The sequence below is a fragment of the Microtus pennsylvanicus genome, chromosome 13 (genome assembly GCF_037038515.1).
Source record: "Microtus pennsylvanicus isolate mMicPen1 chromosome 13, mMicPen1.hap1, whole genome shotgun sequence".
NCBI lineage: Eukaryota > Metazoa > Chordata > Mammalia > Rodentia > Cricetidae > Microtus > Microtus pennsylvanicus.
In genome coordinates, this window is record NC_134591.1 from 51,914,581 (window position 1) to 51,975,528 (window position 60,948).

A 60,948-nucleotide genomic window follows, 5' to 3' on the forward strand; every position below is an offset into this window, starting at 1 on the left:
GGTAGTGGGTGCCAGGCGTGAGTCCAGTCAGGAGGGCAGTGCGGGCCTGGGGGGATGAGATGTTCTCCCGCCTCTCCTGTCCCCGGGCCCCGTCCCACAGGCGTAGCAGGAAACCATCACCCAACAGTGGCACCGAGGGTAGGGACCAGCTCACTCGTAGCCTGTCAGGACCCTCCACATGCCAGCCTTCTAGCCACGGCTGCAGCAAAGGCTCTGTGGCCAGAGGTCAGGAGAGGTCAGAATCATCCAATGGGTCCTTGGGGACTAAGCGGGATAATAATCCCCAGTGGGTAGGGTTGGGACAACTTCTACTGGGAAAGGCAGGATTCTTTGGGGGTGGACCAAGACAGACATATTCTGGGTGGGCATGGCAGTAAACCCTGGGGGAATAGGAAGGGAAGACTCTTGGCTTCTTACCAGGACAGTCAGTAGTCATAAGGGTAGGAGGCCCCCAGGCTCCCTCTCCTCCTTCCCCGGGCCGACTCAGCTGCACACGAACACTGTATCCTGTCTTTGGCTTCAGGTTCATTAACGTCACATTCTCACTGGGATCCACTGCAGGTGAGGTGTGCCACACACATGGCTTGGTCCCAACCATGTCTTGAAGCCACCATTCCCCTTCAGCCTCCTCTTCTTTAGGTATCACCCCTCCCTCCTTTTCTCTTTCCACCCTATCCCCTCACTATTACATAAAGTCTACCCCCTAACTCAGCCCCCACTCACCCACGATAGCAGACCAGTCAATCATGCTGTCCTGAGGCCGATAGTGCAGGCGGACAGAGGAGATGGGTCCATCCCCATCAAAAGAGACCAACGGAGAGACCACAAGCTGACGGCTCTGCTTGGCCAGGAGCCGAGGAGCAGTCAGAGGCACTGGGGGTACTGCCAAAAAACTGGGAGGAGTCAGAGTCCAGGAAGAAGGGAGCACTCTGGGATCTGGAGATTATTTAGTTTGGTGGGAGGGGACCAAGTTCACCATGTGCCTGGGATGGCCAACGTCAGAGAAAGCTGGTCTTTGGGTCGCTTGGGCCATAGGGACTTGACCATAGGCCATAGGAGTCTCAGAAGATGCTAGGTGAGTGTGAGTGGCCAGGTGGAGGTTGGGAAACAGCTCTCTGTTCTTGCAATAGTGGGCAGAGAGAGGCTGGGAGGCAAGGCGGCGACCACCTAGGTGTCACGTGCTCTCTTCCCTCCCTTCATCATCCACCAGTCTGTTGATTTATTTTAAAGACAAAACATGCCAGCGATGCGGCACCTGCTCCACACTTGGCGCTTGTTGTGTATAACTGATCATTCCCGCAGCCCTCGGGTCATGACTGAAGAAACCGAGACTCAGAGATATTATACAACTTGCCTAAGGACACACAGCTAGGAGACCTGGAGCTCGCTCTGTCTGATCAGGCTGCCTCAAGTCAATCAGTTCTACCCTAAAATAGTATTTGTGTTTCTGCCTGGTTTCCTCTCCAGCCGCCGCCCCGATTCTGGCTTCAGTTTTTCTTTCTAGATTATTGCATTAATGCCCAAATAGGTTCCTTGACTTCTTTCAGACTGGCTTTCCCAGAAAGCATAAAGCAAAGAAAGGAGACGGAGAGGGAGGAAGGGGTAGAGGAGGGAGGCTGAGGAGTGTGGAAGATGCAGGATGGTGAGGTGAAGGAGTGTCAGGGGGCAACAGTTTGTTACGGGCAGGTACAGGTCTGGGGGAGATGAGTGTCCAGTTTGGATCCTAAGGTGTCCCCGGTGCCTGTGGCAGGAGATCAGAGTTCAGGCTAAGTGACTGGTATATAGTGACCCCTGAATCACACACACATGAACTTCCACATTGGCTCTGGGATCAGAACCTCGCAGAAGATGCCCCACCATGCAAGGCTGGCATCAGGAGAGGGGTCCTGACTGCAGAACACAGTGGTACTACCAGAGAAGGGTTGGCACCTTGGCACCAGATGCCATTTTAGGTAACGGCATTTGTCCTTTATATCGAGTATACTTTCTGCCCACCATTGTGCTAACTACTTAAATGCATCTTCTGGTTTAGTCTTCCCAAGCAGCCTAGACCCTGTTACACAGCGAGAAATGAGCAGAGGGGCTGTAACTTGCTTAAGATGCTAGAGAACGTCTTGGAATCCAAGTCAAGTGGAGGCCTGGAGCCTGGATCTGGTAAAAGAACGAGAAGAGAAAAGTGGGATCTGGTGGATGGGGTAGTAGGATGGAGATGGTGAGGGATTGGGAAGAAGAAGAAGAAAATGAGGAGAGGGAGCGAGAAGAGAGGGAGAAGAGAGATGAAAACAGACAATGGGGGAGTGGGCAGAAGGAGAGCAGGGCCTGGGGTACTGGGCTGCAAGGCTTATAGTGATGAAGTGAAAAAATGCCTAGTCCATGGAGAGGGTGCTCTGTGCTTTGCTGTGACGCTTGGTCATTCTCTCCTTATTCACCCAACAGACTCCTGTGCATGAATCCCTTTTGAGGAGGCAAGCAGGTTTGCTTGTCTGCTGTCCTCATGTGTCCATGTGAGGTGACTCAGGTAAAGGAACAGCACTTCAGAGGTGGAGTTAAAGGGACCCTGGGTGCAGTGGCAGACGGCACATGTATATGCAGGAGACAGGAGGATACCCCCAGTTCCTGAAGGCTTTTCCAGGTGGGACCTGGTGGGACCAGGCTGGGTCCCAGCCTTGATACTGAGCACCATTCATCCTCTGGAGCCTTAGAACACCACTAACCTTTCACATTGACCTTGAAGCGCCGGCTATCTTGGCCTCCGGACGTGGATACACGGCATTCCCAGAACCCGCTGTCCCCAAGAGTCAAACGGGGCACCTCAAACTCAGCTGTGGTCCTGTCTGGCTCCACGATGGCCTTGGTAGACTAAGAGAGACAAGAGAGGGAGCCTATGAGTAGAGAATGTATGTTCCACGAGACAGATAGGAGTCAGCATTGACTAATGCTGGAACATAGACCCAGGGACTTCCCCTCACCGGTTAGCCTGCCCCATTTAAGCCATGGCCTGGCCGGTGGGCTGAGTCTACAAGTTCTGAGGGGGTTAGGGGCCCAAAGAAATGAACTGTCAAGCTGGTGAAACGGGGTAGCTGACGGTAGGTGGGGTGACTGGGGCTGACCAGGAGCATGGTGCCATCTGGCTTGCGGAGCTCCATGCTGCCCCGTACTGGGAAGGGATTCCCCGCAGCTGCACAGTTGATCCGAGGCATTGTCCCTAAGTTGAACTCCAGTTCAGTGGCGACATTGAGGATCTGGGGGATCCGGTCTAGAGAGAGAGAGATTGACAGAGAGAGACAGAGAGAGAGAGAGAGAGAGACAGAGAGAGACAGAGAGAGAGAGAGAGAGAGAGAGAGAGAGAGAGAGAGAGAGAAAGGACAGCTATCCTGAACAATCCTGAGGCAGCCAAGTGACCACCAAAGTCCTATAATCTGCATCTCAGAGAGGATGCCACTGTCTGCCCTGCCACTTAAAACTAAAACCAGCAAGGTCCTGCATGGTTCCTTTAGGCCCTGGTGCACCACATCCAGCCAGATGGAGGGTTCACCTCCCCCATTTTTCCCATCACATTTCCTAGGATCTTCTAAGACCCAGAGGCAGGGGCAGGCCCTTTGTCACCAGCCCAGCTCAAATTCAGGCTGAATTCTCTCTTCTCTCTCTCTCTCTCTCTCTCTCTCTCTCTCTCTCTCTCTCTCTCTCTCCTTCTCCATCCTTCCTCTCTCTTTCTATGCTATAGCCTAGGCAGGCCTGAAACTCACTTTGTAGCATAGGCTGGTCTTGAACTCCAGGCAATTCTCTTGTCTCAGCCTCCTGAGTGCTAAGATTATAGGCATGAGCCTTTAGACCTGCCAACTCCTTCATTTCTGGTCCTTGACTTCTGGACTCCACCCACAATGAGCGGTTCTTCCTCAAATACAAGTCTGACTATTACACACCCTTCAACAATTGCTATTCAGGTCCTCACATTAAGTAGCAACCGTTGGCTTCTATTCAAAGGCCCCATCACTTGACCTGAACACTCCTCCTAGCCCCTAGCTTCGTTGGCCCAGTCCACAGCAGGGTCTCAACTCCCTGGACTTTTCTCCACATTCTTCCCCAAACATCCCCTGTGTCTTTCACATTCAATTGCAAATCTTGACTCCTCCCCCAAAGACTCTCACATGGACCAGGGTCTCTTCTAGATCCTGTGCCCACCCCCCCAATGCTGCCAGCCTTCACAATGTGAGTGCCTGAGTGGTGAACTACCTACCACACTCGAACTCCCTGAGGGGAGGACTTGGGCACCACCAACAAAAGAGCAGAGAGATGCATTTGATGAAGGATCACCTGTCTTGAGGAGTTCAGAGGCACATACCTGACTTCTCACAATGTACTCCATGCCACCCAGAGGGGCAGACACAGCCGCTGAACCGGTCACAAGTGCCACCATTTTGACACTGGCACTGGAGGCGGCAATCAGCCCCAAAATGACCAGGGGCACAAGCTAGGAATAGAGGAGATATAGTTAAAATGGGTAGGTCAGGGCCATCAGGGTACAGATGGGGCACAAGCTATCCAGTAGGCTGGTGTGGTGGTGGTGGGACCCTGGTAGGGCATTAGAGGGCTTATGTTTAGGTCAGGGCCATAGTGAAGGGTCTGGCACAATTAAGCCCATAGGAGGCAGCTTAGTCCATACCTTCCTGGCACTGGTTTCCCCTCCAGCCAGATCCACAAGAACAGCCGTAGGGATCTGGGAGGCAGAAGGTGAGACCCCGGCAGCCTGCTGTGCCTGGGCACTGTTCCTGGCAGCTCTGCCCAAAACGACCCTCTCTGCAGGCTGAAAATAAGGTGGTATCTGTATACAGACCCCGTAGGGCCTCACACCCGAGCTTCACCCCCATGGTTTCAGAATCATTCCCCATCAGGCAACCTCTGCCTAGCTCCTAGCTCTCCTACTTACCCTGCTCACAGCGGGTACCAGTGAATCCCGGGGGGCACACACATTCGCCATCATGGTCATGACAGACACCTCCGTGCAGGCAGCCTGGGCAATCCTTACCACACCCTGGCCCCCAGCGTCCAGCCCCACAGCCTGGAGGAAAATGTTTTCAGTAGGTGACCTTCACCTATCTGTCCACAGCTGCTGAGGACTAAGGGTAGCTCTGCGGCCCTCGTGGATCCTGAGACTCACAGCCCCCCATACCACCCGGCCTCTGTCTTCTGCTCCTCACCCCGCACGATGAGCCGAAAGAAGGCACTGCCCAGGGGGCTGGCTTCTAGGTAGGTGGCACTGTAGATGCCACTGGATGGTGGCTGCACATTTTGGAGCTGCAGTTGAAACCGCCCATCATGGGCCTCGTGCCAATCTAGGGTATGGAAGTAGGATCCTGGGGGGGGGGACACAATCAGGTCAGGGCCCTCAGCATCACATGAGGGGCTGGTGTTACCTCTTTCTGCCCTGGTCACACCAATGCGGCTTTGCACATTGATCCGACTTGGGGAAAGGCGCGTACCAGATATGGTATCCAAGCCAGGAAGCAGGAGCGCATCCTCTTCGGGCTTTCTGAGTCCTTCCTCTCCCACCTCTTTATTTTACAATTTGTCCATTTTCTCATGCCTTTTCTAGGTTCTCTCTGCTTCCGTGCTAGTCCTATGTGCCCACCTACCCTCCCCCTGGATAGCCAGTGAGATGTGTTTATAATAGACTCTTCCATCCCCTACTCCTCTTGTAGGTTCTCAGAGCTGTCTATCACACCAGGCTGGACCCCCACCCTTTGCAGTTCCTTCCACCAGTTTGTTCAGCCTTCCAGCTCCATACCTCATCACGCCCTGCCTGACTCCTGACCTTCTCGAATTTCTAAATGCTTGTTTGCCTTCTAGAATCATCTGGTATTTCAGACCTCCTTGCTTTTGCTCTTGTCAGCCCTGCCTCCAAGAATGTCTTTCTTGCCTTTCAGGGCTCTCTCCCAGCCTCTTCATCTGGGACCCATACAGTTAGACAAGGGTTCAAGTTCTGCCTGGCTCTCTTTTGCTGCTTAGAACTCTAATCAGACTGCAAAGACTTGGGTCTCCTGCCCACTTCTACATTCCCTATTGGTGCCAAGCCTTCCCTCCAAGGAAAAGGATCTTCTCCCTGAGAAGCCAAGTACCCAAGAGTCAGTCAGCTGATCAGGGGGCTGAGGCAGGCATTTTGGGAGCTACTTGGGGAGCTGGGGGGGGCGGAGTCCTTCCGTGGAGTGGATAGGGACAGCATAGTGGGCAGGAACAGAGCTGAGACCCACATATCTATGTGGACTCCAGCATATGCCTGCCTTGGGCATCAAGGATCTGAACTTGGCACTTCTTTGAGAGAGTTTAGACTTCTCTTGGCCTGTGCTGGGCACTTGTTATCAGCTGTCTTCTTTCCCATGGGGACCGCTGCTCTTCTTAGGCGGGTCGTGTGACAGTACCTGCTAACTCTCAGGGGAGAGTCAAAGATGAGGTCTTAACATAGGGTTTAAGAGGTAGCTGGCCACAGGCTCTCGGCCCTCTTAGTACAGGAGGTGAGTGAATGGGAGGACTCTGGAGGCTGGCCTGGAGGACGACAGGTCTATCACAGTGATGAGCTGGGTATATAGAGGGCAATGGAGGTCCTGGGGCGTCACAACCATGGCTCTACCTGTACAACCAAATGCCCCCTCACCATTGTTTTTCCATATCACATCCGTCTGCTTTGCCTTGTGCACACGTGCAGAAAGCACAGCTGTGTCACCTTTGTTCACAGTGTGTGTGACCTTGTCTGGAAACAGGTGGGCTGTGGATGAAAGGTAAGGTCAGTGATCCAGGACAGCGGCCCCTCCCTCTGCCACTCCACCTCCTGGCAAGCCAGACTCACCCCCCGGGCTGTTGTGCACATAGAGGACTCGAGTACGCCGCGTGCTAGCGCCACCCACGCAGGAGAAGACGCCTACCAAATCCGAGGGCTTGGAGAAGCCACGCAGCGTGACCTTGTGTGAGCCATTGCGTGCCAAGTGCAGGGGCTGCCCAGGTGGGAAGGTGCGCACGATGCGGTCATCCTTCTCCAGCAGCAGGGGTGGGCCCCAGGCGTCTGAGCTCCTCCCTGCCCCAGCCTCACCAGACACGCAAGTCAGGAAGAAATGCTGGGGGTCCGTGATGCGCAGGTTGGCCAGCAGAGTCAAGTCCACAGCTGCACCTGGGACGGGACAGCAGCGACTTGATGGTAGACTCTGCCAACTCAACAGCCCCGGAAACCCGCAGCTCCACCCGTAACCCCGGTGCTAATGTTTCACTGTGCCCTCTGAAAACCTCACTTCATTAAGGATTTCCACCCCGTTCCCTTCCCTTCCACACATGTTCGCCCTTTGCCCCCACAACTCTTCATCCTAAAACATAAACAAAGGTGCACATCCTTCTGGGACTCCAGACAGATGGGGCCCTCGACAGCAGAGCTTCTGTCTCCTTTCCTTTGTCTCCGTCAAGTCCCTGCCCAGGCTCCTTTCTGAACCATTGTCTCCACCAGGGCTATCCCTAAGCCACCTGTCCCTGACCTACCACGGAGGTGCAGGTTAGAAGACTCACTCAAACTGGAGAGTCATGCAGACACCCTCCTTGTCGCTTAAACAATTGACTGGGATCGAAGGTATAGGCTAGGGGTAGAAATGAAGGTGCTAGCCCCACCTGGCCCAGAGGGACACGGACGCAGGTGGAACTGGGTCCCACCTTGGAAAGCTAGACATAGATATCCCTCCCAGTTGCAGGTGTTGGGGCAGCGGGAGGAACACCTAACCCGTGTGGGGGAGGGGAGGGGGGACGCCAGGAGGGGATGTGGAGCCGGGCTTCATCAGAGACAAAACACTGAAGGGCTTTTGAAACTAAGGCAGGGTAGGTGGTGAGGAGGAACAGGAGGAGAAAGGTCAGGGGTGGGGAGAGGCTCATCCTGTGGGCAAACAGCCTGAGTAAAGCACGAAATGAGAAAGGAGTCGTGTGGGGAGATGGCTGCCCAGGGCCAGTGGAACTGGATCGCAGAATTTGCATCTCAGAGTGAGCAAGACCAAGGAGCTGAGCCTAACTAATTAGCCTGCCTCAGATCCGGGACCCCAGCCTTCTCAAGGCCCCTCATTCCCTGCCCCTTTCCTGCCTGTTAACTGTCAAGTCATCAATCAATTTAAATGCCACTCAGCATATCTTTGGCGGTCTATTGTTAGCAAAAGAAGTTGGCATTTACTGGTGGCCTTGCAGGTACCAAATGCCCTTTCTCCGTGGCATCCTCACGGCCTCCAGTGAAGTTGGTTTCCTTGCTGTAATAATTATTCTCAGGCTTCCTTGAGCATGTTCGTCTACACCCATGGCTTTAACTGTCACCTCTGAGTCAGGAGCTCTGGTGTGGCCTTTCAGCTCCAAATGCATTTCCAGTTGTGTTTCCTAAGACCTCATCTTTCCCAAGTTCCCTGACTCAGAGGCAACGCCCATTACCTGAGACACTGACTTCAGAGTCATCTCATTCCCAGTGTCATAATAATTAATGTTTATTGGATGTCAATTATGCATCAGGCTCTTTAGTGATATACTCTTCCTTTCCAGTCTGGCTGTTCTGGGAGGTGGGTGTTATTATTCTCATTTTATGACCAGGAAACAAAAGCTTAAGACTTGCCCAAGGTCATACAGTTAGAAACCAGCAGAGTCAGGTTATCCAAGTCTCAACTCCTCATTGCTTAATCCCCTATCTGGCACATACTCTTTTTTTTTAAAAAAAAATTTATTTATTTATTATGTATACAATATTCTGTCTGTATGTCTGCAGGCTAGAAGTGGGCACCAGATCTCATTACAGATGGTTGTGAGCCACCATGTGGTTGCTGGGAATTGAACTCAGGACCTTTGGAAGAGCAGGCAATGCTTTTAACCGCTGAGCCATCTCTCCAGCCCCTATGGCACATACTCTTATAGCTTTTCTCCTAAACCTTGTTGGCCATCCCTGTCTTCCGCACCACCGTCGTTCAGCCCTTGTCTTTACTGACTCAGACCATTTCAGAAGCCACAATTTCCTTTCCAGCTCTTTCTCCAAAGTGATGCCACCAAGACTCAAAAACACCCGTGACTCATTTGCCTACAATGCCCCATGATTCCCAGGTACCTTCAGGGTAATGCATACAATCTGAGCATCTGTGTGGCACACACTAGCCCCCCAGTTGCTTTCCCTCCAGAGTCCTCTTTCCCATGGACTTCCATGCCTCCCAAGCTTGCACTTACTCTTCAGGTGGCTACCCCTCTTAAAGAAATCCTTCCTGTTTTCTCGGCCTGCTACAGGAGGCAGAGCAAGCAGGCTCTCTCTTGTCAGTGCTCCTCAAGTTCTCTACGTCTGTCTCTGTTAGGCCCTTGCCCTGGTCTGTGCTCTCCGCTAGACTGAATCACTCGAAGGCAGCTTCTGGCTTCTAGTCCTCTAATCAGCAGACCGAAAGGGTCTGCCACCCATTTTCAGAAACCTCCTCCAAGCCTTCTGCACACAACTCCATTTAAAAGCAAACATATCCACCGGGAGGCCAGCATCATTTAATTTCCACTGAGCAGGTTTAGGAGTCTCCAGAGACTCTGCTAATAGAATGCCACATTTGATTTATTACTATTATTATTATCATCATCATCATCATCATCATCATCATCATAATTACTATTATTGTCATTATTTATTTTGAGACAGGGTCTCACTCTGTGGACCAGGCTGTCCTCAGACCCACAGAGACCCACCTGCCTCGGCCTCCTGAGTGTTGTGACTGAAGTCACCATGCCCAACTGTCAATGAATTATGGACTAAGGGTTACTTCCAAGGTCCCAAACAATGGCGGTCTTCTGCCCTCCCCCATGCACAGGCAGTGGTTTCTAGCACCTGTCTGAGTTTTCCCCACCCTCATCTCATTTTTTTGATGGATCAAAATCATGATGATGATGATGATAGTGATGATGAGGATGATAGAGTGTCTATTTTTCCCTCCTATTTTTAAACTGTGTTAAAATACATATACCCAGCTGGGCGGTGGTGACTCACGCCTTTAATCCCAACAATTGGGAGGCAGAGACAGGCGGATCTCTGGGAGTTCGAGGCCAGCCTGGTCTACAAGAGCTAGTTCCAGGACAGGCACCAAAGCTACAGAGAAACCCTGTCTCGAGAAACCAAAACACACACACACACACACACACACACACACACACACACACACACACATCCTAGAATTTACCCTCAGAAGAATTTGTAAGCATTGAATTCAGTGTTAATAAATACACCCATATTATTGTGTAAACAACACCACCCATTTCCACAGTTCCTTTTGTTTTCCTTTTTGACAGGGTCTCACTATGTGACTAACACGGACTTCACTATGTAATCTAGCCTGGCCTCTCAAGGCCTGGGATTAAAGGCCCAACTCCATAACTTCTTTCATCTCATCAAACTGAAATGCTACAACCATTAAACAACAACTTTGCTTCCCCTCCGCCAACTCATGGCAGTCACCCTATTGTGAGGTTCATCGCTATGCTATGTTAGGGTTTTTTGGGGAGGGCTGGGATTAAGAGCTGGAAATCAGGGGTTGGGGAGACACCCAGGGCAGACTTACCAACATGAGAGGCCAAGAAGAGAACGGGGAATAGGAAAGGGGACCCCCACCAGACCATACTCCGGAGGCTGATCCAGGCCAGCCAAGGCCAGCTGGGCCTGGGGTCAGTTGCTGTCCGTCTGAGTGCCCAGCCTGTTAGGCTTAGTGTGCTTTGGTGCTGGGGAGGAAGAGGAAATGATGGCTGGGGTGGGAGGGGTGGCAGGGTGGCAGGGGTGAGGGGTGAAAGCCTCATTCTGCTTCCCACCCTATCGTCCTCCCAAGCCCAGCCCCCACAGCCTGGGGATGGGTGTGTCTTGGAAGTTCCTGGAAGGGGGCCACTTGAGGTGTGTGTGTGTGTGTGTGTGTGTGTGTGTGTGTGTGTGTGTGTGTGTTATGACAAGGACAGATCTGGGGATGATTGAACTGGTTTCTCCCATCCCCTCTGTCCCTTCCATCTGTTTTGCTGGAGCACCGGAGACAGGAAAGGGAGGAAGCCAGTAGTTTCCGCCTATTGAGGAGGTTTGGAGGCAGGACATTGTTCTGGGGCCTCCCCTCCTCCCAGCACACACACACACACACACACACACACACACACACACACACACACACACACACACACAAAAGGCTCACGTGACTCTTCACGCATGTGCTCCAGGACACAGACAGTTACCCCGATCCTAGAGAGCAGGCCACAGGGTCACAGAAGGGATTAGAAGCATGAAGACCCTTCTGGTCTATTTTATGGCCTTTCTCATTTTACAGGTGGGGAAATGGAGGCCTGTGGAGCTTAGGGAGCCCCAAGGCTGTGGCAAGGCTGGGCCTTAAACTCCTGGTCTGGTCATTGATTTCTCAGTGCTGGCTGCTCCAGGAGAGACACATTGAAGCTTACAGGGGACCACACAGGCAATGTCTGTGGTGTGGCTGTTCCTCATCCACAGTTGCCTGTAGGCTTCAGCTCAGTGTCTGCCTGCTGTTATTTGCTTTGTTTTGTTTGTTTATTTTTTGGTTCTCGAGACAGGGTTTCTCTGTAGCTTTGGAGCCTGTCCTGGAACTAGCTCTTGTAGACCAAGCTGGCCTTGAACTCACAGCGATCAGCCTGCCTCTGCCTCCCGAGTGCTGGGATTAAAGGTGTGCACCACTACCACATGGCAAATTCAGTATTTTTAATTTATTTGCATTTTATGTACATTGGTGTTTTGCCTTTATCTATCAGTGTGAGGGTATTGGGATCCCTGGAACAAGAGTTACAGACAGTTGTAAGCTGCCATTGGGTGCTGGGAATTGAACCCGGAGCCTCTGGAAGAGCAGTCAATGCTCTTAACCACTGAACCACCTCTCCAGCCCCCTGCTGCTGTTATTTTTTCATTGTACAGTTAACCATGCCTGCTCCTGGATGCCGAGGGAGAAGAACTCTACCCAGGAATACGTAGTTCCAAAATGAAGACATAGTCTTCTTATGTAGTTCAGGTTAGTGTAGAACTCATTATACAGTCCAGAGTGGCATGAACTCTTTATGTAGCCCAGGTTGGCCTCAGACTCAGGATCCCCCTACCTCTTCTCCCTGAGCGCTGACATTACAGGTATGTGTGCATACCATAGTGCACCTACTCCAGTCAGGGGACAGTTTGTGGGAGTCACCTCTCTCCTTCTATCATTTGCTCCCAGAGACTGAATTTAGGTCATCAGGCTTGGTGCCAGGTGCCCTTTTCTGACGAGACATCCCATAAGCTCGTATCTCCTCTTTGAGGCTGACCGCACCTGGGAGAAGCCCCCTTGCTCTGTCTTCCAGAACCCACTGCTGCTTTTCTTAGACCTGACTCAGCATTTTAATGCCCACGTCCCCACCGCCAGTCTTCACATAGAATATACCCCAAGGAACACCCACAGGGAGGAGAAGCTATGGGGTAGCCTGGGCTCTGGGTCCTCCTCACCTCTAACAATGAATGAATGGGGTTGAGAGCTCATACCAGCTCAGGTGACTTGAAGGTTTTAAACATACTACATATTCCCCCCGCCCCCCGCTGGGGCTGGGACTTTGTTCCCACGTCAGTTCTGCTGAAGGCTACCTTCTTTTCTTTCTTTCTCTCTTTCTTTCTTTCTTTCTTTCTTTTTTTCTTTCTTCCTTCCTTCCTTCCTTCCTTTCTTTCTTTTTTTCTTTCTTATAGATTTCTGCCTCCTCCCCGCCACCGCCTCCCATTTCCCTCCCCCTCCCCTAATCAACTCCCCAGCTATCTTCTTTTCTGATCCAGGAGGCACAGAACCACTTTTCTGGGGAAGCTGGATCCCTGGGAGGGTTTGTTTCTCTGCTTACCCCTCTTTTGAAGGTGTAGGGAAGAGCCCGACATTGGCTTGACTCCTGGTTAGCATGAGGAAGAACGGAGGAAGGCATCCATAGCCTTTGCTAGACTGAGGCTGAGCAGATTTTCTGGACAGATTGTGAGAGCGGAGGAATGGTTGATGCCTTAAACTACAACCTATCTTGGTACCTTTGAATCTGGAATGAGCTAGAAGTTGGAGTGTGCACTTTGCCCAGCAGGATGTGGACTCAGTATGCTTTTGGGGAACCTGCCCTACTTTTGGAGAAACTTTTGGGGGTCCTGATGTCATTGTGGAGAAGTACGAAAAACACTTTGGTGTTTTAAATTTTCATTTTTATGTGTATGGGTGTTTTGCCTGCATGCATGTCTGTGCACCATGTGTATACAATACCTGCAGAGACCAAAAGAGGCAGTCAGATGTCCCTGGGACTGGAGTGACAGACAGTTGAGGCCATTATGTGGGTACTGGGGAAATCAAAGTCACGTCCTCTGGAAGGGGAACCAGTGCTCTTAACCACTGAGCCATCTCTCCAGCTCCGAAATCACTTCTCGGAAATGACATAAATAATTACAGGTGTCTTTTCTGAATGGGCAAGTTTAAGAAATTGTGACCTAAGCACATGCAAATCCCTTTCATCCTCCCCATTTTCAGCTGGGAAACAGAACACGGCTGCAATTGTCTGTAGATCAACAAAAGGCAAATGTTGCGGAGTTTGTATACAAACATTTGCTTTATAAAATAGTGCCCTGTAAGTGTAAACACATTTTTACATATGTCGAAGTGACTTAAACACCATCAGTTTACCCACAGCAAGTGCCAAATGAAATACCACCATCCCACAAACAAATGGTGAGTGGGTTTTGAATACATCTGCTGTTACAATAGGAGCATTGAAACCGCAAGGCATAGCTCAAATTTTCAGCCCCTGGAAAATTAGAAGCTCAAAATAATGTGAACATAAACAGACATTCTATATATTGCCAGGTTAACTCCGCCACTTGAGGAATGCAAGTTAACAAGAGAGTGAAACTAGACATTATTTCCCCAAAATAAGGCATGAATGGTCAACTCCACATCAGGCAGATAATTTACTTCTAATAAAGCTGTTCTTCCCCAAATTGTGGAAATTCCAAAAGCTGTGGGCACAGAGACACTTTGGGGGAAGTTTTGAGGTCATTGTGGAGATGAATGGGCTTTTCTGGGTTGCAAGGACCCCGAGCAGCCAGACTTCCTGACCGAACAGTGACGTGGGGCTTTTGGCACATTCTCCTTGCAGGAACTAGGCCTTCCTTGAAGCTGGATTTGTTTCCACAGTTTCAGGAAGAGATGTCCCCCATCTTCCAGGACCCAGCGCTGCTTGGCAGCCTGAAATAGAAGTGGACTTTTTCCAGGGAGAGACTAATGGTGTGCCTGTACGTGGCGGTTCTAGCTGGAGAGCCAGGAAGGCGTGAGACCAGAGCGGGGGTGCTGGAAGCCAGGACTTTGAAGTTTGTCTTGGAGAGGACTGTTTTTCTCCATGACTGGGTAACGGGGAAGCAAGAAACACCCTCTTAAGGTTGACCAGTATAACACAGGTTCTCAGTTTACATTGACCAAGCCGTGGTCTTATCGTGCATTCTGAACAGGCAGATTCTGCTACATATCACTTCTTATGTGAATTCTTTTGTTCTATTTGTGTGTGTGTTATGTATGTGTACATGTATGTGTGTGCATGCTTGCACATGTGGGCTATATGTGCCCATGTGTGTGTGTGTGTGTGTATGCCCGTGCATGCATACACATGCACCTGTGTGTTGGTATACACTTGAGCCAGAGGTCAGTTGGTATGAGGTGCCCTGCTATATTATATCACTCTCCCCTCTATGGAGACAGAATGTCTCACCGAACCGAGAGCTAGGCTGGTGGCCAGCAATCCCTAGTCACACTCCAGGGTCTCCTCTACTCTCACAGTACTTGAGTTACAAGCACACGTGGAGGCACACTGGGTTTGTGTGGGTGCTGTGGGTAGATTGAAGGTACCAGAAGAGGGCCTCAGATCCCCTGGAATAGTAGTTACAGACAGACGTGGGCTGCCACGTATGTGCTGGAAATTGACCGTGGGTCCTCTGCAAACGCAGCCAGTGCTCTTAACTTCGGAACCATCTTTCCAGTCACACTGTGAGTGATTTCGATTCTGGATTGTGACAAAATTGTCTCTAGCCCTGTGATTAATTGATTGACTGATTGATTTATAAATAAAACAAGCATAGTTATTAAGAAAAATCCAGAAAGAACTCCTGAGAGTGGGAGGGGTTTCAGTGGCATCAATACCTACTCACTTGAGCCCCAGTCCTGCTCTCCTGAGCTTTGGAAACAGGGGTTCTCTGTGTAACTCTAGCTATCCTAGAAATCATCTTGTAGACCAGACTGGCCTTGAACTCCCAGAGATCCACCTGCCTCTGCCTTCTAAGTGCTGGGGGTAAAGATGTGTGCCACCACATCCAGCCAGATTTGAATTCATAAATACCAAGGCTGGTCTATGCATTTGCTGTGTATGATTCTGCTGATCATGTATTTGAATTTGCAACAGAGTCAAATCTTTACACCAGCTTCTTGGAGCTTACTCTCAGTCCATCTTTGTAAGCTCTCAGACTGGGGCAGGACCGCAGATGACATTTTGAGTGGCATTTGTCTAGCAGGGTTATTATGGTCAGAGGGTTGTGGGGTAGACAGCTGAAGTCACAGTGACCTTGCTCCTGGAGGGTCTCTATTGTTTTGTGAAGTGTCTGTGATGTAGTAGGGCAGTGGAATCAGAGAATCAGAGATTGTGGAGACAACATCTCTATCTTTACATAGACGCTTACGGCATAGCGTGAGGAGACTATATGGGCAAGTCCAACGCCCTGCTGACGTGTACCAGTGTCTGTAGCAACACAGCGAGACTTTCAACCCCCAGGATGGAGTTATGTTATTCCTACGGATTGATTTCAAAATGTAGATGCTGGTAGGAAGGACAGACATTCCCTGAAATGCTAAGGTTGTGGTTTTGAATGTGTAGCTTCTGTCCTGGACCCCAGACTCCTGGAAGGTCCAGATCATGGGAGATCTGTCATGTGCTTGTTTGTTTGGGACTGACTGGCTCAACTTTTCTTCATGTTAGACTATCCTCCACCTTCAATCTGGTCACCTCTACTCTCCTCTCTCAGCAACTGGGGACTGGGGAGAAGGAGAAACAGAAGACTACACTATGCCTGGGGAGGAGCTCATGCTGGAGGGATGAAGGGTGAGGAGGGATGAGGGATGAGGGATGGCTGGCAAAGGCCTCTTGAGTTTGTATGTTGTATGTCAGATGGAGGGGAGAGAGCATCGCTCAGACTTACATGGCCTTCATTCCGATACTTGTGTAGATGTCAAGGATGAGTCTTGATAGTTCCTGGCTGGGTTTCCTTACTGCCAGGGCAAAGGGCCAGTGGAAATACAGCAATGGCTGGCGCTCCTAATGGCACTCCCCAAGTTACCAGCTCCTGTGAATTTCATTCTTAGCTGAAAGAAATAGCACTTTAAGAAAAGATTTTATCTGGGGATGGGAGAGAAGACTGGGTGGCTGACTGCTTACTGCTCTTGCAGAGGACCCGGGTTCAGTTCCCAGCACCAATATAGCAGCTCACAACTGCTTAAAACTCCCGTTCCAGGATACCCAGCACCCTCTTCTGGCCTCTGCAGGCTCCTGCACTCACGTGGTGCACATGAACTCATGCAGCTCACACACATACCCATAAAAAAGTCTTTTCAAAAAAGAAAACAAGACTTTATTTTTAAAATAGCTTTGGATAGCACAGAGAGTTTCCATCTACCTTGCACCCAGGTTCACCTATTGGTTTCACCTGACGTTAGCATGGCTCATTTCCTGGAACTTACGAACCACTGTTGACCAGTGTGATTAAACTGCACCCTGTAGGTGCTAGGGTGGGTGCTGGAGTCCGTGCAGAGGTGGGGGTGGGGGTGGGTGCTGGGGTTAAAGACCATTACTTATTCAGATTTCATCCGTCTTCCCCATGTCTCCTTTCCACAGAATCCCCCCACACACACACACAGTACATTTAGCTGTTGTGCTTCTTTGGGCTCCTTTTAGCTACAAGTTCCTCAGGATTTCCTTGCTCAGGTGACCTTGGCGATTTTAAGGAGCACTGCTCTAATATTTTATAGGATGTCTCTCTACTGGAATTTTCCTGGTTGTTTTGGTCATGTTTAGACCAGATCTTTGAGTTTCTGGGGGTGAAGTGGTCATGTCATATCAAAGGGGCATAGTATCAACACAGGGCTCGTCATTGCCTTTGATCTTTTGGTTGAGGATTTGTAGGGGTTTTTCAACTGTAAAATAGCATTTCTTCTTTTCTACCACCCTGTTCTTGCTCAAGGAGTGGGGATTTGTGCGTTTCTTCCTGGAGGGTGAAGCATTTACATACATTATTTGGAATTCTTTTTTTAATTTTTATTTTATTTATTGGCGCGTGTGTGCACATGCACACGCATACATGAGAGAGCATGCCAGGGACCATGTGTCAGATGATAACTTTTCAGAGTCAGTTTTGTCCTCTGGGTCCTGGGGATGAAACCCAGGTCGTCAGACTTAGCAGCAAGCACCTTGGCCAGCTGAATCATCTCATCAGCTTTGGAATATCTTTTACCTACTTCAGTGTTTAATCTATCATTTATTTACTGCACTGTGAACCCACAGGTATTTATATCATATTTTGGACTCCCATCTATCACTATGTGATTTAGTTTATCACTCGGATTGTCCTAGCTTTAGCCTTTGGGTGTTTTTTCATGGGGCTCCTATGTCCCTCTTGACACTCTCACACAAATGTAGAGTTTGTTTATTCTTTAGTAGTGCCCCTCACACACCCCAACACCCACCCCAGCGCCCACCCCACACCTCCACGAGCACCCACCCCCACTCCACCCCAGCACCTACTCCTTACACACCTCAACACCCACCCCAGCACCCACCCCACACTTCCACGAGCACCCACCTCCACTCCATCCCAGCACCTAGCCCTTACACACCCCAGCACCCACCCTAGCACAGCTGACGACCCAGCAAAGTTGTGGGCCTGCAGCCCTCTGCACAACTTGCAGATAGCTAGGTTGATGGGAGCTCCTCACTGTAGCAGCTCCTACTCCTAACCTCCTAAATCCCATGAGAATCTTATTCTCCAGCCAGGAAAGCATCTATCCGGAGGAGATGGCTACCCAGTGATGGATGGAGATAGAGACAGAGACCCACACTGGAGCACTGGACTGAGCTCCCAAGGTCCAGTTGAAGAACAGAAAGAGGGAGAAGATGAGCAAGGAAGTCAGGACTGCGAGGCGTTCGTCCACCTACTGAGACCGTGTGACTGGTCTAAGGGGAGCTCACCAAATCCAGCTGGACTGGGACTGAATGAGCACGTGATCAAACTGGACTCTCTGAATGTGGCTGACAATGGGGGCTGACTGAAAAGCCAATGATAATGGCACTGGGATTTGTCTCTACTGCATGTACTGGCTTTTTGGGATCCTAGTCTGTTTGGATGCTCACTTTCCTAGGCCTGGATGGAAGTGGGAGAGCCTTAGACTTCCCACAGGGCAGGGTACCCTGCCCTCTCTTAGGACTGGAGGGGGAGGGGAGAAGGTGAGTGGGGGAGTGGGAGGGAAATGGGAGGAGGTGGAAATTTTGAATGGTATTATTTATAAAGCAAAAATAAAATAAAATGTTTGAAAAAAGAGTGGGTCTTCTTTTGGAGGAGACTAGAATTTGGTTCCCAGCATCCTTCCTGGGGGGTTACGAATTGGTACCTCCAGTTCCAGGGGGTACGGTGCCCTTCTCTGGCCTTCATGGGCACCTATAGTCACATGAACATACACGGCACACATATACACATAATCTTTTTTTTAAAGATTTATTTATTTATTTATTATGTATACAACATTCTGCCTCCATGTATGTATGCCTGCACGCCAGAGGAGGGTGCCAGATCTCATTACAGATGGTTGTCAGCCACTATGTGGTTGCTGGGAATCGAACTCAGGACCTCTGGAAGAGCAGCCAGTGCTCTTAACCACTGAGCCATCTCTCCAGCCCCACATAATCTTTTAAAATATTTAAAAAAGAAGATGAGGAAGAAGGAGAGGAAGAAGAAGAAAGAGGAGGAGGAGAAGGAAGAGGAGGAGAAGACGGAGAAGAAGGAGAAGACGGAGAAGAAGGAGAAGACGGAGAAGAAGAAGAAGAAGAAGAAGAAGAAGAAGAAGAAGAAGAAGAAGAAGAAGAAGAAGAAGAAGAAGAAGAAGAAGAAGAGGAAGAAGATTAACTAGAAGACCCCAAGAGAGAGTGATGCACTCCGTGACTATCAGGAAGTAAGATGTAGCAGATTGTAGCAGAAATTACTGACCTGGCAAATGTCCCTTTTGAAACATAATGGTGACCTTTGTCCCACTGACATGTGGAGTCTTGTCTCTCCCTGGGTTTGGATGAGGTCGTGACTCACTATCATCAGAAGAATGTAAACAGCGACTAGGAGCCGGCTCCTCTGGCAAAGCACTCACTACAGAGGCATGGGCACCTGCATTAGGAGCTCCAGCACCTGTGGAAAGCCCTGGACGATGTGTCTGTGATTCCAGCACCAAGGAGGTGGAAACAGATGGTCTGGAGCCCACTGGCCAGACAGCCCAGCCCAATCAGAAGGCACCAGGTTCAGTGAGAGACCCTGCTCAAAAAATAAGATGAAGGGGCTGGAGAGATAGCTCAGCACTTAAGAGTTCTAACCGTTCTTACAGAGAACTTGGGGTTGAGGTTCCCAGCACCTACATGGTGGCTCATAATCACCTGTTAACTGTAGCTCCAGAGGCTCCTGTTCCTTCTCCTGGCTTCCAAGGGCACCAGGCACAAATGTGGTGCACAGGTATATGTGCAGGCAAAACATATATATACCTAAAATAAAGTAAATAGACCTTTTTAAAAAGTCAGTGACATAGGGTTAGGTATTTAGCTCAGTGGTAGTGTGCTTGCCTAGCAAGCACAAGGCCCTGGGTTTGGTCCTCAGCTTGGAGGCAGGGAATAAGTGACAATCTCAAAAGGCACTTTAAAAAATAAGGTGAGAAACTTCTAAGAAAGACAATGGTGTCAGCTCTCGCCTTCCCGTGTCCCTGCACGCACATGTACATACACACAAACCACAAACATCAGTGTGACATCATGAAATGTCAGAAAAGGGAAGGCATCTTTGTTCAGGGAACCACTTCACTGTAACCTGGAACTGCTGTGTAAATAAACAGTCTGAAGCCACCATGCTGTGAGGAAGCCCAAGGAGAGGGTGGGGTGCTTGGCCAGTCCCTTTGCTCCTGCAATACTAAAATCACTCTCCCTTGTTCTCTGGCAATGGTCAGCTAATGGTGATACCGAATAAATCATCTGAGATCTCCCAAATTCCCGACACTAAGATACTTTAAGACAATTGCTAGAGTGGGATTTGGTAGCACAGACCTACATCCCAATACATGGAGATTGAACTTCGTAAATTCAAGACCTTCCCGAGTTGCGGAAAGGGCTGAAGATCAGCTTGGGTGATGGAAAGGGACCCTGTATCAAAACTTTGAAAGTTTTTGTTGTTGTTGTTGTTTTGCTTTTTTGAGACAGGGTTTTCTGTGTAGCCCTGACTGTCCTAGAACTCTCCCTGAAGTCCAGGCTGGCCTCAAACTTAGAGATCCACCTGCCTCTACCTCCCAAGTTCTGGAATTAAAGGCGTGCACTGCCACCACCCAGTGAAAATTTGAAAGGATTTTTAAAAGGCTGGGACGGAGCTGAGGAGTAAGGTACTCACACAGCATGCACAACACCGTGGGTTCCATCACCAGCACTGCCGAAAACCAATACCAAATTGAAGAAATAAAGCAACTGCTGAGCTTTGCAGTTCATGCTTAGCGTCTCAGCACTTGAGGACAAGGGCAGGGTGATTGCTGTAAATTCAAGTCAAGGAACTATATGTATAGCCCAGGCTATCCAACTATGGCTGCTGTAAGTGTCTAAGTGACGATTTTCTGAATATTTCCCATCAATATTTGCCAGAACATAAAAGATTCTAACATCTTAACTAGGATAAGCTGATGCTGGCACACAAACAGGCAGATGATAGAGCCAAAGAGAGAATCCAGAAAAGAAAGAACGTCAACAAAGGCAGGGACTTAGTGCTCATAAAATGTGACACCCTCAATCAGAGAGGAAAGCAGGTTTTTTTTTTTTTTTTTTTTTTTTTTAAACAAAGGTGTCACAACACCCTGGCAAGTCTCTAAAAGGAAAAAAAAAAAGAAGTCTTTCTATCACCTAGCAAGATAAAACCCAAGTGTGTGGGAAATTTAAACAGATAAAAGCAAATCTAGCAAAGGAGCTAGAAGAGAACATGGGCAATTTTCTGAGGAGTTTAGGCTGGGCGGACCTTAATAAGGAAAAGTCACAGTTTACTACAAATGGTTGTGAAATATCTGTGTAACTATGTAACGATGTGCTGCTGTTTTACCTTGCCTGCCAAAAGCATCTGACTGGCCTAATAAAAAGCTGAACAGCCAATAGCTAGGCAGGAGGTATAGGTATTATTTCCAGGTAGAGAGAGTAAGTAGGAGGAAGACTTTAGGCTCCAAAAAAGAAAGAAAGAAAAAAGAGACGCCAGGGAGATACCAGCGGCCAGGCAGTCAGACATGGAGGAAGCAGGGAAATAGGACGTACAGAATGGAAGGCTAATGAGAGCCTAAGGCAAGGGTAGATGAACAGAAACAGCTTAAATTAGTTAAAAGAGCTAATGGGACAAGCTTAACCTAAGGCCAAGCATTCATAATTAATAATAAGTCTCCATGTTTTTATTTGGGAGCTGGTTGGCAACCCAATGAGAATTCCAACTACAACAAATTTAAAAACATGAAAGGCTGAAATAAGAGATAGATGTGTGTGTATGTGTATATATATATACATACATACATACATATGCATAAATATTTTATGTTTTTTGTTTGAAGACCTATTCCATCTATATGAGAATAAAGTAAAAATTAGTATAATGATAACTCCACTTTCTATGTTTATTTTCTTGAAAAAAGGAAAGAAATAATCACTATGTATGAGAACATCAAGGCATGTCAGCTGTAGGATTTAGTTTTACTTTGGAACATTATTTTCTTGATTTTTTTTTCCTTTTAGTTTAGAAAAGCAAAAGGTCATTGGATCGGTCCACTGACTCTTGGGTTCAAAGGAACAGAGAATACCAAAGCCAGAATTCCACTCCTCTCTGTGAGCATACACTGAGAGATACAACATGGTCTTTTGTGAGCCTTTTGTTGTTGTCTTTAAAATTGTTTCATTTTTAAGATTTTGTGTGTGTGTGTGTGTGTGTGTGATGTGTGTGCAAGTGCCCATGGAGTCAGATGAGAATCTCAGATCTCTTGTAGCTGGAGCCACCAGATGTGGGCGCAGGGAACCGAACTCTGGTTCCATGGAAGAACAGCAAGAGCTCTTAACCTCTGAGCCATCTCTCCAGCCTGTTCTGTACCTTCTTGGACTTTCCTTAGGACCTTAGCCTGCTTGTAAATATTCAAGGGAATATTTTCTATGTAGAAAAGGCTCCCAGTTTTCCTAGTGTTTGAGCTGAAAGCCCTTTGAGTGACGTTGTTATGCAAATTTTCAGGAAAAAAAATACTTGAATTTTAGGCTGGAGACTATCAGAGGGAAAGAATGGTTCTCTCCGATTACCATCCCACATTGACATCCAAGGGTTTGGAGTGTGGCTCAGTATGAGCTCAGCATCGGGTGAGAGCCTGGGTCGCATCCTCAAGACCACCAAAACAAAGCAAAATTGACAGCAACGCCTCTCCTGAACCGGGGCCAGATTGGTTCTCTTCTGTGTGAAGGGAGACTCCTCCCAGGCAAACCTGCCAGGCATCTGTGCAATTCATTAAAAAAAGAAATGGAGCAAGAGTCACGTCTTTACTTCTGAGAGAAGCTAGGGTTCTCTGATTCTGTAAAGACAGTGTGGGAAGCTGAGCGCTGCTTTCTTCTGCCCCGTGATTTTGCAGGACATGGATAGCTCCCATGGGTCTTTCTCTGTCTCCCCAAGTACACTCTTACTCTCTTCTAAAGCATGCCCTTGTAGAAAATATTCTAGAATATTTTTTGCAAAGTATTTAAGATAGATATTTGTTATGTACAAATCCAAAGTGGATGTTTTTGAATATTCCTTCCTTGCATTCTCTCTCTCTCTCTGGTCTGGCTGTGGTGGTGCACATCTTTAATCCCAACACTCAGAGGCAGAGGCAGGTGGATCAGCATAGTTTGAGGCCAGCCTGGTCTACAGAGGAAGTTCCGAGATAGCCAGAGCTACACAGAGAAATTCTGTCTCAAAAACAAAAACAAAATGGTGTGTGTGTGTGCTGATTGTCACAATGTGTGCTTGTATATGTGTGTGTTTGTGAGTGTGTGTGTGTGCGTGTGTGTATTTGGTGCAGGGAGGGAGGCTGTGCTAGGGACTGTAGTGCTTTCTTTCTATGCTGCATCTCCAGTCCACAATTCCTTTTTGTTTGATTTTTGAGACAGGGCTTTTTCATGCAACCTGGCTGTCCTGGAACTCGCTCTGTAGACCAGGCTGGCCTTGAACTCATAGAGAGCCACTTCCCTCTTCCTCCCAAGTGCTAGGATTAAAGGCCATCAATGCCTGGCCTACAACTGTATTTTGAAAAGCCCAAACAACATTATGAAATTAACTTTAAGGTTATAATAATAAGCAACGTGTTAGCCAGATACTTAAATGCTGTCTTTCCTGAAAAATCAACTTTATCAATAAAGTATCTTTTATTGTTGATCAGCAAAAAAGGGAAAAAACATTCTTGTGAAATGAGAAGAAAAAGTAATTCCAAAGTTTTGTTTTAGGTTAATAATTGGTAACTGTGGGACTTTCCCTTAACCTCAAGAAGCAACTGAAGACGTATCATTAGAAAATGAGTTTTGTTTTTCTTCCAGGACATAATACATATAGAGAGGGGGGTTGTTAGCAAACATTCTTGGGACACCAGGCTGAGGCTGTGTTCTGCGGTTTGCAAGGGAGTGAGTATGGACTGAGTGTGTGTGCGTGAGTGTGGACTGTGTGTGCGTGAGTGTGTGTGCGTGTGTTGTCTTCATTCTGGTCTGAAAAGATGAGGCAGGTGTTTGTGACAAGCTGTGATGAGGACTTTAGATTACTTGAATCTATTGTGTGTTTTTCCTTGTTGGGGAGAAAAGAGAGAGAGAGAGAAAGAGAGAGAGAGAGAGAGAGAGAGAGAGAGAGAGAGAGAGAGAGAGAAAGCTAAAAACAAGCCTTTATTTAAAGGAAGCCCCAGTTAAAGTGCTTGACAAAGGCTATTTGGCTCAGGGAGTCTTATGAGGCCAGAGGCTGAAATCAACACCCACAACAGGGTTCTGATAGTTTGAACCTCAGAATTGAAGTACTGGGGCTTAAACCTGAGGCTGGAGCCTAGAAGCCCAAGTACTACCTCTGAGCTTTGTTCTTTGTTCAAAGATTGAGACAGAATCTCAGTATATACACCAGGCTGGCCTCCAGCTTTGGAGCTTCCTGACTTGTCCACCCTAGAGCTGGGATTATACCAGTCCAATATACAGCATAATATGCTTTTATTGACCTTGGTTGGAGTGACGTTTACCCAGTAATACAAACAGTCTAATTCTAGAACACCAACAGACCTCAGGTGCCACAGCTAACAGGTCCTGAATGTTTACAGGGGTCAGTGTGACCTCCTGGCAGGAGAGGAAACATTCCAAAGAGGTTTGCTCCCTCCTTAAAGTTCTCTTACAGGAGTCTCATGCTAGTGGGGAGAGGAAGGCTAAAACCATGGCACAAGAGAGCGGAAGACCTTGCCTCCCAGAGACTTCACTTATCTTAATTTAAAAAAAAAAAATTGGGACTAGAGAGATGGCTTAGTGGTTAAGAGCACTTGGTGCTCTTGCTGAGGACCCAGGTTCTGTTACCAGCACTTACAGGGCAGGTAACTCAACATTGTAACCCCAGTTCAAGGAGGATCCCATACCATCTTCTGGCTTCAGCAGGCACTGCACACACATGCTACAATTGTATACATGAAGGCAAAACACGCATACACATAAACTTAAAAATGAGATAACTTCGGGCTAGAGAGCTGGCTCAATGGCTAAGAGCACTGGCTGTTCTTTCAGAGGTCCTGGGTTCAATTCCCAGCATCCACATGGTCACTCACAACTTTCTGTAACTCTAGCTCTAGGAGATCCACCACCTTCTTCTTGCTTCTGATGGCACCAGGCATGCATGTGGTGCACACACATATACATGCAGGCAAAACACCAATGCACAGAAAATTAAAGTAAAAATTTTAAATTTGTATTTAATTATTTGTGTGTGTGTGATGTAGGTGTGAGTGTGGGTGTGGAACATGTGTGTAGGTCAGAGGATAAATTTTCGGAATTGGTTCTCTCCTTCCACTGTGGGTTCTGGGAATGGAACTCGGGTTGTGAGCCTCGCAAGGCAAAAGCTTTTAGTCCCTGAGCCGTCTCATTGGTCCCAAGAATTCACACAGTTCTGACAACTTGCTGGACCACCTTGCAGGACAGACTGGAGCTGAGACAGTGACAGTGTCAGGACCACACCTTGGCCAGACTGCTTAATTTTACATACCTCTTTCCCCTGTTTAAACCTAAACTGTGTATCAGTGCCCACACACAGGACTCCTTTATTCTCGTCCCCATGTGACCTCCTAGGAAAAAACTCTCTCTGCTTTTACTATTGCCTCTTTAATTGAAGTGCTAGGGACTGGTGGGTGTGACTAGTTTACTGGGACTGCCAAAGCTCAGATGGTACCTTAAAACTCCAGCAACCCTGGGGAAGGCCCGTGTTGGCACCTCGAGGACTCTCAGTCACCTGAGGAGGGTGTAATTCTTTATTTCTCAGGTGAGGAAACAGATGGCCCTCAAGTTAGTTATGTAGTGAAGCTTGGTTTTGACCCCAGAAGTTAAATCACCTGCTAGAGACTGTAAGTAACTGTGCAGCAGGCACTTTAGACTGTGTTCCCGAAGAGGAAGCTGGTTAGAAGTCTCTGCCAGCACTCCCAGGAAGGCCACTGCCTTCTGTGCAGGTCACCCCACATGCACACCTCAGCCCCAACAATCTCAGAAAACCAATCCCTATAAACTCAGAAAGCATAAGGAATTTTATTCTTAGAACAACAACAATAAAAACAATAAATTCAGCACTGGTAGGGTGGAGTGGGGCCCCAGAGAAGGCAAAAGGCAGACCAGGAGAGATAGGTTTGGCAAGAACTTTAAGGACATCCTGTCTCTAAGTCATACCAGGTCACTTTGGAAACCGAGAACCAATAGCACCCAATGGCACATGGCACAAGTGACCTATTGTCCTTTTATCTCAAACAACAGCCAGCCTACTTAGCATGCAAAGCACATGTGGTGAGGGAATACTGCCACCAGGCTCACAGTCTGCGTCCCTTGCCGTCCCTTGCGGGATCAGTGTGCTAGAGTGCGTTCTGGTCATTCACTCTTACAGCTGGAGGTGGTGGCAAGACCACCGGGTTCACAGGGATTCATGGCGGTGGCACAGGGAGATACAGACCGGGTTGAAGGCAGCTCCACAGCACTGCCCTTTCCTTACTCCCGTTTCCCTGTAGGCATGGAGATGATCTGTTTGCTATCGGCCCCTATCCGCAGAAGGGACACTTGCTCAAAGTGGGTAGCCCTACTGTGCGCGCCGTTGCAACCCCATACAGTATGGGCTTCCTGCACTCCCGGGAAGACCACCTCCTTACAGGTGTAAGTGGTGCTGGCTACCGGAGGATTTCCGCCTGTGAGCTTCTCCACTATCGGTGGGGCCTCAGGTAGACACCCACTTCTCCTTTCCTGACGGGGTTCTCCATGGTCGCAAGAATGCAGCAGACATGACTGTTCCTACTGCACAGAAGCCAGGAAGGCACAGTGACATGCTGGTGGTTTACCGAATGTGGCCACTTGTGTGGGTTCAGCCCTCAAGGATGGAGGTGGCAGTTCCTGTCAGGATGGCTGAATTCTTCTGCTCCCACTAGCCTGACTATTGTAAAGGTGACTAAGCCCAGGTAGCCGGGATCAATGGGATGCTATACAGTTACACTCCCCATGTTAAAGGTTGATGGTGAATCTCATTCATCACCTGGGTGTCATTTAGGATCACCATGGAAACAAATCTCTGAGTTATCTGTGAAGACCTACATTAACTCTGAGTGGCACCATTCCCTAGGCTGGGGGTCCTGACTGTGTGTAACCATACATTATACCCTGCTTTCTGACTGGATACAATGTGACCAGCCACCTCTTCTTCCTGCCACCCTACCTTCCCTACTAGGAGGGACCAAACTCCGCAGAACTGTAAGACAAAAGAACCCCCTCCTTCCCTAAATTGCTTTTGTTGGTATTTTGTAGCATCCAAAGAGAGGTCACTAATACTGTGTGTATTGTTTAGTTCTTTGGCCATGTCAGATGAGGCGAGGTGGAGCCAGTAACTCTGGATGGAACTGTCTCATGAACCTGGATGATGAATCTGATGTGGCAAGTCTATGAATTAATTTTACTGGAGTTTCAGGGCGGTGTGGCTGGAGACTTCCCGGGCTTAGTAAACCCTTCCTCAGTGCTTCCTGGAACAGCATGGTCCTGGGCTTTGAGTGAGGAAGAAAGCTCCAAAATCTGTGGCCTTGAAATGTTGCCCTGGACTGTCTTTTGGTGGCTTCGCTGGGGACAGAAACTTTCAGGTACCCTGGTCTTTGATTTTTTTTTTAAGATTTATTTATTTATTATGTACACAGTGTTCAGCCTCCACGTATGCCTGCAGGCCAGAAGAGGGCACCAGATCTCATTACAGATGGTTGTAAGCCACCATGTGGTTGCTGGGAATTGAACTCAGGACCTCAGGAAGAATAGTCAGTGCTCTGAACCTCTGAGCCATCTCTCCAGCCCCTGGTCTTTAATTTCTTAGTGATAACCAGGACACAGGGCTTCTGACTTGCTTTCTTCTTTTAAGACTGGCTCTAGTTCCCCGGCTGGTTGACCTGGAACTCTCAGAGATCCTCCTGCCTCATCCTCCCAAGCACTGATATCACAGTATGCTGTCAGACCTGGCAGGGGCCTCATTTTCACCCAGCTTCAAGCTCAGGCCTCAGTGGGACGCCAGCAACACCGTGAAGGCTGGGACGTTCACGGGATGCTGGCAATGGCCGTTAAAAATAGGAGTGGGGAAAGACCAGCTTCCTCAGAAAATCCTCATGTCACCTGAAAGTTGTTCCCAAGTCCCAGGAAGGTGACTGGACACAGAGAAGTGGGCAGCTGCCTTCCAGCGGCTCCACCCACCATTCCAAAGCAGCGTTACTAAAAGTCAAACAGAAGTCCCTACAATAGAGTGGGAATGGCAAGCACCAGCTTCCTTTTGTTTTTTTAAGTTACAGCAAGTAAGCCCTGTGGAATTCTAGCCACGCATTTACCCAGCAGGTTAACCCTGGACATCTACCGGTGCCAAGCTGATGTGTACGCCTCTGGCAGAACATACTCATTCACGGTTCTGCTTTTACCACCTGCTTAAAGGGCCCTGCCAGCTGGCCAAGGTGGTTCACACCTGTGCTCCCAGCACTTGGTTGGTGGAGGCAGGAGGATCAGGAATTCAAGGTCAGCCTTGGCTACACAGTGAATTTGAGGCCAGCCTGCATGGGATCCTGATTAAAAAAAAAAAAGCTTAGAAACAAACAAGGGGCTGTACAGTTACTACAAGCCTACGACCTGTAGATTAGAAGTCGTGGCTGCTGCAAGGAGAGGTCAGGTCTAAGGATAAGGGAGCCAGTGTTAAGTGGGGTGCAGGGCTTCTCATCTTTTGCGTACTCAGCATCCACGGTGAGCTTCGATAGCACTCTGAACTTCCTTTAGGAAATACGATCACGTCTTTGAAAAGAAGCGATTGCTGTCTGTCACTCCAAACGGCTGCGCGGAATTGAACACTCTGGTGGGCCGATGGGATGTGTAACTCAACAGTGCAGAGAGAGCTGGAAAAGTACTGCCCAGAGAGTCGGAAGCTGGGGTCTGAACTCCAGCTGTCATTGATTAGGGGCGCTTCTAGAAGGCTCTCCTTTGACCCTCTCCTTTGATGATTCAGAAGGTTAGCCACAGGCTTCAGATAAGAGGGAAACTGCCATTGTTCTGCAGGCCCCGCCTCAGGATTGTATCATGATTTATAGCCTAGGGACTGTCAATGCAATCAAGAGTTGCATCCCCAGAGTAACCCTAATTTCTGGGTGCTACCATCCACCCACCTCTTCCTGTCTTCCATATAACCTCTAGCACACTAGCGACTGGCTCTGAAATCAAAGGCTCTCACCATCTCTTCTGTCTTCTCCAGCCTCCTCTCTCTCTATCCTGCCCGCCATAGCCCCTCCCTTGCTGCAGTCAGTTCCTTTGCCCCTTTCTCTCTTTGTCATTTTTGCCTGGCAAATCCCCAGTCCTGGCTCAGGCCCTTCCTTCATCTTCTCCCCACCTGCTCTTGGAATGGTGGAAGAACAAACAACACAATCACCCTGTGGTAACCTTCGCTGTCATCTTGACTGGATTAGAATCACCCCGGGGTGAGAACGCTAGGCTAGGCACATTTGGTGAGGCTAGGGAGGTTTAACCGAAGTGTTCGGATCCACCCAGAAAGTGGGTGGCATCATCTCGTAGGCTGGAGTTCTGGGATGACTAAGAGTTCTTGGGAAAAGGAGACGGCAAGTTGAACTCTAGATTTTACCTCTCCGCTGCATGTCTCTGAACGATGCGACCAGAATACAATATAACCAGCGACTTTTATGCTCCACCCCATGTCTTCCTACCACGATGGACTGTGTGCCTTTCTTTAAACTATGACCCCAAATTAATTCTTCTTCCCATACGTTGCTTTTGTCAGGTGTTCAGTCATAGCAATTAGAGAAGTGGCTAAAACAGCAACACTAAGCCGATCACAGTGAGCCTTCTCTCTCCCTTCCCTGGGATGATACACCCCTTCTTCTCTCCTCCAACCTCAGTCTCCCCTCCCCACCCTTCGTTCACATTGCTTCCTATTGAACTGGAAAAGCAGACACCAACAAAGAGAACTTCTTGAAGCTTGCACCTCATCCCTACTGTGTTTACCTATACGGATTACCTTCCTCTTGTGACTCAGAGGGACTCTTTCCAAAGCTAGTTCTGTGCACCTGACCCCACCTTCTCAGATGACTCCTCAGGGATATCCCCCTCTGTGTCATCAAGTTCCTTCCTGTCTTCCCTGCTTTCTTCTGATTAGCATACACACATAGTCCCGCAGCTTAGTCTTAGCAAGGAACAGCTTTTCCTCCACCGTCAGCCCCTTCTCCACACCTGCTGTTTCTCTGCTCCTATGCCGCAGAATTCTCCGAAGGCGTCTCTGATTTGCTGCTTGCATGCACACACGCCCTCTGTCAGGCTTTTATTCCCAACACACCAGAAGAGCAGTTCTGGTCAAGGTGTTCAGAGCCTCCCACTTGGCAGTTTCAAAGGTCAAAGTGCAGCCCACACAACCTAGGTGACTTACTTGCTGCATTCTACAGAACTAAACCCTCACCCTTTAAATGCTTTGCCCAGGAAACCCCCATCACGGGTTTGCCTCCTACAGCACCAGCCATGCACTAGCTCCCTAATCTCCTGGCCTGCTTCTCCTCCACTCCTTGACCTCTGCTCCTGGCACAGCCTAGAGTTTTCTCTCTCACCTGCTCCTTGGCTATCTTGCCCAGACACGAGACTTTGCTGGTTCCACATTTTGTTGGTTCTCAATCACACATGTTCAGAACTGCTTCATTCAGGCTACTTGCTGCTATGCATCCTGTCTGTGTTACTAGGGTGTCTGTCTGTCTTTCAGGCATCCACTGTGCGCCAGACCAAGGGTTCTCCTTATCCTGTGCACTCCAGTCTTCCTGTCTTGGGTAAATGGCAGCTCTAATCTTCAGAACAAAACTCTGATTTCTGTTATTTTGTCAAATCCAAAATCCAGTATGTAAATCTTACTGACGTCACCTTCAAGTTCTATCTGAGGGTTTTCTCTGCTTCCTCCTGGCCTCCGTGAGGCCACTTCTACTCTGGTCTAAGTGCTGGCATCAGCATTCTGCCTGGCCTCCCTGCTTCTACCCTGTGTCCTCAAGCCAGACCTGCAGTGACTGGGTCATCTTCAGGAGGGGCAGACTCATGTACCTCTGAATCAGTGACATGCATCTTTCTCACCTTCCTTGCCACACTCCATCCAGTAGCATCCCTCCTGTTGCTTGAGCCAGCCTGCTATGCTCTCTGCTGCTTGGTACCCATCCTGGCTGCTTTTTCTTCCCCCAGATATTAACACGATCACGGTCTCCTGTATCTACTCTTCCCTCTACAGTGAGTGTTATGGTTTGACTCTATCAGTAAAAAGATTAATAGGTTAGCTGGAAAGGTAACTAAGGCTAAATGAAGAACAGCCAATTCCTTGTATGGAACTTTTATTTTAACAGTCTTCTAGACTGTGACTACAGCAGCTGTGTCGTTACAGAGGATCCTGTAAATGCATTAAGGGCGCAATCTAGGAAAGCTAGCAAAATAATTTTAGGAAAGCAAACCAGATGTTTCTCAAAATTTTACTAATTTATTAGGGGGGTAATGGTTGTCGAATTCAGCAGACTGAGTGGTTAGAAAGATGGTCCGTTCTGGGTAAATAACTGGAGCCAGCTAAGCTGCTTCTGATTGTACAGAAAATCACTTTATCAGGGATTTTGTCAAACGTCCTAAGACTCTCAAGGTAGGCTGTGTGCAGCACCCGCAGGACAGCCAGATGACAGGGCTGCACAGCCTTTTTGGGAGAGTCTCGTCCATGAACACAGGGAATAGGTCCCTCCTGCCAAAAGACTGCAGTGGGCTGCAAGGCTGTGCAGAAGACCAGCAGAAGCAAAGGCTGGAGATAATCAATATAATTCAGATGGACTTCTGCTAACCGTTGTTTGACTAATCTAAGACATTCATGGACTTCAGGTGTCAGTAGCCCAGGAGACGTGGGGTTTGAGTCACCTCTAAAGATTTCAAATAAGGGTTTTCATTCTCCTGTTATTAACTCCATTGATGGTCTAATCCAATTAACGTCCCTCCAAAGCTGTTGAAAATCATTAAGAGTGCGGAGCTGATCTAGTCTAAGAGTGGTTTTTCTGTGGTCGAACTCCAGGAAGGAAACATAGTCTGCATTTTCTCAAGGGCAACGACTAAACCAGACCATTGCAACCCCTCATAAAGTGTTTGCAACCCTGCATGCAAATAACATTTCTTTGAGGCTGCAATAAGAATATCATCCATATAATGAATATAGCTGGAGATGTTGCTCCCTTGGGGGCTGCAAAGCTCTGGAAACACAATTGGCACAAAGTTAGATTATTAGCCATGGCCTGGGGCAACACAACCCATTGATACCTTTGGTGCAGCTCTCTGAAATTAATAGAAGGAATGCTGAAAGCAAATTTGGGTGAGTCCTCAGAATGCAAAGGAATAGTTAAAAAAAGGCAGTCCTTGAGGGCAATCACCACCATATGGTAATTCTTAGGGATAGTCACAGGTCTTGGCAATCCTGGCTGTAATGATCCCATAATTTCCATACATTTGTTAACCTGCCTGAGGTCCTGCAATAGTCGCCAACTGCCAGATTTCTTTTTGATAACAAATATGAGGGTATTCCAAGGGGAAGGGGATGGGACTATATGCCCAGCAGCTAACTGTTCTTGCACAAGCTGCTGAGCAGCCAGTAACTTTTCTTCTGATAGGGGCCACTGTTCCACCCGTACTGGCCTAGTTTCTCTCCGTTTGATGTGAATTGCAACTTGTGGCTAAACAGTGGCCCTCGGAATAAATTTACCAACCTTGTTCTGTCCCTGCCACGCCCCACAGTCAACCCTTCCTCAGCAACAGCCTGTGGATCCCCCTGAGGATCTCTGTTTAGCCCCCAACTGGGGCTAAAGCCCTGGTCTGCTAATGTATACTGCACAGGTTCAGCAGTCAGAACTGCCCCCATAGCTTGCAAAGTATCTCTTCCCTACAAATTGAGAGGAAGGTGTTCCAGGACAAATGGTCTAAAAATGCCCTTATGACCTTCATCATCCTTCCAATGTAAACATTGGGTACTGTGCTCTGGAGAACTGGCCATTCCTAACCCCCGTAATGTTATAGAGGCTAGGCCATGGGCCAATGTTTTTTAGCAATCACAGAAGAATCAGCCCCTGTATCTGGAAGACCTTTGAACTTTTCCCCATTAATTGTTAATATAAGTGTGGGGCGGTTCTCTAAACTAGAAACCCAAAAAGTTCCAGGGAGTCCTGTGGAGCCAGACCCCTTATTCCCTTGTTCTTGTTTTAAAAACAGATCAGTGGAGCAAAACATGGGCAAAAGCACAAGTTGAGCTATTCTCACTCCTTAAGGGATGACAAGGACTCCCACCCTGGCTCCAATCATAATTTTAATTTCTCCAGTATAATTATAGTTTATAATTCTTGGTAAAATTTTAATCCCTTTAAGTGCTGAACTACTTTTTCCCAGGACTACTCCTATCGACCTCTCTGGGATAGGTCCATATACTCCAGTCCCCAAGATCTGTACACCCATCTGTGGGGTCAATACTGCCTGGGCAGTACAGAGATCCAGTCCTGCACTTCCTGGGGTAGGGCCTGGGGCAGACCCCTCCTCCCATTTCCTGACAATAGAGAGGAGAGGAGGGTGCCTCACCCAGATTAGGGAGTGGCAGGGAAGTTTGATCTGAAGAGCTCCCAAGCTGGGACCCTAGAAGTGAGGAGCCTTGGAAGAAGAATTATCTTAGAAAAAGCTGGAGATAGATATGGGGCAGGAGTTGAAAGTTTCAGTTGGGAAGCTGGGGTCACAGTGTGCAGAGCTGGGGAAAGGAGATCACCGCACGGTCTGGGCATAGGAAGGAAGTGAGCACAGCTGGTACACAGTGTAGAGAGGGAAGGGGCAGGCTGATACAGGAAGAGAACATGGCAAAGGGCCGTTCTGGGACTCCATCCCAAGACACTCCAGGCCCTGCATACAGACTTCTGCTCTGCAGACAGTTTCACTATGTTCCTGGTAAAACAAAGCAAAGCAAAACAAAAATTCTCGAGACAGGCTGAGCGTGGTGGTGCATACTTTTAACTCCAACACTTAGGAAGCAGAAACAGGTGGGTCTCTGTGAGTTCGAGGCCAGCCTCCACTCACAATGAGTTCTAGGGCCGCCTGGGTCACTAGAGAGCTCCTGTCTCAAAATAAAATTAGATATGCAACCCTCCCCCCAACAAAACAACAACAAAAACTTCACGAGACCAAGAAACAGCGGAGTGACCCATTGTAGATGCTAGCCCCAAAGGGCTTAAGACAAGTTGCCACGCCCCCTTACTAGAGTGACACCAAGTAGCGGTTGCGAGGGGCCAGAGGGGGCAGAGAGGAAAAACCTATGTGAGCTCTAAAGCCATAGTACTTCTTATGAAAATTAAGGCAGGTCTTTAATGTAAGGCCTTGAACCCACACTGTCTGTAGGCAAGAGGGGAGGGACATTACTCCCAATTGGGAAAGGCTTTGGTTGTCTGCATGGAGAAGGAACCATCGCATCTGGATAAGTCGGGGCTGCAAGCAGGATGCCTGCCACTCCGTGTCTTATCTCATATTCGAGAAGGTAAAGCAGGCCTGCAGCCTGTAACTTATTAACCCTCCCCACTCCTGCGCTCCTCCCTTCCAGCCTCCTTTGTCAGGAAATTGAGGACGTCTCGGATCCTTCCTTCCTTCCTTCCTTCCTTCCTTCCTTCCTTCCTTCCTTCCTTCATTTATTTATTTATTGAGACAGGGTTTCTCTGTAGCTTTGGAGCCTGTCCTAGAGCAAGCTCTTGTAGACCAGGCTGGCCTCAAACTCACAGAGATCCACCTGCCTCTGCCTCCAGAGTGCTGGGATTAAAGGAGTGCACTACCACCATCTAACTGAACTTTTTATCATCTGCTTTGCAGCTCCTCTGGGCAGCCCTCTCTACAGTTGTGCCCTCTTGGTCCTGGATCCTGGCACACCCATTCCCCAGTATCAATAACATAGGCAATCCTTTCTCCCTGAGTTACCTGTTGATCCTGTCCAGCTTCGGGTGTTTCGCTGGTTACAGAAAGCCCAGAGAACCCCAGAGGTTGTCTTCCACCCTGGGAGACCATCCAAGTAGATAGAGGAGGCAGCCTAGGCAGGAGTAAGCCCAAGATGATCCTGACAAACACTGACATCAAGCTTGTCCTAGGCTGTTCTGGCCAGTGTAGAGGTGATCCCCTGAGCTGTATCTTGAAGGACAATGGGGAACCAGTCCTCACGAGAAAGGCAAAGGAAAGCAAAGAGGAGAGCTAAGGGCCTGGCAGCTGGGGTCAAAGGAACCACGAGCCCCAGATGAAGGTTTGGACCCCCTTTGCAACACACACACACACACACACACACACACACACACACACACACACACAAACACTTTGCAGGGAAGTTTGGAACATGCCTGGTCTCTCAGGCTCTCTCTGGGAAGACTGCTCATTGCTCCCTCCCCTGATGGTCCCAGCTGGCTCACTGCCTTTGCAGGCCTGTAAAACTCCCAGCTTCAACTTTGGACTTTGTACCGGCACTAGAAATCCATTTGTTTACCAGGGCTGGTAGCAGTGCCTGCTGAGGTCTGTCCCTTCAGGGACAACCTGGACCCCTTCTGCATTCCAGTTGCATTAATCCATAATATTTGGGGAGGGAGCAAATCTGCTTCCCCTCAATACTTGGCGAAGTGTTAAGATGAGTCCTCCCTGCTGAGGGCGCTGCAAATCCCGGTTGCTGCCCCGCCTTCCCTCCACCTGCACTTCCGCCCCGCCCACCCGCTGCGGTTCCAGGTGAGTCAAGCTCCCGCTCTGGCCCGCCCACCTGTCCAGGTTCAGCAGTTCCAGCCGGAAGCCATCTCCACGGACTGTGCACAGTGTCTGAAGGTGGGAGCGGAGAGGGGGAAGACAGTGGGGGTGTGAGAGCGGGTACTCTGGTCTATTCTGATCCTCAAGGGCTCCTGTGTGCAGCAGAGAAACTAGATCCAGTTGCGGGTGTGTACGTATGTCTGTGCAGATCCGGAGGGGTGTGTATTATTGTGTTGTGAATTGAGAAGTGACAGTTGGAGGGGGATGGGCAGGCAAGTACAGGCTGTGAGTCCAGAGGCGTTTGGAAAGGGACTTTGTGTATATCTTTGGAAACAATTTACAGAGCAAGGCAGGGGAGGAAGGGGACAAGTGTTGAAAAGCCCAATTGAACTCACTGCCAGGCGTAACAAATTCTTGTTTGAGTACTGAGTGCCTAGCGAGAAGTCCACAGAAGGCCACCAGAGATTGCTTGCGAATGAATGAATGAACTGGGTAGGTCTCCTTGCTGAGGCTTGCCTCCCTCCACCCCATCACTCTCTCCCCACCGCCTTCCTTCACTTTACAAGTTGTGTGCTGAAGCCAGCTTCTCCCTGCCCCCAACCAGGCACACAGGCCTCTGCCTCAGGGAAGTGTGTGGCTGGTGGTGGCCAGTTCTGACTGGATGCTGATGAGGCAGAGGTCACCTGTGGACCCTGGAGTAACCTCTCCAGCAGAGAGGGCTGATTTGGCACTGAGGGGTGAAAACTCAGAGAGCTGAGAGGTGGATAAGGTAGGTGTGTGTGTATGTGTGTGTGTATGTGTGTGTGTGTAGGGTAGGGCTCTGCCAGGAAGGAGAGTGTGGCCTGAGGGCCCCCATGCTGGATTTTGAGTTCCTCAGCCAAGAACGGGACATATTTGGCATATGGGGAGCAGTGGAAAGAGTTCCCTAAGACTCAGAGAGTTGGCTCTGGGAAGTGGATTGGGGGTGGTTAGACACCAGCTAGGAGATCTTGGCTGGAGACTGTGGCTATAAGGACAAAGTGTAGGTCGCTTGGACATGGCTCCGTCAGAGGGTAAGAAGAGGGTTAAATTACTGGAGGGGGAAGCGGCACATCGTGAATGAGGGCATCCTCTGGGTATCACACAGGACTGTGGCTGAATACACCCCTAAGCTGGGTGCTTTAGTCCCTTGCTTGGCCACTCTGCCTAGGGACACCTCTGATTCCCGCCGCCCGCATGCAGATGCTGCCCAGCCTCAGCTGTCTTGCTCTTCCTTCCCTGGCCATGCCTCAGGGTCACGTGTGTCTCCCTACACGTTGTTGACCTCCTCCAGAGGTGTCCAAGCCTAGTCCTATGCATGTGACCTTCTCCAGCTACTCCCTTGGCTCAGATGCTCCTCCCCCAGGGTTCCCCAGCCCTGAGTGCCACGACCCTCACTGTGATCTTTTCCTACTCAGGTGGTCGTCTCCAATAGTTCCCTAGTATAAGCCTCACTGCGGTGGCACAGTGTGGGCCCCTTGTGTAGAGGTGAGTAGACAGATGCCCGCCGGAAGGACTGGGATGTACTGTAGGGGAGGCTCCCGACACAGGAGCGGAAAGGTGGGTGCCCTGGCTGTCTGAGGACAACCCTCTGTTCCTGGGGTCTGCTACAGAGCTGGACAGTGCCCCACAATTGCTCCCAGACTGCTTCTGTCCTGTTTCCATCAGCTTGCCGAGGAGCGGGCCAGACTATGCTCTGATGTCAGAGATCTGAGTTCAAATTCTGGGGCCTCTGTTGGATCATTTTCCATTTGGGGGCCTCTGTGCTCTCGTCAGTAAGGCAGGGTAGTGTTTGTACTTATGTAGTGAGATTCTGTGAGCACAGTGCTAGTGCCTAGACCTAAGTGTTCTTACTAAAGGCATTAGAACTTCCTGGTCAGCCCCTTCCAGAGCTGAATTCCATTCATGGCAGCTTAGCTTCTCTTCCATGGACCAGTGATGTGGGCAGTGGTCCTGTCCGTAGCACCCGCTATCTAACTCTGACCCCCACACCTCTGTGCTTTTCAGGACTTGTACCCCAGGGCTGCCTGGAGCCTGGGGTGTCCCTGGAGCCAGAGCTTTTTCTGAAAGAGGCCAAGGCTCACCGATGTCATCAGGCCTCTCCATGACTGAAGCAAACCAAAGTGAGTGGTAGAGAGAGAGAATGGTCAGGGAGGGACTGGGTCCCCTCAGTGTCCCCTGAGAGCCACATCTGGGGACCTCTTGTAACCCTGTCTCTTTCCATGCAGCCGAATTCTCAGTGTACAACACCACCACGTCGTCAACGACGGCCTCTGGACCAGGCACCGGAGGCCGGGCATGGCCTGTGCTGGTAGGGGTTTTGCTGGGGGCGGTGGTCCTCTCCCTACTCATTGCCCTTGCTGCCAAGTGCCACCTCTGCCGCCAGTACCGGGCCAGCTACCGGCATCGCCCACTGTCCAGACCAGAGGGTGGGAACCGCCCACAGGTGGGTGAAGATGAAGATGATGATGGCTTCATCGAGGACAATTACATTCAGCCTGGGGCTGGCGAGATGGAGACTGCAGGGAGTCGGGACCACTTTTCTCTCTGAGCCCCATCTTTGGACACTTCCCACTTCCTTCCATGCCTGGCACTTTAGAGACAGCGATGCCTCAAACCTCAGGGTCAGAAGTGGCTAGAACTTAAAGCTTGCCCAGGGGGCTGTTTTCTGACACCGGCGTCAAAGTGACAATTCTGCTTTTCAGTAACTCCCCGTGGCTTCCTACTGTCCCAGGATAAACCCTGGCAGGGCACGACTGTAGGGAAGGCCCCCGTGTGCAGACCTCTTGGTTCCCTTTCCTCACCTCCCTCCTCCCTGCCTTACTGAGTTTTTACCACAGCGGCCCGCTACTTGCGTGGCTTTGTTCGTCATCATGATGGCAGCCCTGATCTAAAAAGTCCAGGATTTCACACATGCCCCGGCAGGAGAAGACCGTGCCAAATTTCTTACTGAAAATTTTTTTTCTTATCAAAATAAAGTATGTGATTTGGTTATAATATGTTTTTCACAGGAATTAATAAATCTATTTTCATTTTGGATTAACAGAAGAAGTCGTACCTTTTATATTTTCTCTGGTCCTAAATGCGTTGCTGGAAGATGCTGCCCAGATCCCCTCTCCTCCAGGGTACCTCCCATGAATATCTCTCTGGTCACAGTTTATTTTATTAAAGTAATCCCCCGTTCCAAGACAGGGTTTCTCTTTGCCGTGCCGGCTGTCATGGTCCATCTGTAGACCTGGCTGGCCTCAAACTCACAGAGATCCATTTGTCTCTGCTTCTCTAGTGCTGGGATTAAAGGTGTGCACCACCACTGCCACCCGGTTTAAAATAATTTTTACTGGGCCAGTGAAATGGCTCAGAAGATAAAGGGAGTTGCTGCCAAGGCTGAGTTTGATCCCCGGGATCCACAAAGTGGTAGGGACAGAACTGACTCCCGAATGCTGTCTTCTGACTTTCACACAGGTGTGGTGGCTCACTTGTGCCTAGGCACTAAAGAAATATAAAAAAACATAAAAATAATTAATTGACAGTTTCATACACACACGTCATGCATTTTGGTCATAATCACCCGACTTCCCTCTCTCATCCCCTTCTACTCTTTCTGACACATTCCCTCCTATTACATCACCTTCCTACTTTCATCTTAAAAAAAATAATCCAATGGCTTTAACTAGGGCTGTTTGTATGTGTATACATGTAGGATTGTTACCCAGATCATGGGTGTCCTCATAGTAACTACACCCCTGCAGAAAAATGGCTCCTAGCTGCTCTCCCGGCCAGCAGTATTTTCATCCCTACACAGTGAGAGCAGCCTGTGAGCCTGAGGCCAGGTCGTGTCTTAGTCTGTAATCTCAGTTTAAATACACTCGGCCCTTCAGACTCGGCCAACGCTGGAGGAAAACATTCGGTGAGGATGTCCAGAGAGATCCAGATAGTGAAGCTTTGAGTTTGTCATGTGCCGCTCTTCTGTGCTGAGTCCACAAAGATGGAATGACGCGAGGACATTTGTCACGAACCGATGTGGGGCTGAAGAGACGGCTCAGTGGTCAAGACTGCTTACTGCCCTTACAGAGGATCCAGGTTTAGTTCCCAGAACCCACATGGCAGCTCACAACCATGTGTAACTCCAATTCCAGGGGATCCAACACCCGCTCCTGGGATCTTCTAGAACTGAAGGCACACACGGTGCACAGACTCGGGCACGCAAAACACCCACACATACAAAATTAAAATTAAGGCCAGTAGTGGTAGCATCTGCCTTTAATCCCAGCATTTGGAAGGCAGAGGCAGATGAATCTCTGAGTTTGGGGCCAGCCTGGTCTACACAGTGAGTTCTAGGACAGCCAGGGCTACACAGAGAAATCCTGTCTCAAAAACGAAAATTAAAAGAATCAGAGGTAGTGTTCCTTGGTCCCCCAGGTCTCTGGCTGGCATTTGAGCACTTCCCCCATACCGTGTGAAAGGTGGGGGCACTGGCAGGGACGTGAGGTGAGCACCACATTTGCAGACGCAATGCTCATGGTTTTTAATCTCCATGTGCACCGCGCTGCTTGCCGAGGGCGTAGCGCCGAGGGCGTAGCGTGGTTCCTGGTTTACAGGACAGACGAGTACAAGAGATTGAAGGCAGAAGTGGAAAAACAAAGTAAAAAAATTAGAAAAGAAGAAGGAAACTATAACAGAATCATAAAAAGAAAGATAGACAAGAAGAGAAACTAAAGAACCATCGAGATCTGTCAACGTTACGAACGAAATCCATGTTTGCAGCTGGCTTTTGTTTCGCTGCCTTAATGGGAATGTTTAATTTCACGTTTGATGGTGGAGCGGTGGCAAAGCTCCCCTTCACCCCTCTTCCTCACATCCAAGGGTGTCTCATGGCAACCTGCTGGGCAACAACACCACAGACTGTTCTTCATCTTCCTGTACACTCTCTGTTCTATGTCAGCTCGACAAAACATTCAGAAGATGCTTGGCCTTGCCCCATCTCGAGCAGCCACCAAGCAGGCCAGTGGATTCCTTGGCCACCCACCTCCTTCTGGAAAGTTTCTTTGAAGGAAAGCAGAATTCTTTATTTCCTGTCCACTTTCTAGACATTCACATCAGACTGCCAAGGCACCTGGCCACATTCTAGCTCTGAGTTATTTCTCAGCTGTTTGGATATGATCGGAATGAGAATGGCAGTTAACTAGTGGGAAGGTGCTTTGGGTCATGGGTGGCTTCTTTAGTAAGTGGACACACTAGTCAAATTTGGGGGATTCTTATGTAATCGCAAAGATCATCTTTCTTCTTTCACTTAAGTATTTCTATGGGACTAGTGATCAAGCCTGTGTATGTGCCATGCACCATAGAAGCAGACTGCCCATGAACATTAGACAGCTAGGAGAACAAAGCAGTTTGTGTAACAACTTAATAGGATGTCTCTGATGTTTTTTAAAAAGCCAAGTATGTCACTTATGTTTGATAACAAGCCAAATCTTTAGCTGTTTCACTTAGAGAGATATTTGATTTTTTCATATTTAAATAAAATATTTTCTGTAATCTGAACATAAGGGTAAGCATTGGCCCAGAAGAGCTAAAATAAAATTTTGTCATGTGTTCCTTAAAAAAAAAAAAAAGAATCAAGCTGGGCGGTGGTTGCGCACACCTTTAATCCCAGCACTCGGGAGGCAGAGGCAGGCGGATCTCTATGAGTTCGAGGCCAGCCTGGTCTAGAAGAGCTAGTTCCAGGACAGGAACCAAAAGCTACAGCGAAAAAAAAGGAATTAGAAATATTTCAGAGATGATTTAAAGAACACAGGAGAATATGCATAGGGTACATACAAATATTGTATCTTTTTTATAAGATGCATATGGATTTTGGTTTCTGCAAGGGGTTTTGTGGTACAGGGCTCCAGGGGACAGTGGCCTTTGTTGAATGACCACGGAGTGAATGTGGGAAGGTGAGGAAGTGCAGGCAAAGGTGGAGGAAATCATCAAGAATCTGAGCGATGGGAAGGGCAGGTGTGGTGCACACCTTTAATCCGAGAATTTGGGAGGCAGAAGAAGGTGGATCTCTGACTTTGAGGCCAGCTTGGTCTACACAAGGAGTTCCAGGACAGCCAGGGCTGTGTAGAAAGACCCTGTCTTCAAAAAAAAAAAAAAAAGAAAGAAAGAAAGAAGAGAAAGAGAGAGATGAGAGAGAGAGAGAGAGAGAGAGAAAGAGAGAGAGAGAGAGAAAGAAAAGAAAAAAAAATAGCTGTGAGGCCAACAAGATGGCCCAGAAGGGAGAGCACTTGCTGTGTTAGCCTGACAACCTGAGATTGAGTTTGAATCCTGTAAAGGTCTGACACAGTGGTTCTCAACCTTCCTGATGCTGCAGCCCTTTAATACAGTTCTTCATGTTGTGGTGACCTAGCCATAAAATTATTTTGTTGCTACCTCATAATTGTAATTTTGCTACTTATGAATAATCATACTGTAATGCTTGATAAGTGACTCCAAGGGATGGCGACCCACAGGTTGAGAACCATTGTCCAAGGGAAAGCCTGGCTCCAAAGGGCTGCCCTCTGATCTGTGTACACACGCGGCGGCACATCTGTAACCAAAAATAAATAAATAAATAAACGGTAATTGGGAGGATGGCTCCTATAGGCCGCCTTGAGATGGGCGGAGCTTGAGATGGGAGGAGCTTGAATTAAGCTTCTTCCATTATAAAGAGTAAAAAGAGGCTAGGGGAAGGATCCTGGCCTTGCATAGAAGCAAAGGGACAGCTAATTTAGGAGGCAGGAAGCAGGTTGTCCTAGCCTTGTGGGTGGTGGCTGTTCCTGTAATGCTCTGTCATGAGCGTGACATTGAGTGACTCTCCTAGAACTTCCAAAACCTCGAGGAGTCTAAATTCCAAGCAATCAGGCAAGACACGGGTCCAGCTTGGTTCAAGACCCCTGATCTAATCAGCAAAGACCTGGGGGATGCAAGAGCCTGGAGTCCGGTAGCATACAGGAGATCGGGGGTGGGGAGGTGTTGTCTGTTCGAAATCATTCCCACACAAGGAGCCATCCTCACAAGCCAGGTAGCCACCCTGCTTGTTTCTGCCCAGTGTCATAGGGAGAAGTCTTCAGAGATGGAAATGGAGGTGGGAGAAGGAAGTGGCTGATGAAGGGAGGGGCTTGTGAAAAGCAAGGATTTCAGATAGCTAACAGTGAGCTGTGTCTGAGGGTCCTTATCAGTTGTGAAACTGTAGTGTCAGTACTGGTTAGAGCCAGAGAGAGAGAGAGAGAGAGAGAGAGAGAGAGAGAGAGAGAGAGAGAGAGAGAGAGAATATCACACTCCAGCTGAGAACGACTGAGGCTCATCTCTATCTTCTTTCCCTTCTTCAAAATGATAGAATTAAGAGAGAAAAGCCCTTGCAAGCCTAGTGAGATGGTATAACTAGTAAAGACTTGGCTCACGCAAGCAGGGTGCAAACCCGATGATGGCCAGAGTTCCATCCCTGGAACCCAAGTAAAGGTGGAAGGAGAGAATCAACTCCACAAAATTGTCCTCTGACCTCTACACGTGTGCTGTGTACAGGCACATACATGGACAAAGTAATAACTAATCAGTTAATTAAGCCATTGTGGTTGCAGACGGAGAGGGAGCGGAATAAGAGACAAATGGGTGATAAGACCTAAGGCATGGCACAGACTCCGGTCACAGAAGGAGCAGAGGTGACGGATGTCACCGACTCTGAATCTGGGGAGCTGCCCTGGTTTCTGGCTTGACATCTGGGCACAGTAACAGGAAAGCAGGTTGGGGAATGGCCATTGTAGGTCAGAGGAAGGATTTCCAGGGCGAATACCCAGGACAGGGTTTATCTGGGAACTGTCCAGCCTGGGGACTTGGGTTTGGAGGTGTCAGCAGTGTGGTCCTAGAGACTACCAATGTATGAAACTGCCAGGGAGGGCAACTGAGAGGAGATGCCAAGGGAGGAGTGTCTGGCGGGTACGTGGTAGGGGTTGTCTGAAAAGAAGGGCAGGGCCTGGAGATGGGAGGAGGAGCTAGAGGGGAGAAGTCTGGCTCATAGGGTCTGAGTTACCAGTTGTTCCTGAGTTCAGAGATGGTTTGACTCTTGAAAACTTAGGAAGAACATCCTGAGACCCTGAAGGAGGGCTCCTGTGAAGAGTGGGCCTAAGGGATGGGCACATCCTGGCCACTAAGGGAGGAGCTGCCGCAAACATGGTTTGATCTGCTCCCTGCCCTCAGCCTCCACCGAGGAGAAGCTGACCCGTGTAGCTCTGGACCTGAGTGTGGGACAACGGCTGCCATTTTTACATAGGCTTCAGGCCCCGGCTGGAGTCTCTGAGGACCCAGGAGATGGTAAGTGCTGATTCAAAATTAGCAGCTGTTTTCCTGCCCGCAGCAATCAAGTTCCACAAGCGTGGCTTCCTCTCAGAACCTGCTGTTGGATGCCAGGCCTGGCTGAGCAAGAGCCTGAAGTTGCAGAACCTTGGACCCTGTCCTAGAGCCTCATTTGATTCTTTGGGGCAGTCTGTTCCCATGTTCCACATGCTTGGTTCCAGGCTCAGGGAGGAAACTTGACCTGGGTCATAGGCTTCGAGGGACAAAGGTGCCGAACCATGGAGGAAGAGAATAATGCCATTAACCCAGCCTTCTCTCACCTGGCATCTTCCGGCCTCAGGTCCTGCCCCCAGCTCGCCACTGCTCACTCCTCACCAGTGGTTACTACTCGCTGTGCCCCAGAGCCTCCTAGTCAGACCTGAGTTTGGAGGAGAACCTAGTGTCTTAGCTACCTTCAAAGGCACAGCCATGTTTCTTACGCTGTGCAAAGAGCAGACTTGGGGGGGGGGAGGAGTCCGGAAAGCTACAGGTACGAAGTTTAAGAAACTCCTGGCTGCAGAGAGCTCATTCAGTAGAGCTTGCTGCACAAACACGAGGATCTCAGAAAACATAAAAAGCCGGGTATGGTGGCACATGCTTATAAATCCCAGTACGGGAGAGGCGGAGACAGGCAGACCCATGGAATCGCTATCCAACCAACATATCCTACTTGGCAAACATCAGGCCAATAGAGACACTGTCCCAAAACTCATGGTGATGGCTCTTGAGGACATTTGAGATTGACCTCTGGCTCCTGCACAAAGGAGCACAGCTGTGCACCTATGCATGCATGAACACACACACACACACACACACACACACACACACATACACACACCTCTTAACAGCATTCTAACAATGACTTGAGAGTACAGGTTAATTCAAGTCCCAGCTCTGATGCTGGCGTGCTGTGTGAACTTAGACAAGTTATTGAACCTCTCTGTTCCAATTTATCAGTAAAATAGATATTGTAATGGTATTCTCTTCATATTGTTGCTGGCGAGACTGAGTTCCATACATAGAGAGTAAGTGAACTAGATCGCTAAGGATTGGTACTCCACAATAGTTCCCTGCAAGAGGTAGCCAGCATTCACGCTGGGGGAGGAGCTTGCTAAGACTCCTCTCTTGCCATTCACTTCTTGATGGAGGTTTGAAAGGCTGCTCTCCAGGACTCAGAAGCTTCAGCGAGGATAGCAAAGGATTTGAATGAAAACAGTGGACGCTGTAAAAACAGTAAGGTGAACAGCAGGAGCAGCATCAGCACCGTACTCTTCCTGACAACGCTGCTGCACAGCCCGACAGGCTAAGGCTCCAACATCTCAGCTGCTACTTCCTGGCTGCATTCAGCAATCGACACCATAATCCATAGTCTCACATGGAAGCAGGAGTCACATAGACTCAGAGAAGAACACTCCAAGGGGAGGGGCAGGAGTGGGAGTCATCCCTACCTGGCCTGGGCTAACTGCCTTCTGCCCTTGGCCAAAGCATGAAGGCCCAGGAGATTCAGGGTATAAACCCCAGGTCGTGAGAGCAGGCCGGTATGGGAGAACTGGCATGACTCATCGGGGCTGACTTCCAGGATTGCATCCAGGGCACTGAGCCTGAGATTGTCTGGTACCTAAAGGAGATTCCTTTAGGGAGACCAGGCAAGTCTGGGGTCTTGTGTAGGATGTGACTAGACCAGAAGGGGCAGTTTCAAGAGAACATTCTCGTAGTCTCCAGATGTCTAGGAACATGTGTGAGTATGTAAAGCTTGACCGTGGTCTCAGAAGGGAGAGCATCACGTTTTCCCCTCTATCTCACCCGCTGCTGGTGTTTTGCTCAATGCCAGTTTGGGTATTTATTTATTTATTTAGAGACAGGATCTTACTATGTAGCCTTGACTGGTAGAGAACTTGCTATGTAGATCAAGTGGGTCTTGAACTTACAGAGATCTGCCTGCCTCTGCCTTCCCCTACAACTCCCGTTGATCCTCTTTGTCTCCAAGTTTGGACTTTGTGGTCCACCATGTCAGCCTCTCCCCATCTCCCCGGTACTTCATTTTCCCTTCCCCATCATCTCACCCTCAAATGTCCCAGTGAAATTCAACCCCCAGCCACCCTCTCCTCATGTCTGCAGCCTGGCCTCCAGCCATGCCTGATGATGCCTTGGGTGGGCTTTCAACATTGCAGAGGAAGTATAGCACCAGGATTTATCCCTACTGCTTGTACTGGCTTTTTGGAACCCATTCTCTTTAGATGGATACCTTGCTCAGCCTAGATATAGTAAGGAGAGCCTTGGTCCTTCCTCAAAGCAATGTGCCTTATCCTCTCAGAGGAGTGGATGGGGGGATGGGGTGGGGAGGAAAATGGAGTGAATGGGAGAAGGGGAGGGAGTGGGAACTGGGATTGGTATATCAAATGGAAAAAATAGTTTGTTCTCTTTTTTAAAAAAAATAAAAAACTATTCTATTTTTTTAAAGAAAGAGCTAGTTAGACATAAGCCTGAGCTATCGGCTGAGCATTTCGAATTGATATTAAGCCTCCGAGTGATTATTTTGGAGCAGGCAGTCGGGACAAGAAAACTCCTCCTACAGAAAGGTTTACTAGGTGAAAAGGTAATAGCATTCTGGGCATGCTCTGTTGGAAAGGAAGTCCCTCAGGCTGGAGAGACCAATACCAAGCAGTCTTTACATCCTGCTTCAGGGTCTCTGAGCTGGCCCAGCAAGAGGGCTTATTGTTCTTTATGTCCTATTTTGGACCAATGATCAGTCCCTCCTAGAGCTACCCTTCTGCCTAACAGTCACAGTCTCCTCCCCTCCTCCATTGTAGCCCTTTAAAACTGCCTCCACCTTGCAGGGAGAATAGCCATTGGTCAGGAACTCCCACAGTTTCCTGCTTCAAACCCACAAACACACCTTCATCACAGTCTTCCTTATCTTTATGGGAAGGAGTAGCCAGTCAGGTCCGCCCACCTTACCCCCTGCAGCTGCCTGCCTTTCCTGCTCCAAGACTGACTTCTAGTTTGCATCTTCCAGCGATCATTGCCTAATCAACCACATCTCTCCCATAGGGGCTCCTCTGTGGGTCCTATTTTCCCAGCATGTCTTGCATCCTGGAGCTTTATCCCAGCAGCCCCTAACCTAAGTCTTGGTACCTTACATCCGGACTGTGCATAGATTTTTCAGCCAGTTCCCTAGCTCCACTTTTACCCCTTGCAATCCACTACCTGTACACAAATGTTCACCTGAACACACAGTTGTGACCAGGCCATGTTCCCATTTAAAATCCTCACTACAGCCTGGGAGATGGCTTTAGCGTGAAGTGTTTGCCACACAAGACTCAGTACTAGAGTTTGGTTCCTTGGAGCTCAGTGGAGGCCGGGAGTTTCCTAGTCAAACTGCCAGCCAGACTAGCCAAAACAGCAAGCTCCAGGCTCAGGGGTAGAGCCGTCCTCAATTTATAAGGTGGAGAGAGATGGGGGAAGGCACCCCATGTCAACCTAATAGCTCCCCATTCATGGGTACATGTGTACACATGCGTCCACTCATACATGAATGCAAAGCACACATATGTGCCTGCTATCAAACTTGAAACGACCTTCCTCAGCTTCCCCTTGGCCATAAGAAAGGGACCCACCTGTTAAGAGACCCCTGAAGTCCTCACCTGGTGCACCTTTCTAGCTTTTTGTTCTCCCCTTTCTTTAGCCTCATACGCCCTCTCTGCTGCCTCTAAATTGCTAAAGCCCATTGCTTTCCTCTACCCGAGCTCCTCTTCCCAACTTCTCCTCCCTCAGGGTCAGCTGAGACCTCAGCTCAGCATTTCTGGGTTGTTTAACCATGTCTTCTTTTCTAATCTCTACCTCCACAGAGGAGCCAAGCTGTCCAACTAACTTTAACCACGGTCCTCCCTGGATTAAAACCTTTTCATGTTTTTCAGGGTCTTGAGGACAAAGTCTAAATTCCTCCCTGGGCTTTCAATGCGGTGTGTTTGTGTAGTGGCAGGGGGCTGAGCCAGCTGTGGAGACTGGGGTGGGAGGTGTATCTAGTGCAGACAGGTGTATCTCTGCAGGGTGCTGGGTGGGGCAGTGGGTAAGGGTAGCAAGGCAAAGGGTGGGTTCATCTGTGGAGGAGGTTTTGCTGAGAGCAAAAGTGGGGCTCACGGGTAGAGGAACCTGACAAAGGGTTCTCTTAACCAAAGAACAAGGGAGGTGGAGACAGGGTGGAGAAGTGTCTTCAAGAAGAGGGAGCTTTGGAGAGAGCAGAGAGGCCAGGGGGCTATCACGGTGATGTGAACTAAACAGAGGCTGAGGGACTTGTTTGGAACAAGGCAGTGAATGGCAAGAATGGGCTGCGGGTCTGTTCTAGAGACGGAGTTGGACTGTTGGCTCCACTACCTGCCTCCCGTTATGGTCGGGTGGGTCGATGGCCGACTTCTGTAGCCTTACGGAGCAGGCCATGGGAAGGGGGGACTTCTCCCTCACAGCCTTCCCTGGGAGCCTGGCACCATTGCCATGTCCTCAGGGAGATGCCTAAGCTCTGTGCCACCTTCCTGTTTTCCAAGCCTCTGCATTTCTGAATTACTTCAGTTTCTTAAAAGAGATATTAAAAAGAGACAAGGCCTGTCTCAGCCGGAAGGAAAAGGGACCCCTTGCTTATTCCAGGTGGAAGGATGTCATGTGGTCCCTTGCCTCCCCAGGAGTCGGTCTGGGATTGCATCTCTTGGGAACTCAGGGAGAGAGTTGAGGTCCTCAGGGGGGAAGGACTTGGAGCCAGATGTACACTGGCCTGACTTCCCTTCCTGGCTAACGATGGGTCTCACTGTCCCTTGTGCATACATTGCCATCTGCCCACGCTGCAGCACTTCGATCTCAATGTCAGGTCCAGGTTGGGAACGAGGGAGCCATAGACAACCAAAACCAAAACCCATTCTGCAGGGAGGAGCTTGTACCTAACTGAGCCTCTTTAGGCGAATCACGAGCTGTGGGTTAGCACCTGCAGCTGATGGTGCTGTGGGCACCAAAAAAAAAAAAAAAAAAACCAAGTCATTAATTTAAGGGAGAGGGTCAGGGAGGACTCCCAAGAGAATGTGGGCGGGGTCTTAGAGGATGGAGAACAGGACAAAGGCCAGGACGAGTGGGAGAACGTTAAACACATACGGAAATAGTTTGGTGTGGCTGGTCCACGAGGCAGAGAGAACAAGACCGCATGGCATTAGGAATCATTTTAAGGTAGATTTTCATTTCATTTTAGTTCTATGATGATCACACAAAGGGGGTCCCTTCTGAAGAGTGTAGAGGTGTGTGGTGTCAGGCAAATGTCTATGAGGGGATCAGAGGAGATGTATTGTTGTTGGTCTCGGGAGAGGAGACAGTGAATGTCCTCCAGTGTCTGCCGTCTCTGACTTGGATGCAGGGGTAGGAGGTGGGGTGGAGAGGGGGTGGGGGTGGGGGGACCGACGATGACTAGTGGCACCTTCGGAGCAGATGCGGGAGCTCTTAAGATAGAGAGCAGTGATCCCATGTTGAATGTGCAGAGGGATGAAGCCCCATGGGACATTCTGGGTTGTTCTGGGCATTCTGGGACATGTGCTGCTCCTCCTCCCCTGGCTCTGCCCACCTTCCCCTTCTCAGTTTGCAGTCCCCTTCCCCTTGTTTACTAGCCCTGCATCCCTCCAGGAGATGTTTGCCCTGTCTGCTGAAAGCGACTTGTCTTCATCAAAGCCTGCAGCTCCGTGGATCATAGTCATTATGAGGTCCATCTTGTCCACCTGGCGGAACTATGCCTCCCTGATAGAGCACGGGGTGGGGGTGGGGGGCAGTGAGGAGGGGGCTCAGTGGCAGACCAGCACTTAATGGAGATTGTGCCCTGCCCTGTCCACTTAGCTGCCCCTAGAAGGCACATTCTTTGACAGGGGGATGGGTCTAATGGCTAGTTGTAAATCAGGGAGTGGAGCCTAATTGGAGGGCAATCTTGGTGAATAAACAGCAGAAACTTTCTCAGCAAAGTCCAGCTTCAGTCATGGTGCAGGTTTTCTTCCTCGCAGTTCCTAGCAAGGCTGGTTAGAGTACGACTTATCTTCATGTTGGAGGCAGTGCTCCCTTAGCTGAATTCTACTTGTGTAATTTAGTATTTCCCAAGCAAGATTTCTTTTAGTAAATCCTTTATACCGGTGGTTCTCAACCTTCCTAATGCTGTGACCCTTTAATACAGTTCCTCATGTTGTGGTGACCCTCTCCATCATAAACTTATTTCTTTGCTACTTCCTAACTGTAATGTTGCTGCTGTTATAAATCATAAGGTAAAATATCTGACATGCAGGATATCTGATATGTGACCCCTGTGAAAAGTTCACTCAACCCAAGTGGATCGCAACCCGCAGGCTAGGAAATACTGCTTTACAGCATCAATTTTACTACTTTAAGTTTCTCCTGCATCAGCATCTTTTAGGAGACAGGTCTCCGGGGTCGTCACATAATCTGCACCTTGTGTAGCAGGAAGTGGCAAAAGCAGGAACCTACATTCCTGTTACCTGGAAACACATACCACAGAAAGAGCGACCCCTTCCACAGTGATTCCAAGCAGGAAGTGACTTGAGGGCCTCAGAAGGGCTTGAATACCTCTCCTGCGTCTGGAACCCAGAAGCGGGCCAACTGGTACAGTGACCACATGGATTGCGGGCTGTTACTTTTTCACAGGTAGGGGAGGGAGACATATCCTCCAAGCTATCCCTCAGGGAATCCACAGAAGGCAGACTATATAGGGAAGAGGGCGCATTTCTAGAGAAAGTCACCAATACCTGTGGCTAAATCTCCCTTTGAATTAGCAAGTGAACAAATGTGAGGGACTGGGTTCCCCCAGTCTCTCTAGGTCCAGAAACCCTTCCCCCTTCTCTCATGAGAAAAGAAACCCCAGGTCTGGCTAAAGACAATATCCTGGCCCCATAGCCTGAAATGAGTGTTCTGTGGGGTTGGGGAAGGAGGCTCTCTGAGAAGGTGAGGTGAAGGCAGCGGCAACTGTGGTCACCCTTTTATTGCACATCTGCCAGGAGTCCAGTCATCTCATCTCACTGATTTAATCCTAACAATCGATGGCAACACTGTTCAAAGAACTGAGGCAAGAGAGGCTAACAGTCACCTTGCCCAGGCCCCGGCTGCTAGGTTACAAACTCAAAGGCGTTTCCGGTCCAGGTCCCTCTCACCCCACTTCCCTCTGCTTTGCCAAGAGCCTCTCTCTGAAGAACAATGGCTGGTGTATTCATGCCGTAGAACAAGGCCGGAGTTGTAGGGTCTTGGAGATACAGGCCAAGCCTTCAGGGATTCCAGATGTGCCTAGAGACTCCAGAGCCAGGCAGAGAGCATGACAGTCCACGGACACAAGCATTCAGCCCCAAGGAGGCATCCGTCATGCACCCTCTCACGGTGTGGATGTGTCGGGTACACGTGAGCTCCTAGTCACGTCCTGTGCAATCCTGTGGCAGCGGGGTGGGGGGAGACATATATGCATGCTCCTGTACGTGTTCTGCCAATGCTCTGGGGACACTGAGTCAGGGCATGGGAAGAAGTCAGGTCTGTCAGATGAGGCTGGCAATGCTGGAGGTGGTCTCATGACGCTGGCCAGAAGACAACTGTCCCGAGATGCTAAAGATGCTGCTGTTACCACCGTGGCCATTTTGGGTGGAGGGTGCAGCTGTACAGATCAAGGGGCAGTGTCCACTCACACCCACCTGATACAGCAGCAAACCCAGCAGCAAGACTGAGCCCAAGGAAGCCAGGGTAATGCCCACAGACAGCATGGCAGCCAGTGGCCGAGCTGGGGCCGGGGCAGCAGCCAGCCCAGCCAGGGTCAGGCCAGTGACCAGCAGCACAAAACCACTGAGCAGCACTACCACAGCATCAGCCCCTCCACCGCTGCGCAGCAAGGCCACGTGCTGGGCCTGGCGGATGCAGTTCATATCCTGCACTGCGGAGCTCATCAGCTGCTTCACCAGAACCATCAGGGCCAGCAGGCAGAGCACGGTGCCCACGGCTAATCGCCACTCACCAGAGCGGCTGCTGGTGGAGGACAGCAGGGCCACGCCGCCCGCCCCACAGCCAGCCACAAGGCCCACGGCCACGGAGAAACAGAGCAAGGAGCGCCGGGGCTGCTGGGACCACCACAGCTCCACCTGCTCTGCCAGCACATCTGGGGGCAGCCCCCTGGCCACTGAGGCTTGTTGGGACATGGCTTGGTCAGGCAGGGTCAGGTGAGAAGATCAATGTCAGAGCTCAGACGGTGTTTATCATGGCCTGGTATCTCCATCACCTGGTTGGCAGCTAGAGGCCCAGTCTCTTCCTCTCAGTCCAGGCTATAGGTACCGTCACCTGCAGGATAAGACCACATGTCATTTCCCACCCGTCTGGCCCTCCCGGTCTCACCTGGGTATCTTAGGGAAGAGTCCCGAGAATCTTCCCAGGGTCCACAGGACCTGCTCTGGAAAGCTGCAGCTCCAGCATTGCACCTTGGGAAAGCACCTCCCCAGATCCCAGCAGAGTTTACTCCATCACAGAGCTCCCCCTCCCCTTCAAGGACTCCCTTGCCCAGCCTCTGACCTCTCCAGCTCTGGCTGTCTCCATCTAGGCTGTCGGAAGGAGCTGGTGCCACAGTGGATGATGGGACGAACAGTCAGAGATAAAGCCTCATTCAGGATCAGACTCACATGGCCTCAGCTGTCACTGCTGGGTCCTGGATGGGAGGAGTCATGGGGAGGGGAGGCTGGTGACTTAACCCTTCTCGAACCAGCAGGCTGACCCCGACCTTTCTCTCCTTCCTTCTCTGTGGGTTAGCATCCCATCCCATCCTGGTCTGGCAATAAAAGATGCAGGCTCCAAATCTCTCTTTCTAGTGCTGATCTTCCTGCTGGGCCAAAGTCATCTCTGATGCAACAGGGCCCAACCCGAGTTCCTCAGCTTACCCTAACCTGTTCCTCCTGTGTTGCTTCAAGACGACACTACCACCTCTCAGCTTACACCAAGGCTCCTCATCTCTCTCTGCTGTTGCCAATCCATGCCCCCAGGGGCTACGGATTGCCTCTAAACATATCTCCACCAGTCCCATCCACAGTTGCCCCCCTCCCCCACTGACCTGATTCCTCCGGTCTGGTCCATCCCCAGCTGTACCCCCTCCATGTGTTCTCTAAGGCAGCAAAGGAGGGCTCTGGATTTGAACCTCAGCCTAGTCCTTCCTACCGTGGGAATGTGGGGAGGGACTTAACAGTGTTACTCATTTAACCTGTTCCCTAGAGGATAGACAGCATGACTCACACCAGGTAAAAATAAAGCTAGCACTGCCGGCCAGGAGTCCAGCTTCCTGCGGCAGGAGAGACAGATCCTGTAGGTGCCAGCTGCCGAGTCCTGGAGGGGCTTGCCTGGGACAGTTCACCGTCTTAGAGTCCTTATCTGAAAAGTGAGGACAGAGGAATTTATTCTGAGGGGGAAGGAGTCATCTGACACCGTCCTTTCAGACTTCCCATTGGGGCAAAGTTGCTCAAAACATACTTTCTGAGTAACAGAGACTAAGGGTGAATCAGAGGGCCTCGGTCCTGGAGACCACATGTCTCACACAGCCGAGAACGGGTTTTTACTCCACAGAAACCGAGCTGTCTTCTATCAACCCTCTGTCCTCCGCAGAGGCTGCCCAGCACGCAAAGTGGGCGTGGTAGATGTCACGCCCCCACGGGAGGTGGGGGAGGGGCGACGGGCGGAGTCTGTCCCAGCATTTCCCCAGCACGTGACTTGCTGGTCTGAAGGTGCTGGCACAGGCCTACTGGGGAACGACCCCAAGGTGGGTGGAGGTTCCCAGTAGTGGAACCAGTGGAAAAGGTGGGGGCGGGGCGGGTGGGGAGGTGTCGGGCACTCACGAGAAGCCTGGCTGCGCCGGATCCGATTTAAGCAGGCAGGACCCAGCAGGTGGGGCGCTCTAGCTCCGTTTCCGGGGAGACGCTTCACCTGCCTAACCTGCATCCAGGTGAGCTGGAAGGAGAGGGGATTAACAGGTGCTGTTTCCAGGGCAGGGCCAGAGCCAATTGGCTGACGTGGCCCTGCGTCTTCTGTGGGGCTGAGACATTCCTGGGAAGGGAGGGGCTTCAGTCTGCTGCTGTTCAGTCTGGAAGGCAAATATATAGGTACTCGGTCAGCAGAAGGAAAGAATGCTGTCCCTCTGCCCCGGTGTGAGCCCCAACGCTCTTCCCCCAAATCCAACCGCACCTTACCTTTAGCTCCTCCCTGAATACCTACCGCCGAGCCTGAACGTTTACTTTCCAGGCCTGTAAACTTTGTGCTCTGAAAGGCCGAGGCAGGAGAATAGCCAGCGGGAAGCCCCACACCTGGATTGAAACCTCAGCTCCAGCCCGTTAGTCTAGCTGACTGTGGACCTTTTAGTTCTAAATCCCAACTGTACCCTCAGCCGCACTTTTGACTTCTACCCTTGAGTTTAGTCCTTCAAAACCCAGCTCTGCCTCCCGGCCAGCCTCAGCACCACAACCCACCATCGGTGATACCCCAAACCCTGCTCCAGTAGCTCCATCTTGAGCTTTCCCCCAATAAGCCAAGGTCTCTTTTCCCTGAGGCCTCGAGTGGGTGGCAGAGTCAGCCTGCCCCATGGGTAGGGAGAGGCCTTTCAGGTAGACAGCTGTAGCTCCCAGAGTAAGCACTTCTTGGATAAATTCCTCATCCCTTTCAAGGCACAGGAAGCCCTTGCCCTCTACCCAGAGGGTCTTTCTACCTACATGACGATCCTCTACCTGCCCTTTGAACTTCGTGCTCCCTCTGCATGAGTCTGGCCAGTCATTCAGCTGAGATGCCCGGTTTGACCCGGCTGATCGGGCTGCACTCCCAGCCTGGGCTACCCCCATGTTCGTCCACAACTGTTTTTGCTTGTTCTTAATTGTTTTAATTCGTTAGCTTTCACCTACCCCACTCCCCAGATGTGTATCCCCAGCCAGTTCAGTTTGCTAAGGGTGGGCTCAGCAGCCAGCACTCCATAGCCTGTGTGTGCAGGGCAATTGATAAATAATTGTTGAGTAGTTGGTGTTCAAGTCCCAGCACCCACATGGTGGCCCACAGCTGTCTGTAACCCAAGTTCCAGGGGACCTGACACCCTCACGCAGACACACATGCAGGCAAAACACCAGTGCACATAAAATAAAAATACATTATTAAAAACAAAACAAAAAAACCCTGCTGGGCTTTAGTGGCAGGCAGCTCTCTGAGTTTGAGGCCAGCCTGCTCTACAGAGTGAGTTCCAGGACAGCCAGAGCTACACAGAGAAACCCTGTCTCAACAAGGGGGAGGGGTTGTGAACCAACAAGTGACTATTTTGAGCCTTGAGTATTTGGGATGAAATCAGAAAGACAAGTTGGGTCCAGGCTGTGTGGGCCTTGAAGGCCTCGGGGATGTATCTGGACAATGCAGGGGATCCACAAAGTGTCCTGAAGTGGAACAGGGATGTGGTTCAGGGCTCTGCTTCCAGTTGGCCATTCTGGTTCTCAAACACCATGCCCCAAGTGGTGGCTGGAGGGTGTGTGGGCTGTAAGGTATCCTCTGCTCTACTTTAAAACATACAGTAGCATATCTTCTCCTCTCTTTGTTTGATGTGTATGAAATAATAATAATAATAATACAAGACAAACAAACGAAACCAAAACAACAGCAAAAGGAAACCCAAGTTATCTCTTCCCATGATCTGTTCACAGGGTAATTGCCTGGCCTGGCTTCCTCTTTGCCTTGTCCTGTGCAGGTGACCCGGAACCTCCTAATGCCTCCTAACAGCGTGCTTTGTGTGTATGCATGAGCTTATTTATGTGATTTAAACCTTTCTGATAGCCTGTTTCAAAAGACACAGGCAAAATTAACACATTAAAATGAATGCGTTTGCTGGGCTGTGGACATAGCCCAGTGGTTGCTCGGCACTAGATTTCGTCCCCAGCATGTACTTGAATTCCAAAATATACTTTATTATAAAAGATACTAATGTGCTCTTTGAAATACGTACAAAGTGTGTCTCAGTTCAAATTAGCTACACACCAAGCACCCAGGAACCACTTCTGCCTTTGACTGTCCTCACTGGGGAGCACAACTCTGGATGGCTTTCCCCTGAAGAAGGGTTTAGGACTGACTGCTGCAGGCCAGGCTGAACATGGGGGGACATGCGTGACATTGCGGGCATTAATCCTGCCACTTTGCAAAGCATTATGAATGTGCTCCTTTATAAGAACCAGGCCGGGGAGAGAAGAGCTTACCAGCCTGGATTTGCTCTGAACACTTGGAATATCCTGACCCTAGGAAAGTCTAGTCTCATGCCGACCCAGTGTTCAGCTGTCCTAGACAGAACTGGCCCCGGGGAATCCCTGAGCATCTTTTTCCTCTTTTCTTTCCCTTTTGGAGTCTCTAGAGGAGGAAAGAGAGCCTAGAGCTTCCTCAGTTTAAACACTGGTGGGGAAGTCAGCGACTCAAAGTTAGTGTTGCACTCTGTTCCTAAAGCAGAGGTCGTGGGGGCAGCTCACGGGGGCAGAAGTGGCAGGGCGGGAGGTAGAGGTGGCAGGGGACATGCAGAAGAAGGTGTGGGTCTGAGAGGGAATACAGGGGAAGAACAGATGAGCTGAAGGGCCCTGCTTCTGTGGTCGTCCCACCTTCCTCTGTGCTCAGCCAGAGGCTGAAATGAGCCTGTTATGGTGACGTCACTGCCTGCTTGATTCCCTCTCATTCCTTCCATGGATCTTTGAGGCCCTCTTTACGTCATCCCCCTGCCTCGCTTTCCTTTCAGATGACTCCCTCCATCCCTCCAGGAATGAGCTCAAACGTCACCTTCAGCTGTTAAAATCCATTCCTAAGGGGAGATATAAGCTATGTCTGCCCCTTCTCCTGAGGTCCCAATGATTTGACTCCACCAAAGTTCACTCCGGGAACCAATGAGTTTATTGGGATTACTTCCAGAGCATAGGTGAGGGGTTAGTTACTAGAATGTGGCTGCTTCCCACCAAAAGGCTGCCTGCACTGGACAGTCTTTACCTTGCAGAGGACCTGTGTTCAGTTCCCAGGACACTTGTCAAACAGCTTGATTGCTAACATTCCTTCCCTGTGGGAGAAGTAAACAATGACTCCCTCTCTCTGAAGGTCTCCATGACAAGCTGAGGTACAATTCCATCAAAGTTCACTTTGGGGAAGCAGTAAGTTTATTATGCTTCCTTATAGAGCGACGGAGGTCATGGGTGTGAGCAGGATTGGCCTTAAAGCAGCCCGTGCTGGAAAGTCTGCTTCCTCGAGGATGCAGAGATGGACTCTTCTCCCTAGTCCTTCCACCTCTATACAGTAAATCCTACCCATCCATCCCCGAGTCCATCTAGTTAGGCCAAAATTCTACGCGCCTTGTTGGGAGGTGCATCTGGATCCCCAGTGAGGGTCTTATGACACGCTGGCACCCCAGGGAAGGTCGACAGTCAAAGAGCCCAGCTGCTGGCCCAAGCTAGTGAGCACGGCTGAACTCATGGGGGTGGTCAGTTTGTCCCAGAGAATAGTCCTGGACAAAAGGCTCACAAACGCCTGCAACTCCAGCTCCAGAGGATCTGATGTGGTTGTCTGGATTCCATGAGCACCTACACTCACCCATGTGCGTGCGCGCACACACACACACACACACACACACACACACACACACACACACACACGGTGTAAACTTTTAAAAATACAAAAATGAACTGGAGATTTCATTTCTGCGGAGTTTCTGAGGATCGGTATTAAAGTGCCCTCCCTTCTGAGGGCTGGAGAGATGGCTCAGTGGTTAAAGTGCCCTTCTGCCAGCTGAACTTGTGGTGGGATTCCTATTTGCATGGAGGGTACAGGACAAGAGAGGGGGATGGGCTCCAGCTGTGTCCCAGGCCCTGGTTCAGGCCTCCTTCTTGAGGTCTGGGTGCTTCTCTGCTAAAAGAAAGCCTGTGAGACAAATTCCCCTCTCTTTGTTTAAGCTGTCTGGAGTTGTACCCAAAGAAGGGCACCTATAGCCTTCTGCTAGAACTCGTAGCCCCAATTTTAACACTTACTACATTAATACACTTAATATGTGTGGGGGCCAGCCATGAAAACTAAGTCTGGGCAGGTCACCCAAAGGAAGTTCTTTACTTCCTCCAACCATTATCACCGGGGACTCTGGCCATCTATGAATTTAAATGGAGGCTGGAGTCTCAGTTGTTTACCCTGAGATGAGGCTGCAGGAGGAACCACAAGCTGAGATCACCGGACCCCCACCCAAGAACAGACCATTCAAAGGATATTTCTGGCATTCCAAGGACTGTAGATAGAAACACCTGCCGGCGTACAGCCACCAGAAAACCCTAGATGAATGGTAGCCAATCGGGGTTTAAAACCTCAGAAACCCCTCACCCCCACCTTTACTATAAAACCCTATTCTAATTGAGCTCGGGGCTCTCCGATTATTCCAACATGTTGGACATGCAGAGAGACCGAGTTTGCAAACTTGATTAAAATAAAGACTCTTTGCTTTTGCATACGGGACTCTTGGTTTCCTTGTCGGCTTGCAGGGGGGGGGGGGGGATTGCGAATTTGGGCATAACAATATGTGCCTAGATGCCCCTGCCCTGTTCTACCATGTGACACTTAAGAGATGAGCAATAAATACCAGTTCTTGTAACCTACCAGCCATAGCAGGTAATCAGTAATGCTGGTCCCTCCTGCTGCCTGGCACACGGCAAGGTTATGTCCTTGTAAATATGCCTCCCAGTGTGGCTCCACTCCTGGCTGCGTTTCAGACAGGAACGAAGCATAACCACTCTCTCTCGAGTCTTTGATAGTCTTGGGGGGCTCGGAGCCATGAGACGAGCCCTACTTCTGAGCCTGAGATATCAGTCCTCCTTCCTTTCTGAACCCAGAGCAATAATTGTCACAAGGTGCTCCCTGATCATACAGCTGTTCCCGGGACTGCCTGTGCCCCTCAGTACCTCTTGGGAACAGCTGTGTGTAATGACACAGTCGCTCATGCTTTGTGCAAACAGTGGAGAAAGGTGGATGTCAATGCCAAGACACTGTGGGGTGGAGTTTCTGTCTTAAGAGGACAGGGTGGCAGAGAGGGCATATCTGAGATCTGAGCAATGTATACTGTCTGGCCGTAACTGATGCCGAGATTCTAGAAGACTTGTGTGTGCGTGTGTGTGTGGGGGGGGTGCACACTGGATGTCTGAAGCACAGAGAAAAAGAGCAATTCTGAAGTCTCCTCCACGAGGATGACAAGCTTCTCCCAAAGCCACTAGCTGTCATACCCACTGAATGAGTCCCCAGAGCTCAATGACGGACTGCCACCAGAAGAGCAAGAGCTGAGTTCATGTGCCAGTGGGTGACTGGCTCGGCCTCTACAGCTGCTGGGGGGGATGGGAACGACTGCCAGGTTCAGTCTGCCAGAGAGGGGTCAACCAGCAGGAGACCTCGAGGAGAAGGTAATTGGTATGAAGGAGGGCCTTCTGCCTCCCCATGAATTCAAGACAGGCAAAGTGGAGGGGCGGGGAGGGGGGGTCTGAGAGGTAGCAGCTAGAGAATCAGGGCCACCCAGCAGGAAGATAGAGCAGCATGGAAGGCCGGATGTAAAGAGCTAAAAAGGCCGAGCCTCTAGCCTCAGGCTGAAGCTATGTTCATCCCTCTGCAGCTAAGGAAACAAGCCGCAGGCTCAGGCACTAGCTGGGCTTCCTTCTCAAGCTCTGCTGCTGCTGCTTTTGTCTTCCTTCCCTTCATCCACTGGGCAGCAGCCACGGAAAGCTCAGTTTCCACCCCCTTTCCTTCTGGTTAAGAGTCTCTGGGAGCTACATTCCAATATCCTCCAACCATCCGGCCTGTGGTGTTTGGACAGGCACCTCTCACAGCTCAGTGTATGAAAACAGAGACTTTGGAGGCCACTGGGTAGCAGGGTCATAACCACGGCCCCAACCATGTGACTGTGTGCCAGTCACTCTCAAACCATCTCGTAGGAGGAAAGGTGAGGTCTTGCTTAAGGACATTTCCTGGAGATGTGCTTGTCCTCTGAATGCTTCCGGTCATCAGAGCTCCATCTTCCTCTGCATTTTCTCCTGCCCAGGCCATGCTTCCTCTCCTTTGGATAACCCCCACCAGTATGGAAGTCAGAGGAATTCATTCCTCTGCCTCCCCTCAGCCATCTTCCTGGGCCAAGTGACCAGTCTCTCACGCTCGTACACACACAACTTCTTCCTAACCAGGCCTCCTGCTTCTACTATTGGACCCCCTCCATCGATGCCACCCAAGTGAGCTTTAGACCCAGGGATAGCTCTCATGAAACTCAGCCAGCAGGAGAGGCAGACATGAAGCAACCAGACAGATGAGGCATAGTGAGGAGTTGAAAGAAAACAGTATGGCGGGTGTGATTTAGACAGCAGAAGGGAGGTCAAGGTCTGGCTTTCTGAGGAAGTGACACTTAAGCTCAGATTTAAAACTTCTATGGGGACAACAGCATCTCAGGCAGAGGAAGTAGAGTGCGGAAGTATAGAGATCCAGGAAGACTGGCCTGTTATGGAAACTGGAAATGGGGCAGCGTGGAAAGAGCCTGGGAAGCCGAGGACAGTGGTTCCAGCAGCCTGGAACTGACCTTGGGACTCTGACCAGTCTCTTTCATGTGTCTTCAAGGTCAGGAAGGGTCTGGCCCTGCTCACCCGTCCCTCCTCTATCCCTGTCTCATGTCAAACC

General features: G+C 49.8%; 3 protein-coding genes and 1 pseudogene across 10 annotated transcripts in view; 2 read left to right on the plus strand and 2 right to left on the minus strand.

Moving 5' to 3' along the window:
• Nucleotides 1–10,764, minus strand: part of Tie1 (tyrosine kinase with immunoglobulin like and EGF like domains 1) — a 20,350-nt gene extending 9,586 nt beyond the window's left edge. Inside the window, exons 1-12 of one of the 2 annotated variants that reach the window (XM_075945582.1) lie at nt 10,578–10,763; nt 6,842–7,159; nt 6,650–6,760; nt 5,199–5,354; nt 4,928–5,059; nt 4,664–4,804; nt 4,343–4,471; nt 3,111–3,256; nt 2,715–2,859; nt 724–882; nt 418–555; nt 1–213 (exon numbers count right to left, since the gene is read on the minus strand). The exon at nt 1–213 is cut by the window's left edge and continues 78 nt beyond it. In XM_075945582.1, coding sequence (XP_075801697.1) covers nt 1–213; nt 418–555; nt 724–882; nt 2,715–2,859; nt 3,111–3,256; nt 4,343–4,471; nt 4,664–4,804; nt 4,928–5,059; nt 5,199–5,354; nt 6,650–6,760; nt 6,842–7,159; nt 10,578–10,635 — 1,846 coding nt within the window. In that variant the 5' untranslated portion in view covers nt 10,636–10,763. Of the gene's footprint in view, nt 214–417; nt 556–723; nt 883–2,714; nt 2,860–3,110; nt 3,257–4,342; nt 4,472–4,663; nt 4,805–4,927; nt 5,060–5,198; nt 5,355–6,649; nt 6,761–6,841; nt 7,160–10,577 lie in introns of both variants that reach the window. The other variant, XM_075945583.1, reaches the window with a different exon arrangement.
• A 24,875-nt stretch (nt 10,765–35,639) lies between these two features.
• On the plus strand, nt 35,640–39,059 carry C13H1orf210 (chromosome 13 C1orf210 homolog). 5 transcript variants are annotated; one of them, XM_075945208.1, is made up of 5 exons: nt 35,921–35,943; nt 36,470–36,634; nt 37,302–37,443; nt 37,891–38,006; nt 38,112–39,059. In XM_075945208.1, exons 4-5 carry the CDS (start codon nt 37,970–37,972, stop codon nt 38,432–38,434), a joined length of 360 nt encoding a protein of 119 aa, XP_075801323.1. In that variant the 5' UTR covers nt 35,921–35,943; nt 36,470–36,634; nt 37,302–37,443; nt 37,891–37,969; the 3' UTR covers nt 38,435–39,059. The 5 variants fall into 5 exon arrangements, with proteins under 5 accessions (XP_075801322.1, XP_075801324.1, XP_075801326.1 ...); XM_075945207.1 differs by lacking the exon at nt 36,470–36,634 and having other exon boundaries at nt 35,640–35,943; XM_075945209.1 differs by lacking the exons at nt 35,921–35,943; nt 36,470–36,634 and adding an exon at nt 35,640–35,850.
• A 1,336-nt stretch (nt 39,060–40,395) lies between these two features.
• Nucleotides 40,396–40,932, plus strand: LOC142833311 (calcium load-activated calcium channel-like; annotated as a pseudogene).
• Nucleotides 40,933–51,229: 10,297 nt separating this feature from the next.
• Tmem125 (transmembrane protein 125) lies at nt 51,230–54,238 on the minus strand. 3 transcript variants are annotated; one of them, XM_075946031.1, is made up of 4 exons: nt 54,111–54,238; nt 53,515–53,649; nt 52,804–52,936; nt 51,230–52,575 (listed from the first exon to the last, which is right to left on the minus strand). In XM_075946031.1, exon 4 carries the CDS (start codon nt 52,434–52,436, stop codon nt 51,786–51,788), a length of 651 nt encoding a protein of 216 aa, XP_075802146.1. In that variant the 5' UTR covers nt 52,437–52,575; nt 52,804–52,936; nt 53,515–53,649; nt 54,111–54,238; the 3' UTR covers nt 51,230–51,785. The 3 variants fall into 3 exon arrangements, with proteins under 3 accessions (XP_075802146.1, XP_075802147.1, XP_075802148.1); XM_075946032.1 differs by lacking the exons at nt 53,515–53,649; nt 54,111–54,238 and adding an exon at nt 53,336–53,436; XM_075946033.1 differs by lacking the exons at nt 52,804–52,936; nt 53,515–53,649; nt 54,111–54,238 and adding an exon at nt 53,336–53,431.
• Nucleotides 54,239–60,948: the final 6,710 nt, after the last annotated feature.

Excerpts from the sequence above, each read along its gene's own strand:
- Tmem125 (XM_075946031.1), bottom strand. The coding sequence starts at position 52,436 with ATGTCCCAACAAGCCTCAGTGGCCAGGGGGCTGCCCCCAGATGTGCTG.
- C13H1orf210 (XM_075945207.1), top strand. The coding sequence starts at position 37,970 with ATGTCATCAGGCCTCTCCATGACTGAAGCAAACCAAA. Across the intron at positions 38,007-38,111 it reads CATGACTGAAGCAAACCAAA|CCGAATTCTCAGTGTACAAC; the intron begins GTGAGTGGTAGA and ends CTTTCCATGCAG.